This window comes from Lonchura striata, chromosome 12 (assembly GCF_050655825.1).
Source record: "Lonchura striata isolate lonStrDom1 chromosome 12, ASM5065582v1, whole genome shotgun sequence".
Classification (NCBI taxonomy): domain Eukaryota; kingdom Metazoa; phylum Chordata; class Aves; order Passeriformes; family Estrildidae; genus Lonchura; species Lonchura striata.
In genome coordinates this window covers 21,454,776-21,525,245 of record NC_140714.1, presented here as the reverse complement: position 1 = coordinate 21,525,245, position 70,470 = coordinate 21,454,776, and the positions used below count along the sequence as shown (strand labels likewise).

The following is a 70,470-nucleotide window of genomic DNA, read 5'->3' as shown; positions in this document are numbered from 1 at the left end:
TCAATCTGGCAAGAGCACTCTTTTAACATTTCCCTTAAGTTCCTCTGAAGGTTGATGGATTCAGGAAAATCTGCCCTGCTCCTTTCTCAAACCCTGAGTGATCCCACAGGATTGCTGTCAATGGGAGGAAGAAGTATTTGTCTGTCCATCTTACACCCATGTGCATTGCCAGTGTCTCCTTCCCTGTGCTCTGTGCAGCCCCAGGGAAGAGCAGAGAGGGAAGGGGCCGGGCCCAGGGCTGTGCCCCGGGGTTGAGCCTTTCACAGCTCCTTTGCCAGCCCCAGGGAGCCTGAGCTGCTCCTGCTGCTGCTGCCAAGCCCTGGCCCTGGCTGGGGCTGGGTTTAGAGCTTCTGGCAGCTCCGGGGAGTCCTTTCTGCCCCGACTGCCCTGCAAGGGGATATTTCCATCCCAGAGTCGGGCCACCGCAGGCTCATGGTGCCCCTGCCCCTGCTCCTGGGTGGAAGGCAGAGCTGAGGGAGTGCCTTGGAGGGCACCAATCACCCAGGGGCACTCACTGCCACTGCGGCCTTTTGAAGACCTGCAAAACCTCTCTGTTAAGGTCCTCCTAGATGGAAGAACCAAGACATAGGAGACAAGAAATCCCTGGAGGCAGCCAGACATCTGGAGAAGATGCTGAGTTATCTGGAGAGACGCCATGATGGGTGCATTTCCCTCAGCCTTCTCCTGGGACTCAGCAGCCGGGGCCTTTCCCTGCACATCTGGACAGACCGTGCCCGGCACAGCGGGAAGGGATCCATGGCAGCCTCGCTGCCCCGCTGCTGCTCTCATGGCTGCAGGGCTGTTTCCCAGCCTGGCCTGGCTGCAGCTTCTCCCCAGCCTCTGCAGGAAGGCATTTGGCACCAGCTGACAGGGAGCCCCAGCTGCACCATGGGCCTGAGATGCCTGCAATTTCCCGCTCTCTGGGGAGATGCAGGGAGGCAGCTGTTTGCTGGAAGTAGGGCCCTGGAGCGGCTCCAAAACCCTGGGCATTTTCCTTGTTTTTATCCACCTCTTTGTCACATATTGCTGGGAGCAGAAGAGCACAGCACAGAACAATTATGGCATGCAGGCTCAGGGCTTTGGTTACTGAGTAGTACTGTTCCAAGGGACAGTGTTATGAATAAATTCAGTTTTATGTTAAAAATGTTAATTAAAATACTGTTAATTGTTGAAACCCCGTTAAAATCCCCTTTATGTGCACCCTTGTTATGTTTCCCCCTTGCCCCGCTTGCCCTTCACTTTGTGACCCTCGGGTTTTTACCTCCGCTGGTCCCCAAAATGGCGGCCACTCCACCTCCGGTGATGTGCAAATCACGAACTGTACACGAAATCCCGAAAAGAGCCCCAAGGACAACGAGCCACAACAACTTCAGGGCCACGGACCGGATCGGACAGTCGGCAAGAGGTCCCCGGACATCACCAGATCCGCGGAATAGCCGCCGACATGCCGCCCTAACTTAAACAGTGCGTCTGCAGAATTAGGACCTCAGACAACAAGCCGAAAATCGCCTTCCTGGGCACACCCGCGAGGACGGAAGCCCCAGCTCTGCTGCCTAGCAGACCCGATCTCCTCCTCCTCAGCCTCGCCAAGTGGGAGCAGCGGCGGTGTGCGCGACCCCTCGGGCCCCCAACCCAGAGCTGGTCACTCAATAAAGACCTTAAAAAGGAGCAGATGTCCTGGCACATTTATTTCAGATTTGATCAAAGGCACTGAAGCTCTTTGACTACAAATTGTCGAGGAAAACAAGCACAGGAACTTGGCTAATGTCCGTGACAAAACCCGAGTTGAACCTTTGGGGCCAGCTCACTGCCGCCTCCCCCTACCCTTTCATTTTGAATTGATTTAATATTTGGAGTGCCAGTTCTTGGATGACATGGGCCTTCATCAAAATACTGCTCGGCCTCCTTGTGGTAAACAGGCAAAATGAAATTAAAAGGAGGCTGATGGCTGTTAAAAAACCATGTGCCTGTTTATTAAAGCTTAGAACAACAGAGGATGAGGCCTCAGGGTAAGCCGAGGGCCTGCGCACCAAGCCAGAGGTAGCTCTAACAGTGCTGTGTAACAAGGTGTTCCTGCGGACACGAGGTGCCCTCGAAAGAGCCCGGGTGCTCTGCACCCAGGGATTTTTAAAGTCTCCTGGGGGTGCTTGATTGGTGAGCTTTGGATCCTCTGGCCCACTGGCCCTTTTCTGGGTCGCTGGCAGCTCTGTAAGATGGTGCAGTCCTGACCAATCATTTTGGAACACAGCAATCTTACTGGGTGGCTCGTTTCCCAGTCGTAGTTCCAGTTGCTGTCATCACCCTAGGATGTGACTTTTCTAGAAAATTCTTACTCTTGCCCCTTCTTGACACCCCCCTTTCTCTGTTTAGTAGCCATATACATATACTTAAACAACTGTACATTCAACTCAACTTACCATATTAATTATATGTCAACTCATTATATTAATTAACAGTCCATAATGACATATAATTAACCATCAATAACTCCGCCTATGAAAGTGAATTTATTTTTACCATCCTGGGTGTCCCTCTTTGTGCTCCCAGTGCTTCTGGTCTGGTTTGGCTGAGAAATTTGTCCATTAAGCCTCTGTGTCTGTTTCCTATCATTCCAATGCATGGCCCTTTCCTGCTTCTTGGCATTTAAATACTCTGATTATTTGACTGCAGAACTTACATCTTGAAGTTCATCACATTAAATTGTGTTAATCCAAGTCTGTCCTATCAGGAGTTTCTGGAACACATTTCCAAGCCTTCCAGCTACAGCCCAAGGGAAGCTCTTTCTGTCTTGCATCACAAAACTGCCAGGTTTTTTGCAAAGACATCCCTTTACAAAGGACTTGTTGTGTGCATTAACATCTGAGGGGCTGATTTCCAAGACAGACAAAAAAACCATGAACAAACAGCAAACCAACCAAACAGCATATTTATAAAAGGTACTTTCTTTTTAGCTCTTGCTTTCAATGTTTTCCAAGCTGGCCTCCTTTTCCACTGCAGGATTTTTCTTTGCACAGAAACAAACCCTTGCCAGATGATGTGACTTAACAAGGAAAACACAACTCACACACAATGGATATATTAAAGCTAAACATGCAGACTCCCATTATCACAATAATAATCATTTATGTTGCTGTTCATTTTTATGTCAGATTGTTTTCAGAAGGGTGAGAACAGTATCTCAGGTCCCCAGCTAGTTTGATACCGTAGCCCCTTACTATCTCTCCTTTCTTATTAGCTGTCCTTTCTGTAGTTTGTCTGCCCATTTCTTGCTCCTGGATCTCTGCCTCCTTCACCTGATTTTTATCTTTTTCTGCATTTGTGGGGATGTTTGTGTTGGTTTTGTTTTTTTCTTGGTGCTTGTTTTGTTTGCCTGTTTTATTTGGTCACAGTTTTGCTTTTGTTTTTTGCCTTTTGGGTTTCTTTTTAATCAACTTAACAGTAGAAATGACCTTGTGATTTGTATGGTGAAGTTTTGATACACAGGTATTGCACGTAAAGGTTGTTTATGTTTATAAAAATTATCTCAGACACAGACCTGCAAGCCCCTGTGATTGGAGAACTGAGTGCTCTCAGACAGCAAATTGTGCATGAACAGGAACCTTGTAGTTCCTATCTCCATTACACACGGCAAAATGTAAAGTGGTTGGAATGGTGCCAGTTCTAGCCTTTCTTTTGCCTTCTTTTGCTGCCGTGCCATAACACCGTGCCAGAGTCCTCAATGAACTCGGTTCTCCCAGGATGGGGTGTGCAGGGAGGATCCCTCAGCTCGTGTGTGCACCTGGTGTGCACCAGGCCAGGCACGTGGCCGTCAGCCACAGCCAGCCTCTGTCTGCAAAGAGAGCAGGGAGCTGCAGCTCTGAGGAACTCCGGGGTTAGGGAGCAAACAGACCAAATCCCGAATTCATATCAGTCACTTCACTTGAGTATTGTCTGCTGATAGATTTTTATCTTCCTGCCCAGGGCTGGAAAAAAAGAACGCTGGCAGGTTGCTTTGGCTATGAAGTGAAGAGACTCTTCTCAACAGATTCCGGGGCTGCTTCTTGTTTGAACTAAAAGCAGAGCAAAACTCTTCTGTTGGTCACATCAAACCAACATAAGTTTCAAGAGTCTGTGAAAGACATAAGAGTGTAAATATTATTTCATACTATTGTACTTACTGCTTTCTAATTCAGCCATGGGGTAGGTAGGCCATCATTCACTATATCAAATAACAGGAAAAACCTCTGGAAAAGCAGTTTTTTTTTTAAATTAAGATTGTTAAAACTAAGTTTTAAAAAAGGGAAGGAATTCCATGAAGAAAACTATGTGGTAAAATTGGAGTATCTAAAAGTTCTCAAAGTCCTTTGATAATGGGGCCCTGAACCCCAGTCATGTGAAGTGCAGCCTTTCTGTCCCTTTGAGCCCAAAACTGAAGTGGGTCAGGGCTGGGATGAGCCTTCAACCAAAACTGGCTCCAAGACTGAGTGCGAATCAATTCAGAACAGGCCTCACACAAAGAGCAAAGCCTCAAAGCCAAAGCCAAACCTTCATTGCTTGGATTTCTTTAAAAACTGAATTGGAACAAGTTTGCTTGTCCGGTAACATCACTGTTACCATGAAACTTTCCTGGTGCTACTAAATAAGCTCTGTCCTGTCCTGAACTGTGTTGTTCAAATACTGTTGCGAACGTGCTGTGCCTCTGCCCTGTGTCCCTGGGGCTGCTCCTGGCCAGGCAGCCTCAGGGGGAGCCAGCACTGGCTGCAGCCCCAGAGGACCCCCAGGACAAGGCCCAGCAATGGAGAGGCCAAGGAAAGCACTGGGCAGCAGCAGAACCCTCAGCAGAGTGCTTTGGACAGCCATGGACTGGCAACAGCTCCACTGCAGCCTGACTAATAGTCTGGCTACCCGTGCTATGAGCAGAGTTACAAGAAAAGTGGGGAGAAAAATCAACAACTGACCGTCTGCTCTCGTACAGCTTCCGAATTCCAAGATAGCAGCCGAGCAGCACAAGTGGCACAGAGAACAGTATCACCACTGTGCCTATCATGCAGGACCGGCGCACATCCTGGGGGCAGAAAACTCTTGGGTTGCTCGGTGCATTCTGGGCGTTCGTATCAGACTTGCCAGGCATTTCTGTGGGAGCAATGGGGAGCGTGAGCCCGCGCTGTGCTGCACTGCTGAGCTGGCAGCATGGTGCATACGGCCAGGACGTTCTCTGTTTGCCCAGAGCTGGGGCCTGCAGGCACCTTGCCGCCCCTTGGCACAGGCTGTGCCCCCCAACAAAGCCCAGCAGGCCGGCAGGAGAGCCCGGGGCCAGCGCAGCTGCTTGGGCCGTCGCTGCTTGGAGGGACAGGGGCCAAACCCATCCCTGAGCAGCCCCTGCCAGCCCTGGCCCTCCCTGCTCTGTGACAGCTCCCCCAGCCCCTGGGGACAGAGCCAGACTCTGTCAGGACACACCAGAGCAATTACCTCCTGTGCCAGTGCCTGGAACTGCCTGCCCTCCTGCAGTAAAGGCTGGCACTAGGCCACTGCTTCTTTCTCGATCAGCCACCTTCTGTACAGAATTTTGGTGCATCTCTTGGGAAAGAAAAGGCACAGCTGGATGAGATGGGACTATTCCCCATCGGACAGGTGCCATTTTCATAAGCCAATCATGCTCAAAGTCATCAGGAAATCAGATGAGCTTTTGGGATTGGACAGGACCTTCCCTTTTTCAAACCATCACCCCTCCTGATCTGCCTGAAGACTGGGAAATTGCAGGGGATATCAGGCTGTGCATGGACAATGGTACAGTTGTGGCTCCCTGTCAGCTGGTGCCAAATGCCTTCCTGCAGTGGCTGGGGAGAAGCTGCAGCCAGGCCAGGCTGGGAAACAGCCCTGCAGTCGTGAGAGCAGCAGCGGGGCAGCGAGGCTGCCATGGATCCCTTCCCGCTGTGCCGGGCACGGTCTGTCCAGATGTGCAGGGAAAGGCCCCGGCTGCTGAGTCCCAGGGGAAGGGGGAGGGAAATGCACCCACCACGGCGTCTCTCCAGATCACTCAGCATCTTCTCCAGATGTTTGGCTGCCTCCAGGGATTTCTTGTCTTCTCTGTCTTGGTTCATCTCTCTAGGAGGACCTTAACAGAAAGGTGTTGCACGTCTCCTTCAGGCCGCAGTGGCAGTGAGTGCCCCTGGGTGATTGGTGCCCTCCAAGGCACTCCCTCAGCTCTGCCTTCCCACTCAGGAGCAGGGGCAGGGGGACCACGAGCCTGTGGTGGTCCCACACTGGGATGGAAGGAGCTCCTTGCAGGGTAGTCGGGGCAGAAAGGACTCCCTGGAGCTGCCAGCAGCTCTAAACCCAGCCCCAGCCAGGGCTGGGCCTGGCAGCAGCAGCAGGAGCAGCTCAGGCTCCCTGGGGCTGGCAAAGGAGCTGTGAAAGGCTCAGCCCCGGGGCACAGCCGTGGGCCCGGCCCCTTCCCTCTCTGCTCTTCTCTGGGGCTGCACAGAGCACACACAAGGACACTCCGGCATTGCACATGGGTGGAAGATGGACAGCTAAATGCTCCTTCCTCCCACTGACATGGATCCTGTGGAATCCTGTTGGGCTCTAGAAGGGAGCAGGGCAAGTCTTCCATAATCTTTTAACCCTGAGATAATGTTAAGTGAAGTGGATCATAAGTGAGCTCTTGTCAGAATGACATTGATTATTCTGCCAGGAAAGGCACACGGAGTACTTGCCTCCACCACGATCTACATTCTTCAAACTGTCTTTCACCAGATTTTCCATGTAAGCCATGTCACGATACCAGTCTAGAAGAGAGCAAAGAGCAGAACCATTTCCATGTTATGCTGGGATCCTCTCTTCCTGTGGGAACTGGGCACTGCTAGGGGGTTGGGTAAGGCCCTGGGAGCCTGAAGTGAAAGGACACAGCTAAAGCTGCACAGGGGCCTGGGGAGTGCTGGGCTGGCTCCTGGCCACTCTCCACCCTCTTTGCAGACCCTGTGCAACATCCCTGGAGGGGTGGCAGGAGTACCCCAAGGGCCCTGGGGCCCTCTCCCTCCCACAGAGGGAAATGTCCCTAAAGTCCTGGGGAGAAGTACAGCATGTAGTGCCAGAACCATTCCTTCACTCCTGCACTCCCTCTCTGCCCCCCTCTGTTGGAACTGCTCCCCCAGCCCCAGGGCTCATACCCAGGCCCTCTCAGGACACCCTGGAGCCTTGCTCTCCCCCTCTGCCCTTTCCCCACCACGGGCACCCCGTGCAGTCGCTCCCAGGTTTCGGGACGTGTCTCCCACAGAGGGACCCCAGCAGGACTGCTCAGTACCCGAGTGCCCTGAGCATAACAATTCCTCTGGGCTGTGCCAGCCTTGTCCGGCTGTGCCCGCACTGCCAAGCAGCAGAGAGGGCAGCTCAAGGCTCAGCAGGGCTCAGGCCCAGAGGCACAGCAATTTCCTCCTGTGACTGTGCCTGGCAGCGCCTCCCTTCCTGCAGCAGAGGCTGCCAACGAGCCACTGCTTCCTCTGGGAAACTCAGCCTTTTGCACAGCTTTTTGGTCCTTCTCTGGAGCACGGAAATAGCACAACTGGATCACATGGAACCATTACACAGACAGGAGGGCTCATGTTTAGGAGGCTTGTATCTTGGAGCTTTACTGTTGCCTGTCGGAAGACCTTAGAGCAAAATATTTCCATTTCCCAGAGGATTTTAGAAAACCTGTGCTCAGCCTGTGGTGTCAACAGGGACTACTCACCCCTCTGATGGAAGCTGGGCTTGTAAGCAACATCCACCAAAGGACCTGGGAAAGTTCTCCGTGCAGCCACACCTGTAACCCAACAGCCACAGAAGCTTCTGCCATCTCTGCAGATCTGCACGGGCAGCACTGAGCCGCAGGAGCAGGGAGGGGATGGCTCAGGGCGAGGGCACACACGTGCATGGTTCTGTCCTGCCACCTGCAGCGATGCCCCCCTGGCCAAGCTTTGGGCTCTGAGCTGGCAGCTCTCGCAGGGGGAAAGGCTTTGACCTACCCTCAGCATCTCCCAGAGGCTCAATCCTGAACGTGGGCTGGGAAGCCAGATCATTTTTACCAACAGGTTCAGCTGCAAAGAAAGGCAGGACAGAACAGCTCCTGTGACACTGTAGGATATCCTCAGGCTGCATCCAAGGCTCAGCCCCGGGGCACAGCCCTGGGCCCAGCCCCTTCCCTCTCTGCTCTTCTCTGTGGCTGCACAGAGCACAGGGAAGGAGACACTGGCATTGCACATGGGAGGAAGATGGACAGCTAAATGCTCCTTCCTCCCACTGGACAATGTGCCTGTGGGATCACTCAAGGCTGAAGAAAAGAGCACAGCAAATTTTCCTGAACCCATCAACTTTTAGAGGAATTTTGGCAGAGGGGAGCTCTCTCCACATTGACACTGATTATTCTGTCAGGAAAGGTACATTGAGAACTTGCCTTCAGCATCTGCCAAGGTCATCAAACCATCATTCACATGCATTTCCCAATCCTCCAAGTCACGATCCCAGTCTAGAAAGGAACCAAGATCAGACCCATTTCAATGTTGTGCAGGGATCCCCTTCGGCCTCAGGGAACTGGTCACCACAAGGGTCTCAGGCAAGGCTGTGGGAGCCAGGTGGCAATGGACAAGGCCAATGCTGCACAGTGGCCTGGCGAGCTCTGGGCTGGCTCCTGGCCACTCTCCACACAATTTCCTTGCCCTGTGCAACATCCCTGGAGTGGAAACTGGGGCAGCCTGAGGCCCGGGGTGGCTCTCTCCCTCCCACAGAGGAAACCCTCCCTAAAGCCCACGGGAAATCCATTCCCAGCTCTTCCCGGGGAGCAGGGAGCGCTGTCCCGGGAAAGGGCAGCCAGGCTGCTGGCTCACCTGCTCCCCACACTTCCAGTGGAGCAGCCCTGGCATCCCTGGCAGGCAGGGCCATGGCCAGGAGCAGCAGGAGGAGGAGGTGCAGAGCAAGGGCCATGGTGCCTTGCCCTGTGCCAGTCCCGCCGCTTTCGCTGCCACCACTGTCGTATTGTCACCAGCACTGCTGCCACCACCGCTGCTGCTGCCACAGCAGTTGTGCCTCAAGCACTGCCTGCTCGGGCGTGGTGGTGCTCTGGAACCATGGGGCTCTGGGACCTCTGTGACCTCAGAGCCTGCTCTGACCTCAGCCTGCTGTGACCCCAGAGCCTTCTGTGACCTCAGGCTGGAGATGCCTGGGCGAGTGGGATCTGCCTTCTTTGGAAAGGAGCTCATCCTGCCCAGCAGCTCTGTCCAAGGGCTGTGACACAGTCCCAGACCAGCTGATCTCACAGCTCGGGGCATGAAGGGATGGAGAGCAGCCCGGCCAAGAAGAACTTGGGGCTGCTGCCTGATGAGAGGCTGGACATGAGCCAGCCATGTGCATCCAAAGCACAGTGCCCAGCAGGTTGAGGGAGGTGATTGCACCGCTCTGCTCTGGTGAGACTCCACCTGGAATACTGTGGAAGATGTTTCATATTGCTGGCTGGGGGTCTGTGTACAAATCAGGAACGGGACAGGACTGCTGAGGAACACAAATCGACCTATTTCTTTTCTAGCATCAGTCTCCTTACATGGTTGTGACAATGGGCAGATGCCAGCAGCTCACATCCCTGGCAGCAAACAAAGAACTTAATGTTACAATGTTCTGTAAAAGTTTTTTGACCTGTCATACAAAGCAAAAACATACTGACAAGAGATTTATCCAACCACTATAAGCACACGTACCTTTGCTTAAAAAAATGCTTGCTTCTTTCCAATACAATATCTATTTGTATTTTAAGCCTTAAAACCCAATGCACAGAGCTCCATGAGTAAGCTTAGAACTTCCTACTATCTTGCTAGATATACTTTTTTTGTAGCTTAGGGAGTTATTCTAGCCAAGTGTTAATACACAGACCATTGTTCTATTTGTCCTTACTTTTCTATTTCCTATATAATTTTTCTGCTGACAAGTCTTACTGCCTAGCTTTAGTCACAGTTCTGCTGACTCTGAGGCCCGCCTTTTGCAACTTTCCCAAAACCCTCTAATTTTAATGATTCCCACAATTTACAGCGACTTCAGTGAGCCAGAGAGAAGTTTGATAAGAGAATCCATGTTTACCCCTGGAAGAATTTTTCTACCAAGGACGTTGACATACAAACCAAGAAAGAAAGAAGGATGAATAAGAGAAACCTGCAACTGCCTATTCCAATAAGTACTTTGCTTGTCTCTTGTGACCAGTGAGTCAAGTGTAAACTTATGTGCTTTGTCAGAATGTAGAAAAAGCATGCATGCTAGAATAAAAACAGGCTCTGAAGCCTTCTGGAAATGGAGCGTGTTGCTTTGCATTGTCTCCGTCTCCACTACAGCAGAGTACTGCATGCAGCTCTGGGTCCCCAACTCAGGAAGGACATGGTTCTGTTGGGTCTAGTCCAGAGGAGGGACAAAATGTTGTGAGGGCTGGACCCCTTCTGCTTTGGAGATAGGCTGGGAGAGCTGGGGCTGTTCTGCCTGGAAGAGAGAAGATCCCAGGGAGACCTGATTGCTGCCTTTCAGTACCTTAAGGGGGCTTGCAAAACTGATGGGACAGAATTTTTAGTAAGGCCTTTTGTGCCCAGAGCGAGGGGGATTGGTTTTAATCTAAAAGACGGTTGATTCAGACTAGGCAAAAGAAACCCATTCTTTGCACTGTAGGTTTTGAAACCCTGGCACAGGTTGCCACGAGAGGTGGACACCAACCCTGCAGACATTCAAGCTCGTGCTCTGAGCAGCCTGACCTAGTTAAAGTTGTCCCTGCTCACTGCAGGGCATGGGACGAGATGGCCTTTAAATGTCCTTTCCAACCCAAGCCATTCCGTGCTCCTGTGCACCATCAAAGCAGTGCTGGATTAGTGCTGGGCTGATTATGCTGGCACCTGTATTTTGGTAGTTGTGCCATTTAGCACATGGCCAAGAGAGGATTGATGGCCTGGGCACTGAAGTCTGCAAATAACACACAGTGTGCTCAAGGAGAAACAGGAGAGGAACACGGCTTCCAGTTCAGATAAATGCCAGCATTTTTCTGCCCATGCCATGTTAAGAAATAGAGGAATGTCCTGAAGATCCCTTTGTGTGGGTGTACTCTTGGCTGTATCAGTACTTGTGTTCTGTAAAACAGGTAAGTTGTTACAGCTTCTTGCCCCATTTTATCACTGGATAAAACCCAAATACTGCACGGCTCCCTGTCTACTTCCTTCCATGTAAAAACAAATTTTGCTCATTATTGAGTAGGACATACTAACCTGTTCATGAGCAAATTCTTGCCATTCACACAATTTTGATTTGCTCTTATCAGACTGCAACTAAGTCCTACCTCTCACAAGAATTAATGTTGATGAATTGTGAGGCACAGTGTCGAGTAGTTTGTCCTGGTGTCTGGCAATGTAGAGGGTTTTTCTGTAATTAAATGACATTTGAAGACAGGTGTAGTCTACCATACTTCTGGCATCCTAGGATTGATGAAACAGCCATTGAAACAGGATTTTATCCTGTCTTCCTCTTCCTCCTCCCAAGAATTTTAATCTCTGAGGTCTAAGCTCTTCAGCTGCCTCACAAACATTGTTTTCATTCAGACAGGCATCCATGTACTGAACCACAAATAAGGACTGTGATGGTGAATCTTGAAGCAATGCAGGTTTATAGCACTAAAAATAATAATCCGTTAGCTAGGTTAAGCCAAGCACTTCCCAAATAACGCTACCTATCCTCAGGGACGTTTTGAAATGAATTGCTGAAAAAGATGGCAGTGGATGTTTCAGAAAGGATTACTCCCTTGTGAAAGCTGGGAGCAGGGGAAGAGAGTGTCATCAAAATTAAGAATACAGCTTTCAGAGAACTTTATTATTCCTAGAAAAAGAGAATCAGAATTGTTCATATTTGGAACATTAACTAAGAAGTGAATGACAGATTGTCAAAATAACTGCCTGGGGAACTAAGAAAACATAAATAAAAATAAGTTTACATGAAGAAAAGTAGCAAACCATCATGCTAAGAGAAAAATCAGACCTGGCAAAACCAAAACCAATAAGGCTGTTTCATCTGTCTCAATACAAAAAACCATGATTGAATAGAATCAGAGATCTTCAAGGCCATTACTAGATACAGGAACTTCCAGGTATTGAGAAAAAATGAACGAAACTCAAGTGTGCAATTCACAGACATAAGCTGGAATTTATTGGTGGACTTGTTGGAAAAATTTCTGAGAGCACACTGGAAAATCATAAGGACAGATCAGACCACGTGTGGGCATTTGCAGCAGTGTGAGGGATGTTTTTGGGACCAGCAGCAGGGAAGAAAAGCAGCACACAATTACAGGGACGATCTCTTTGCTGGCTGTAGACTTTATGATGGTCTGTCCCCTGGGGCTGGGGGAGCTGTCACAGAGCAGGGAGGGCCAGGGCTGGCAGGGGCTGCTCAGGGATGGGTTTGGCCCCTGTCCCTCCAAGCAGGACGGCCCAAGCAGCTGCGCTGGCCCCGGGCTCTCCTGCCGGCCTGCTGGGCTTTGTTGGGGGGCACAGCCTGTGCCAAGGGGCGGCAAGGTGCCTGCAGGCCCCAGCTCTGGGCAAACAGAGAACGTCCTGGCCGTATGCACCGTGCTGCCAGCTCAGCAGTGCAGCACAGCGCGGGCTCACGCTCCCCATTGCTCCCACAGACGTTATCACTGGAACAGGAATATATGCCCCGGATCCAGTGCGCCTCTCAAGAATTGTCTGCCCCCAGGATGTGCGCCGGTCCTGCATGATAGGCACAGTGGTGATACTGATCACTGTGCCACTTGTGCTGATCGGCTGCTATCTTGGCATCAGGAAGCTCTATGAGATCAGATGGTCAGTTGTTGATTTTTCTCTCCACTTTTCTTGTAACTCTGCCCCTAGCACGGGTAGCCTGACTCATAGTCAGGCTGCAGGGGAGCTGTGCCCTGTCCATGGCTGTCCAAAGAACTCTGCTGAGGGTTCTGCTGCTGCCCAGTGCTTTCCTTGGCCTCTCCATTGCTGGGCCTTGTCCTGGGGGGCCGCTGGGGCTGCAGCCAGTGCTGGCTCCCCCTGAGGCTGCCTGGCCAAGAGCAGCCCCTGGGGCACAGGGCAGAGGCACAGCAAGGTGGGCAGGAGAAAGAGCGGGGACGAGATTGCCCCTGAAAGGCAGAGGCACTCGGGGGCTGCTCCTGGCCAGGGAGCTGCCCAGAGCCGTCCCCTGCTCGCCGGGGCCTCGAGGGGCAGCTGTGCAGCTGGGCCAAGGTGTGCCAGCCGCTCCAGCCGTGCTGGGGAGCCTTGCCAGCTCTGGGCCCTGCTGTGCAGGAGGGTCCCTGTGTGCCACTGGCAGCTGGGGCCTCAGCCACTGCTCTCTCCACAGGCACCACCTTGGGGAAAAGCTGAAAGCTGGTGGCTGGTACCGAGACCTCTGCAGCTGGATGAGCAGGAGCAGCAGCTTTGATTCTAATTCCTTTTTAGTTGATCCTTCAAGCCGTGGATGCCCATGGTGTGGGCAGGCAGGAGCCAGGCAGGGGCTGCTGTGACCAGCAGCGGGGCCCCGAGGCGCTGGGGGAGCCCATGGCACAGGCAGCAGCATGGGGCTCCTGAGAGAATGCAACCCCATTTTGTCTTTGTTTTTCATTTTTAGAAATTAGACATTTTTAGATATATTTCAAATCATATTTTCTGTAGAGAGACATTCCCAAATAGCTTTTGCAATTGCTATAGTAGTTAAGGATTTTACAAGGTAGTTTTAGAATCCTGGAAAAGAGATCCCATTTTGTCTTTGCTTTTCATTTTTAGACATATTTAGAAATATTGTTTGAAGAGAGAAATCCCCAAATGTTTCTTCCCGTTTTCCACAATACCTCCATATTTTTGAAAGTAGTTTTACAGTTCTGGCACTTTTGTTGCACTTAATGCAATAAAAAATAAATTGCATTTAATTGGTAATCTTTACTGTGGGCAGAACCAAGGCACCCTAAGACACCCAGCCTGCTTCAGAGGCTCTTTTCCCACCGGAGCCTTGTGCCTAATCACAACAACTAACAGCAGCTCACTCCAAGGGCTTCCTTAAGCAGACTGGGGCAAGCACTGATCTCTGCTCTCTGGCCAGGGACAGCACGCAGGGAACAGCTGGAGCTGTGCCAGGGCAGGCTCAGGCTGGAGATCAGGAAAAAGTCCTTCCCTTCTTCCCCAGAGGGTGCTGGCACTGCCCAGGGAATGGGCACGGCCCCGAGGCTGCCAGAGCTGCAGGAACAACACTGCCAGGGATGTCCAGGGTGGGATTGTTGGGGTGTTTGGGCTAGGGCTGGACTGGGTGATCCTTGGGGGTCCCTTCAGCACAGGATATTCTGGGATTCTGTGAATATAATTTTTATCTAAGTCACGTATCTAAAGTTCACCAATATCAAACATTCCACAGTTAAACCCAGAACTGGGGCCTAGGGTAATTTCCAGATGTACAAGCAGGCTGCCTTTCCTTGCCCTCCTCTCTTAAGGAGGGGAACTTCACTGTCCAGTGCTTCCTACACCACCTGCTTCTGTGATTCACTGCTGGAACTGGATTCCCCTTGGGAAACATGACTTTGAAAACACCTGATGTATTTCCACCCTGCTTTTACTGTGTTCCATGGAACAATAGCTTCTCTTATGCCAATTCTACTGCTTGATGAGTCACTGCATTGAAGGTGTTTTTACACTTGTACCCAGCTCTCCCAGCCCTGCAGGCTGGTCAGTCACTTGGGTCAAGGACACAAAGCACTTCAGACCTTTTCTAAACAGCAACTGAAAGTCAGGATAAAAGGAGAGATTATTATGAAGCAGAGGGAGTGATTTCTGCCATCCCTGCTGAAAATATGAAGCTGTAATTTGCTAAGTCAGATCATGGAGTGAACACTAACAGGGTTCTGTGACCTTACAGCTCAGCACTGATTTTTAACTTACACATAATTCTGACATTTTGCACTGTCACTGGAACCCTAAGTCTAAAAATCAGACAGAAGTGTGATCTGTACCTGTCTGCTTTCAGAAGCACAACCAGTAAATCTGGAACTAAAATGAAATTGCTGTATCATGTTTTATGCCTAAATTACATTCTGCCTGAACTACATTCTGGCTTATGCCTAAACTACATTCTGCTCTCCCAGCACCCCCAAGACAGCTCTGAGCACATTGTTAATAATTTAGTGAAATCATTGGAGAGTGGTAGCAACTACTGCCTACTTCTTCAATTATCTCAATTCATTGATCTCTTCCTGCTGAAGGAGGTGGAATCTCACACCAGAGATGAAAAAAAAAAAAAAAAAAAAAAAGAAAAGAAACAACAAAAATCTCCAAAATTACACAAAGTGTAATGTGACAAAGGTCACATTTTTTGTAGGAGGGGGGGAATATGGAAAATGTAGCAATGGTGATGATAATCTGTGTAACACAGATTCTGAGAGCCCAGCCTGTCAGTGATGTCTTATGAAAGCAGCATGCCCAGAACTAAGGAGTCAGGCACCAAAAAAACCTCAGTAACAGCAACAAAACCCCACAAAACACTCCAGCTGACCTTTAAACATTTCCAGTAGAACAATATTTCTATAACACTTTCAAAATAATCCTTCAGTTCAGCTGCTTATTTGGAATCCTTCTGGCATTGCAAGGAGGATGTTTAGCCATCAATGTTTGTTGCGTACTTGATGAAAATACTTCTTTGTTCGGCAATTCCATTAATTTTCCTTCCATGCAAGAACCAGCTGGCAGAGAGAATGCACCAGCTGGGGTCAGATGCTCAGGACAACAGAGTTCTTTTTTCTTCACAAGAGCTCCTTCATTGTGCTATAACCAAAAGCTATTTATTTCTATTGGCCAGTCTTAACCCAGCATGAAATGAAATATTAATCTAGCAAATGAACAAACCAAATATCCACCAGGACATGGCCACAGCTTCAGATCCAAAGATAACTAGTCAGGCATGAGGAAAGAATATTTGGAAAGATAAACATGCATAGGAGCAATGACAAAGTACAGTGGCCAAATCAGCTTTATTGGCTGTGTTTCGTGACTTGACCAACTGTGTGTGGCAGGAGAGTTCCGGAGCTGGTAAAGGCTGGATCATAATACTGAAACTCCAGGATTCTTAATGCTTCTAGGGAGGGTTTTGACCCAGTTTCCACTAAAGACAGGCTAATTTGCTTTTAGAGGAAAAGATAATTGAAAGCAGCCTCTTCTATTATTTTTACAAAAAAAAAAAAAAAAAAATTAACAAAAAGCACTTTTGGTGAGTTAGTATTTCAAATAAGCTTAGCCTGTTCAATGACCTGGTGCCTTCTTAGCAACATTTTAGGAGACTTTGTTTCTTTGTTATCTTTGTACATTTTGAAAAAAAATTCTTTTGGTGCCTCCTCTATTTATGACTCATTCATAATAACACAAGTGATTCATGCTGTCAAATTACAAGCTATTACTTTGGAAAAATTTTTTTCCCCTTCCTTTTGGATAAAATACAACCATTTTCACTATTTTGTTACTAAGGGCAGCTTCCTACTACTTAAGAGAGTCTCGGAACTTTATTTTCCAAGTAAAGCATATGCCACAAAAGACAAAATCATCTCCCACCTCAAGTCTCTCTCACAGATGAATACATGGGAAATAGAACAATTATTTAAAACTAGTTCCAGAACTCCCAAGCTCGTTCACCAAGAAACTGAATTTCAATCACCAGATTTTATCCAGACAATACTGCTTTTGTTTGATTTAAAGATGGTCACTGTATGCACATGCTGGCCTAAAATTATTTACTAGGGCTGCCCTTGGCACAGGCAGCCTCAGGTTCTCCATTGCAGGGATTTCCGGTCTGGCTCTCCAGTGAAGTTTTGCGGTGCTTTCCCACCAAAAGTGTGAAAGGATGTCCCAAGGTGGCAATTGGCTTGCTTGAAAATGAAATTTAAAAAATGAACAAAAGGTCACAAAAGAGACCTTGGCATATCCAGAAGCACAACAGCTTTAAATAAAATTATTTATGCTAAATGCAAAAGTAAGGCCTGGGATAAAGCTTTGAACTGAGCAGAATGGGAACAGCACTTTAAAACACAACGTGGCAAGTAAGAAGTGAGAAGGGGAGAATGAATTTCTGGGTGAAGAACAAACATGTACACAATGCCTGCTCCGTGGAAAACAGCAACTGCAGCTCCCAGTCTGTCTGGGGATTCTGGCAAAGCACTGGGAGGGAGGCAGCACACACAGCACAGCACCACCAGGCTGTGCTGAGGGGTGAAGGTGGTAGAAATGGCAGGAAATAATTTATTAACACACACAGCTCTGGAGGAGGCCACCTGCAGAGGTGAACACAGCACCTGGGATAAAAACTGCTCTGCAGATGGAGAGGGCAAGAGGTGTGAGGAAAGATGTGCACAGCAGCTCACTGGTGGTACAGCTACAGCTCAGTGCAGTGGTGAGAAGTATGGTTCAAGGAGAAAAAATAGTTTCCCATTCTTGTTTTAATTTTGCAAGCTTCAGGAGAAGGTCCTGGGAAACTGTGTGCCAAATTTACACGGAGAAGTTGTCTCATTGAAGTCAACAGATGAAAAGTGAACCCAGCTTTGTTCAAACTGAAAATAAAGCAGATGTTTTTGAATGTTGCCAATAAAATAAATAAAAATTAGAATATTTAGTATCACCCAAAGACCTTATGTCAGAGAGTCATCACATGCTAAATGCCTTTTTATACAGCTTACAAATTGATGCCTTTCCTACGAGAGCACAGGGGCTTTGCTGTGGAGAACACAGGCTGGAGTTTAAGGCCAGCTATAACCTTGAACTTGAAATTGATACAAAGAAACAGCTGAAAAGGAATGGTTTTAATCAAATCACCAATACTACACTAACTTAACACAGAATCATAAAGCTAAATGCACAAACAATACCTCTAGTTGCCTTACCAGAAAAAAAAAAAAAAAAAAAAAAAAAAAAAAAAATTTAACTGGAGAGCATGTACCTTGCCCAAACACCATCTGTCTCCAGGGCTGCTCCAAGGAAAGTTCCTTGGGGAGGATTGCTGCAATCCCTGGGACACAGCGAGGAGACACAGCCTAACACAGCTGTGTCTCTAGCTGGGGAAACTGGGATGGGGAAACTCCTCAAGCTTCTTGGGGAGCCTCTACTAAGAAATCACCAGGGAATGTTGACAAATGAACTGACATGTGCTCCTGAGTGCCAGAATCAACCACCAAACAGAGAAGGCAAGAATGCCTTTATCTGCAGGCCAAGGCAGGGGTTAGCCAAGGCTGGACTCTCACCTGGACAACTTTAATCCTTCACATAAACTGCTAAAGGCAGCTAACAGGCTGCCAGGAAAACCTTCCCCTGAAGCAGCACACCATAATCTTGGCTGCCCACCAGAAAGAGCTCTTTACTGAAAAGTGTGTGCCGTGTTTCATTCATCATCTGCCTTGCTTTTGAAAGGGGGCAGATGGAGAAATAAAGATTGGGCTGTGTTTGGGATGTTTGATTAGGGAGCAGATTGGCTTGAAGACCAGTATTAACCCAGCCTTGCTGACCTTAATCTAATTGAGTAATTCCTTGGGACACACCTGTTGATCAGCTGTGGGCAGGCAAGGATTTTCTGGATGCAGGAGTCAGCCTGGCACAGCTCAGACATTTCAACTCAGATAAGGGCTGGACCTTGGAGCAGACACACTGCCAGCAGCCCTTCTCCCTCTCAGGGAGAAAACAGGAACAAGCAGTAAGTGAACAGGGAGGGAAATCAGCATTAAATGCAAATCTCAGTTTATTAAATAATAATAAAAAAATCTTTACATTGGCAGCAACCTGCTGAGAAAAATTTATATCCCCAAATCCCCCCAGCCCCAGGAATGGCCCTACAGGTGAGGTGAGCTCCTCGAGCCAAAGCCTGGCTGTTGCTTGCAGGAGGTTGGCTCCTGAGCCATACCAGCTCCCTACTTCATACCTTTTTTTTCCTTAACAGGACACTGCAACTTTTCCTAAAGAAATGAAATAAACAGCAAGCATTTGCCAAAGTACTCCCACCACTTGGAGCAGTTTGTTTTTCAGAACATTCAGTGCCAGATTGCTGAATGGGAAAGAGAAACAACAGGAGAGCAAAACCTCTCCTTTAATCATTTCTGAAGAGTTTATCACAGGAGCACTGAGATATTCACAACCCACTGGTTTCTTGCTGAATTCAAGTGATTCAAGTGGAAAAAAGACCACATCTTTCTTTTAAAACCCAAATGAACAAAATGGTAAGTTTGAACAAACCTAGAAAATGAGCAGCTGCTTCTACAGTCATCACTGATTTCATCAGGAATTGAAGATGCTTTGTGAAAACTGGAAGAAATCTCTGACAACAAATACTAGTGGAAGAATTGTCAAAGTATTTCAAAACATTACATTGCCAACAGAGAGAAAATTAAGATTGGAAAATTGTGATTGCAAACACTGAGGGGCTGTAGGAAGTGAAGTTCCAACAACAGCCAATGCTAAATTCTAAACAGCCAAACTGCAAAAAATTCTTCGACAGCAACATGAAGGAATCTTTAAAAGCTTTATTAAATAATACAGGTTTAAATAATATAGTCCAGTGCTAGACTCTGAACAACCATACCACGAGAAAATTCAAAATAAAGAAGTCTAAAAAAGCTTTAATACAGATTCAACTGTTTATCTACATCCAAACTGACCTTTTTTAGTAGTACTAGCACTTAAGGCAGAATTTCTCCAAAATTAGCCAGTAAGTTAAACAAGACTCAATACAATTTCATGTAACAATGTTTTTGTTTATAACACTTTGTGAAACCAAAACTCCATGCTATGCACTGGGTTTGCATTCCATTCATCTATTTGCCTGCATAATTCTGCACACAAAGTATTTTGCTATTTCACTTTCCTTATGGTCCTTGGCAAAGTTCAGAGAGCCAGAATATTATTCACAGTTAAAACTGGGATGCCTGATATATGTAAAGAAAACCCTTATCTGATAGCTGCAAAACCCTGCTCACAAAGAAAAGTGACTGGGATGTGATTATATCCTCAAAAGAAAGGATTCCTACCAGAAGAAGGGTGCACTTAGAAGGCACATGCTTTCACAGTCCCAGTTCAGAAAAGTGTTTACAGTACCAAGGAATACTGCAGTTGTACCCAAAGCAACTCACACTAAGTTCTGGGTTTCTTTTTTTTTATTCCTTTTCCAATCATTGTTGTAAAAAAACTTTTAAATTATTCACAGTTGTTCCAGCATTTCTCATGCTAAACCAGCATATTGTGCTGGTGAATCCCAGTGAAAGGCTAAACAAAGAACACTTATCAGTGCAATACAATCCTGAGTTTTTGGAACACAAAACAAAAAACAGTTCTTCAAAATAAACAATCCTTCAAAATTTTTGGCTCATATTTCACCTGTTTTTCTAATTTCCCCTTTTTAAAAAAAGTTAATTAGAAATAAATCTTATTTTTATAAAAAGTAAATAAAAAACTGTTATTGCCCTAACTTAGGTATAACTTCTAGTTGCTTGAAGAATGCAAGAAAGCCAGACTAGCCTAAACATTGCCTTTTGTGCAGGCAGCAAAAAACAAAAGATAAAACAAGCTTTTGAGAATTGAAGCACTGACATAAAAAACAAAAATAAACTCAGAGCCCTAAATAGTAAAAAAAAGTAAATAAATTAAGGACCTAGTAATATTCCAGAGCAAACCTGAATTACATCCCAACTGCTGAAGTTGCTGAGCTTGCTAAGGCACTGAGCTGTACATTTGTTTTGATTTGCCACGAGGAGAAGCCGTGCTGCCCCTCCTGAGAGGCGTAACCCGTGCTCCAGAGCCTGGCCGAGGGGCTGCTCTGCCTGCTGGAGGCCTGGGAGCTGAAGGAATGTGCAGGTGACCCGATGGAACCTGAAACAGGGGAAGGAGAAGACAACACTCAGGCTTGGGAATGAATGGTGGGAGAAGGAGCAAACAACTGCTCTTGAGCATCTGCTGGACACTGGCAATGAACCTGATGATCCATTCCAAGTGAAATCATCCCTTTAGCTCAGTGCCTCTTGGAAAGGTACCCTGCAAGTATCAGAATTTGTGGGTCTTCCTGTTCAGGACTTAAGTCTGAGGGGAGCACAGTACATTTCCCCTCAGCAAGTGACGTTCACTTGAATTTGCCTTATTTTACCTGAAGCATCACCTGTGTGTACAACCATGCCTGCAGCTCACTGTAACTCCAACACATCTGTAAGAATGTGAATTATTTTTCATTGCTACTCTTGATTACAGACCTTCCTACATTCAATTCCAGAGCAATGGCCAGACTAATCAATTAATTCCCTTCTAACTGGGTGACAGCTGCTTACTGTTAGGTGTGTGCTGAAGACTTGTCCTTGGGTGGAATACTGGCTGACTGTGCTGTTCATTCGGTGAGAAAAATGCATGGTAAGCCACAAGACAATTGAAAAACAAACCAAAATAATTTTGCATGGCAATAATTCCTTTTTATCTTACAGCTAACGCACTGTAAGAAGCTATGGAGAAAAATTCTTGTGCAATCTTTCCTTCTCTTACCTATGATCATAACAGCTGTCCCTGCTAAGAGTGCAAAAAGCGTGAAGATCATCACCTGGTAAGACTCACCAAACTGGCTTCATCTGCAGAATTGATTAAGAGGAGGCAATATTGAGTTAAAAGGAGCATCTTCTCCAACCTGCTTTAAGAGTTAACCTCATAAACATCAGAGAAATTAAAGGTTCCTGCTGGCATACGGAGTGCAGATCTAAACTTACATCTCACGGGTGCAGTGGTTCTGTCAGTCAGGTAGATCACTGTCACTGGGATGGTGATGGACTGGTCTGTCATGGGACTGGAGACAGTCACACTGGTGGACAGGGAGCCCTGGCTGGGAACTCTGGGATCAGCCAGGCTCACAGTGTACACCACATCACTGGGCAGCCCATAGGACTTCTCCTTCTCCAGCACCTTCACGGCTGGGGACTCACATTTCACCTGCACAGGGAACATCCAACCTGGAACAGACTGCTGGCACGGCACAGCACAGCTCCCTCTTCCAGGCCAGCTGCCAGCAATGGGCGATTCCTCAGAAACACTGAGCAATTCACCCCTCCAGAGGAGTCAGGTGCACCCGTACAGTGACACCTGCAGCATTTCCCCCTGCCTATTGCCTCTCACCTGCCCCGTCCACAGGTCTGGGCTAACCCCACACAGCCAAAACCCACAGAGCCTCAATGGGCTGTGTGAGCTATGGGCAGTCAGTCACACACTTACTTGGGCAAGACTTCCCCACAGGGGTAAAGCAGGTTTTTGCTTCCTGACCTGTGAGCTGGCTCATACATGCCAGGCTGTATGCCCAGGTGAGCCTGCCACACCTGCACGAGCCCAAAACCCGAGGCCAGGCTGGATGGGCTCCTGAGCAACCCAGTGAGTGAGTGGCATCCCATGGCAATGCATTGGAACAAGATGAGCTTCAGGGTCCTGCCAACCCAAAGCATTCTGGGATCCAGTGAAAAGTGAAAACTGAGGAATAATCATCATTCCAAGATGAGCATTTCCAAATCATCTCAGGAATAAACCTTGACACGGTGAAGATGGCAGGGAGTGCCTCGCATTAGAAAGCTGCATGTGACAGCTCAGAATGCTTTCAGCTGTGCTGAGACACTCCCTGGGAATGCCCTCACCTCCAGGCTATCCAGGATTTCCCTGGCACCAAAGATTCTCAGCACGGAGCTGCCGTCCTGGTTGCTGAGCAGCATCTCAAGCATCAGTAATGTGTGATGTTTTCCTCCCTGCAGCTGGAAAGCAGCAGAGTAACTCCTCACCTGGATGTCAGGGTGGTTGTAGATGGAGAGCCCAGTGGGGCTCACTTTCACATCTTCCACAAGCACCAGTTCAATGGTGGCAGGCCCTGGGAGCACAGCCTCGTGCTGCAAGAACAATGGTAGCAGTTACAGAAAGAGGCACAACACTGCAGAGTCCTGTGTGTGCAGGGAGGATGTTTAAGGCAGGCAACCAAAGCTCAGAGCACAGGCTGAGGGATGAGATGCCCACAAGATCCAGAGGGCTCAGTCAGTCAGCACAGGGAAGGGCATCCTCAGGGCTGCTCTTTTCTGCACCCCTGGCCAAGGCAGAGGACCAGGGCCCAGCCCTGCAGCATCAGTGAATGATGTCTGACAAGCACAGACAGGGTATTAACTCTGAGCCACGGCCCAAGTTCATACAGAATGATAAGGAACATGCACAAGGTGTTCTAGCTCTAACTCATCTTTTCATGCTTCTTAGCAGGCCACCAAAAGAAATTCTTCCTTAAATGTAAGTACATGAATACTGGAACAAATGCAGCTTTAATCACTCACTCATAACAACATTAGCTCAGAAAAGGAAAAGATTTCTAGAGGAAGTCAGTACTCTGTACCCATTTCACCTCATTAGTAGAATTATCTCCTTGATGTAGAAAGGATGTGATCTTTCCCTAATGGCATAATAGGGTGTTCCACTTAAACATGGAACAACAGTCAAGGCATCTTAATATCCCATCTACTAGATTTCTGTTTGTGTTTTTGGCTGCAAGAAAGGAGAACGGGCAGGTTTGAAAGCAGAGCAGAGCAGCCCATTGCTGATGTACTTGAAAAATGCACCCACGTCACCTCATTAAAAACAAACAACTCATTCATGAGCCTACAAAGGGCAGCAGGACTGGCATCTACAGAGTCCTCCTAAATTTAAACACAGAGAATAGAACTTAAGAATATGCCAGTGTTCTCTGAACTCAAGGCAGAGTTTACAGCAGTCTCTTTACTAATTATTTTGAAAAGTAAGAAAGAATATATAATACTGGCTTAACAAAGCAGAGCACAGTGAACTACAAAATGATTGTAGAACATCAAGTATCCATATTACAGCTCGATTTCTAAGGGAAAAAAAAAAAAAAAACCACAACCAAATATCTCAAATAACTTCAGCAGCAAAGTAACTTTGTCTCTGCAGTAATTCTCATTAAGCCATAGTCATATTCTTCAGGGGAAATACATCTGCACCATGCTTTCCCAACATGAGAAGAGTGGAAACCTCAAAGAAAAGTCAAGAACCAAGTGGCAAAAAAGATCACCTCTCAAAGAATTTACTAAGCAGATGCCACACCTGGGCCAAGCTGAGAGGAGCCTGGCCCACAGAATATTTCACATTACTGGTGCCCATCTGCTACCCACTTTGAGTTAAACCCTGTAACCTCTCAGTGCATATTTAACTTTTTGCCTCAAGTATGTTTTCAAGGTACTGCATATAGTTCAAATCCACTTAAATCTTGCTAACAAGATTAAACAGAAATTCCAGTTAGGAAGCAGAATATTTTAAGAGTCAGTTATTGCACATGTCAGGTTATTCCACAGGCTGAAACCTGCCCTTATATTCAGCTTACAAAAGTGACATACACAGAAAACTGCCAGCTGTTTACACCTGCCCTCTTTGCTCATTATCATCACCTTTTACTGTTTTTCTTCCCTAGCTTGAGTATCAACACACTAAGTATTTCAGGGAATGGCTAATGACTTGTAAAATGACAGCCTGGGCTTATGACTGGCATCAGAAAGAAAAAAAAAACAGAGCATCAGTCAGAGCCCAGAATAACACATGGTCCATATGAGGAATCAGTCAGCTTTTGCTTTGCTCATGCAGAACTTTCCCACCCAGCTCTGCAGGGGCAATAATCCATTTGCTTTCCCCAGTGACAGCTGCATGAAGCACATGGCTGCTTTAGTGAAGGACAAGCAGCAGAGATTCATTAACAAACCCTAAACTGAAACAAAACCAACTGAAACACTTCTCTGTAATGCCCTTGCTCAGATGGTTAAAAAACTTCCAAGAATTTGGACAAATTTGATTTGGATAGCAGCACCTAGCGCAGAGGAAAGCAGGAAAACCATGAACCAGTATCAAACCTCTGCAGAATGAACCAGACTGCACCAGGGAGCTGCCTGATTTGTACAGTACTGTGTCTGGGGGAAATAAAGCCACCAGAACACTGAGCATTGACCACAGGGAAATGGCAAATCCCCCCAGGTACTGTTACCGGTGTTTGGGCTCTGGCTGCCTTCAGGTGGGGCTGCTGGAATCCAGTGGCAGTGGCAGAGATGGCAGCAGTTCCAAACTCACGGTCAGCTACCAGAATGCAACAAAGATGAGAAATACATCCAGCTCCTCTAGGCTCATTCTCATCAGACATGAACTTTCTCTCTCAACACAGGTTCTAGACATTGGACTTGGTTCCTTTTCTCTCCTCTCTTTAATAGCACACACTAAAACATGCACACTGATGTTAAACTGAAGTATGACTGCAGATTACAGTAATTTCTTTAATCAAGATCAGACACTGCCAAACAGATTTAATCCGGACCTTCAAACAAAGAAATGCTCATTTCAGCTCACTCATACCCTGCATTTTCTTCTGACCATTGCCCTCCTCCTTCAGAGTCAGCTCCATTGGCAGCTCCGCCTCAATACGAGCAATGGCCTTATTTGTGGATAACCACACAATACTAAGGGAGCTGAAGTTATCAAATTTCCTGCCTTGCTGGTCATAGGCAGCCAACTCCAGCACTGGATTGTGGTAATTGGAAACAGGAACCTGAAACAGAAGGAATATTTTGAACTGAACCAATACAATAGGATTTTTTAATCATTAAAGAAAACATGTGCTGAGTTCCATGAGGTTTGTTACAACATCAATGCATAAGGAATGTTCATTAAAAGGAGCCATCAGTGCAAGGCATTCAGCTGTGCTCCAACAGCCCTGAGATTATCTCAGCTGGTCAGAGCATAGTGCTGCTTACACCAGGTAGGTTCAAGTCCTGTATGGGCCATTTAGAGTTGGACTCCATGATCCTTTTGGGTCCCTTCCAACTCAGAGCATTCTGTGAATCTCTGAACTCTAAGGGGGTTTTACTGGAGCATAGCTTTGGGGTTTTTTAGCCAGTGAATTACCATAAGAAAAAAAAAAAATCCCCAAACCAACAACAACAAAATTGAACCACAGCTCAATGAAATTGTTTTTAAAATTCAAATAAATTATGACAAACACCGCTGTTTGTTAAAGATCAAAATTCTGGTGTTGCTCTGGTGAAATGCATTAGCAACAGCAGTGCACCAAGGTAAGCTGACACATAATGGAGCCAGAAAAGCAGGTGAGCTCTGAGGTGGCTAACAATACACAAAAGTCTCCATCTCCTCTTGTTATTACATAGAAGCTCTTTAAAATGATTCATTTTAGGGAAGGAGGATGACTTTTACATTTGCCAGGGAATATTAACACAACCAAATGTGGCTTACTCAGCAGCCAACACGTGACAACACCTTTTAGCAAGAAAAACAGAATAGCAAAGTTCCTTATGCCTGATAATCGACACGTATCTCTTGTCCATTTACTGCAGGACTCCCCCAGCCTGCTCTGTGCTGGGCCCCCAAGGGCACAGTGTGGCCACAGCACCAGTTACTGCTCCTCTTGCAGCAGCTGCGATGTTTCACACATGGAGCTCCAAACACTGAGTTTTCTGCTCTAAGAACACCTTCTTCTCCTGACACTTCCCAGGCTTACCAGTTGCTTGCTTTGCTGGAGCAAAGGGCAGGAGAGAGCAAGCTGAGGGCTGCCATAAACAGGAATCAAAGCCAGCCGGGAAGGGAGAGCACAGATGAGCTTCACCACAGCAGGCTCAACCACTGGGAAAGGGTTGGTGACTGTGGGGCTGTTCCCAACTGTTAAGGCAATAACCTGAAAACAGCAAATGAGGAAAGAGTTTAGTTCAGGCACACTGTATTTCCACAGGTCTCAGTTACACTGTGATATCAGAATGAAAAGCAAAAATACAGTGCTTGGGGATTTACAGCACTATTAAGACACAGGAAGATGTAAAAGAGGGAGCACATCTCAAGAACAATTCTTTATCACTATGAAAGTACTGTTCCTGGGAACTCTTTCCTCGGTGTTCATGTTCATTACTATCAAATTTGATTCAAACAACAAATCTCATGTAACTGAGAAAGGAAACAGCAGGTGTTCTTGCAGAGTGAGAACAGAACAGCTCAAAGGCAACATTTATAGCCACTTCAGTGTGTTTAAAAACACCTTATATTTTATTTTACACTCCTTTTCTAGCCTTCAGCAAAGTGAAGTGGATCTAAAAGCAGAGAAGGCTGAGGCAGCTCTGGTCACCTGCCCCATGCCCCCACGCACTGGTGCTGGGCAGAGCCATGCAGGGGTGATGTGCTGGGGACAGCCAGCCTTGCACAGACCTGCACACCAACAGCAAGGCCTGTTCCTTTGGAATCTGCACTGACAGAAACAGCTCCACTTTGCAAAGTGAGGAAATCAGTGGAACTTGGCAGCCCCACCAAAATGCTTAAGCCTTGCAGAATTGCAGAAGAACACTATATTGAAGCTAAAAGCTTCATGGGCTGAGGGGGGTGAGTAAAGCAGGAGAAATCACTTCTGTATGTTGGAGAGAACAAAACCAAGTGGAAAATGAGCACAGCCACGCTCACCAAGGCTGCACAGAGAGTAGAGCAGTCAATTCCTGGGGTTGCCATTTGTTAGAATAAACAGAATTACACTGGAAGGTAACACAGTTAAGAGAAGCAGGTCAGACAGAGGAGTCAGCCTGCTCAGTAACCTCCTGCTCTGATCCTGTTCATGCAAACTGAACCTGCACTCATTAGGATGTTCAATGCATCCCACAACACAAGGCTTCCACAACTTGGGTTTATACTGCAATAAACCCATCATAAACCACTTTTTAATGTAATGCTGTGAAATGCTCACTCTAAAATCTGCATCAAAATGCATAAACAATGTACTTACCCAAGTTCTTTACTGGCTCATTATAAAAGCATCTAGATACATAACAGGCATATGGCACCATAAATGTGTCTGGAGCCAGTTCTCAGCACCTGATGGAGGGCAACAGCAAGCCCTTCTGGCACTCACCTGCTCTCCCAGGCTCCTGCACAGCACCCTAACCCAGTGCTGGTTGCTGTTTCGAGGTGTGGCACGTTCAAGTAAAGAGGAGGCAATGCTTTCTGCATCCTCAGCAGCAACCTTCCTGAAGAACTTGGAAGGTTCTTGGACCCATGGCCTGGGTCCTCCTTCAAACAACACATCCTTGGAGGAACCCAAAGTCACTAAAGCAACTGATGGTAGATTGATAGCCTGTAATCAATTAATTAATTGCAAATTAATCATCTATTTACACTGTTTGGTTGTGCTCTGCAAAATAAACCTCCTTCTGAATGGAACAGCTATACTTGGATAAGGCTGTGATTTCTCCCATGCAGTGGTTTTTCAGCACACTTAGCGAAAAACAGAGATGCACTAAAATCCACAAGGATTCTGTCCAGCTGGATTAGATTCAAAGGAAGCAACAGATCCAAAGACAAGTTTTAGCTGCCTTTTAATCACATCTCTCTCATGAAGAATTACAGCAAAAGGGAGACCCTTAATATATTGTTCTGAGCACAGAGAGATACTATTCTGCTATACTTTCAAAGAACTATTTAAAATGGATGAAATTACATCAAATTGTACTTTCACTTGCCAGTGCTCTCTCCAGAACAATTCTGTGTATGTAGTTATTCTCCTACACAAGTTTAACTTCATATCTGTCTAACAAATTCTGCACTGATGTGCATCCTTGGTTCAGCCTGTGCTGTTCACCACCACAGCAGTTAACCTGACATTTAGTGCACAAAAACCTTTCCAGTTTGTGTTTCACAACATCACATTACATTCATTATAAACACAAATCCGTAGCATTTGCACTACCATTTTTTCCATATTGAGGGAAAGCTATGGTGAAATACTCAGACTTCAGCCTGCAGTCAGTGCTAGGCTTCTGCAGAAGAGGCAACAAAGCAGCCTCTTCTGTATTTCCATCTATTGACCCTGCACTCAGCTTCTTTCTTATTTTCTTCACTGAACCAGCCAGTGGTGGAATGTAAACCCACCCACCTCAGTTTTTCAAACCTATTCCTTGCATAACCTGCTCCCTGTCATGTAAAGGTGCTTCAGTGCTGGATCCTGGATCTCTCCAGGAGCAGAGGAAGCAGACTCACTCTCAGCAGGAGATAAGCGGCGATGGCGATGCTGGCACTGAGGCGCACGTGCCCGTGGGTGTACACAACCACCAGCCTGGTGTACCCTGAAATTCAGCCTTCAGTCTCACCCCACTGCAAAAATCAGCAGCTGGCTTAAGTCTTCCTGTCAGATAAATTAAAAATATACAAGAGCTTATTTGGAAAGAAATGCCCAGGCATGGTCATCAAATTCCACACAGCTGTTTGAAGGCAGCCTACCAGAAAGATGGAGAGAACTTTTTACAAGGACATGTAGGGACAGGACAAGGGAGAATGGCCTGAAACTGAAAAAGAAAAGGTTTAGACAGGATACTGGGAAAGAATTCTTGGCTGAGAGAGTGGTAGGGCTCTGGCACAGGGTGCCCAGAGAAGCTGTGGCTACCCCTGGATCCCTGAAAGTGCCCAAGGCCAGGCTGGACAAGGCTTGGAGCAGCCTGGGACAGGTGAAATGTGTCCTTGCCCATTGCAGAGGGTGGGACTGGAAGAACTTTTAAGTCTCTCCAACTCAAACCATTCTGCATAAGAAAGCAAATATATCCTCAAAATAAAACTATTCGGACCCCCTCCCCTCTGAGGTTGGCAGTTCTGTGGGGATACTGTACAGAACTATGAATCAGTGATTTAAGGGAGAAGTGTGACTTGGGAGAGGTGTGACCTGTCACCAATTTAACTTCCAAACCAGGGAGGGAGTTAAAGCACCTTCAAGTGGGCTGAACACACCAGGGTTCTCCAGCTCCACCCCCAGCTCCAGCTGTGAGCAGTCGCTCAGGGGGACCAGCTCGCCCCTGTCCACGCTGGTCCGGCCACTGATCCTCAGGGGCAGCTCCAGCACCTGCCCCACGTGTGCCTCCACCTGCAGGAAGTGAACTCCATGGCGCTGGGCTCGCTCACGGACACCTGCCAGGGACGGAACAGGGACAGGCTGGGTCACTGCTCTGCTCCACGCCAGCCCAAGCCCACAGCAGCTTGGTGAGCTTCCCTTTTACTGCTGCTCCTGTCATTCTCTCCTCTGCTTTGCAGACTTTGAAGTGTGGACTGCTGTGTGCTATCTCCAGGGGCTATCATCACCAGCTGGGAGAGGTTTAGCATCCATTAAAGAACCTACCTCAGACCAGAGATTTCACAGCAATCACAGCTTTTATTTGCAGGATCTTAACTACTTAATCTTCTGCAACTGGCTTCAGGATACCAAACTATATGGGACAGAATTAAAGATGTAATCTGTGTGGATTAACTACTCCTAAAACTACTACTACTGAAAACTGACTCACTGAGATCAGTAAACAGAACTCTGAAGAGCTGTTCACACAGAAGGCAGCTCCTAACACAGGAAAAAAAAAAGCATTCAAAAATAACCTATTCAGATTGTGAAAGACACTGCTCTGAAAGCTCACATGGTCAGAAGGTTTCTTTCTGTCTTCAGGCTTTGTCTTATGTGTGAGGATAAGAAGTTTGAGCTGAAAAAATCTTCCTCCCTGTGTCTCCAGCTGGTAACTGTTGCACTGCTAAAAAGCAGCATCTTAGGCTGTTCAGAGAATTATTTCAGAGTGAGTGTGTAAGCTAAATTCTGAACAGATTTTAATTCATGTCACACCCCTCCCTTTGGGGCCACCACATGTACTGTTCCTGCATTCTCCTCGCTCCAAACCACGCACACTGACCACCATGACCTAAGAACAGGGGATGGTCTGCAGAGACACCACAAAATCCCTCTTGGGAGCTATGGTTTTTATTGCCATTTTCTCCTAATTTTCCTAAAGTGCTGTTTTTTCTTGGCCAACTCAGGTATTTGCAGCCCGTCTGCAGCACAGTGCTCAGCTCAGGTTCTTCTCCAGACAGAAATTTCCTTGTACATCCTGTAACAACTGTCACCCTTTGGTATCAAGGGAGAGCACCCACCTATCGCCCTACAGAATGAATTTCTAGTGTGGCTTGTCTGCCTGGATGGCCAGGCCAGGAGTTAATTACCATTTCATTCTTGCACTTAAAACATCCAACAGGGAAAAAGGCTTGCCAAGGAAATCAGGAAGGGGCAAAAATGGGAGTCAGGTTAATGCACTGGACAGTGCTGGATTCCCTAAAGCACAAACTGAAAGGAATCACTTAACCTGCCACAGGGCAGGAAGTGGAAGGGGATTGCCTATGGCATTCTCAGTGCCTTTGCTGTTTCCAAAAGCCACATTCAAGAACAAGCACTGAACAATGAATCTCTTGCCTTCATTTCACCACAAAGCAGCGGATTCCGCACGTCGAACGCCCGAATAATGCTGACCCCAGCATCACTCCCCGTGCTCATCACTCCTGTGACTGTCACTGTGGCTACTGCCTGGTTAGAAGAGGACCAGCTGAAATTGCCACTTCCAACCTGAGCCTGAAATACAGAGGGAAAAATCTTGCAAACATTTAATCAAGTACATGGTTTTCACATTTCACAGCTTTGGATATCTTGCGTGAAAACCAGGAATGCACTGAGAATAGGACATACAAATAAAATAACACCTCAGAACTTAAAAAGCAATAGAGAGATGAGAAGATTTCTACCTTTCATTTTAATTTTGGCTTCTTTCACACACCAAAACAAATGTCAAAAGTTCCATCAGAGTAAAACACGGGTGAACACTGGAGCTATTTTAAAATGTATATTGTTTTAATTTCTTTTACTTTCTCAGCATTTCCTTTAACCAATTTCATAATTAAAAATGAACAAGGTGATAAATCTTCTCTAGAGGGACAGCGTGGAAAACAAACAAGTCTAAATTATACAGGAGCTTAGCTAGTAATTTTTACCAGGGAAAGAGAAAAAAAAAGAAAATTAAGAGGATGGTCATTTCCCATCTTCCTTTCTCGGAGCACATGCACAATCTGATTACAGAAGGACACAGCCAAATAAACAGGCAGAGGTGTGTTACAGGAGATGCGTGGGATGTGGTGAGAAAGGCTGAAAGAATCCAAGGGCTCAGCATATTTGTAAAGGTGTTTCAGTTGAAACAGGGAGATGAGCAGAAAACATGAAACAGAAATACCCAATTCTTAATGACTATGAAGTCTCAGGTCCCTGCCATAAACCCCAGACAGGTCACTACACTTTCTGTCTCTGACAGTCAGTATGCACTGAGGAGAGAGAGGAAGGGTAAAGCAGCTTCCCATGCAGCTTCACCATTAGCCAGAGCCTGGCAGGAGCTCCACACTGCTACCTGGGAGCAGTGCCCTCCCCAGGAACCTCCACGTGCCCACCTCGCACAGCTGCTCTGCACCTCTCATGCCTGCGCTGAAGGAAGGCAACAGAAACCATCTCATTGGCACAAAGATGAACAAAGCAACCCCCAACAAACCAGACAGCTGCCAAAGGAAAACCTGCTAGGCATTCTGGTACCATCTGGAGGGAGTTACTTCAGCTATCAACAGAATTTGGCTAGATCCAAAAGTCCCTTTCAATTTATTTTCAAAAAAACTTTATTCACCCATTTGAAATAGCCTGACTGAAGCTATGCAGTGGGAGGCAAACTCTGATGGAGAGGCAGGAACAGTTGAGCTGTGTGTATGCTGTCGACCAGGTGTATTGTGAAATCTAGAGACCAGAAGAAAGGTCTCAGTTTCAGCAAAATTTAAATCTTGGGAGAAAAAAGTTTCCATGTTTTTATAGAAGAACATCAGAGTAAAGTAAGACAATTATTGCAGTACCATGAAGGAATGTTCTCTAGTGAAATACTTCATTATATTTGCAAGATAAGGTGAGAATAGAACTGTGAAAGAGGTAGGAAACAAAACCACATTTCCTTCCCTTTACTGGGAAAATTCCAGCAGAATTATGAAGTACTGCAAATGCAGACTTAGTACTAAGAATTTTTGCCACACTCTGCTGGTGTGGTCAGGAATAGCATGAAGTAAACCAAACTAATCCCACAGAACAGACAGGTCGAGTTATGCAGGGCTTAACTCAGTGTAGCTGCCCTTAAACTCACACTGGAGAATGCAACTTAATCCTGTGAGATTGATTCTCTCCATGGAGTCACTGAATCAGTAAGGCTCTAAAAGACCTCTGAGATTATCAAGTCCACCACTGAACCATGTCTTCAGGTCCCACACCCCATAATTTTTGAGCCCTTCCAGGGCTCGTGACTGCACCACTGCCCTGGGCAGCCTGTGCCATGGCTTGACAACTCTTCCTGTGAAAAAAATTTGTCTAATATCCAAGCTAAACATGAGGATGTTTCCTCTCATCCTATCCCTTGTTACCTGGGAGGAGAGCCTGGCACCAAGTGTCCTGCTGCCTATTTGCTTATAGTTTACTTAATACAGATCCATCACTGAGCACTACTTTATGTTAAAAGGGAGAGGTCGGAGTTGTGCATCCAACACCTGAGTGCAGGGTCTGGGTATCACTGGCCTGGGATAAGAGTCTGGGCTGAGAAAGCACAACTTTCTTTTCCCTACTTAGACTGGAGATACTGGATACTGGCATACAAACCATTTGCTTCATGAAGCAAAAGGAATAACTGACAGCTTGGGAGCAAAGACACACCTAGTAAATATGGAAATCATCCCTTCTGTAAATAAGCTGGGGCCTTTGCCTCCCTGGAACTTTGTATTAGGAGCACAAGGTGTGTGGCCACTGAGGAATACTGATGTCCAAGGCTGGCAGAGTGCTGCTAATTAATCTTGTCATGCCCTTCTTTGTAGTCACTTCACACTCCCATTCATATTTCCCATCCTTGCCAGCAAAGGGCAGCCTCTAATGATTGCTGTGGATCTTTGCATGTAGGATGCTCCTGGAATTCCAAACCATTCCAGGCACAGGTGCGTGGTGCATGCATGAGGGAGAGAGGAAGGGAAGACAAGAGGTACAAGTCAGTGGGGTTATATGTTTGTTGGTTCCTTGGTGCTTTTCTAAAACTGCATATGTCACAGAGACATCTCTGTGATGTCACAATAAGAACACTGTGATGTCACGTAGCACTCTGTTATGTCACACAAACATCACTGGGATGTCACTCTGACATCTCTGTGATGTCACACAGCTGTCTTTGACGTCACAATGACATCTCTGTAATGTCAAACTCACATCAATGTGATGTCACACAGCTATCTGTGATGTCACAATGACAGAGGTGTGACGTCACACAGCTGCCTGTGATGTCACACTGACATCTCTCTGATGTCACACTGACATCTCTGTGATGTCACACAGCTGTCTGTGATTTCACACTGGCATATTTGCAATGACACAGAACTGTCCATGTTGTCACATGGATATCTATGAGTCATCACACAGCCTCCTGTGACATCAGACAGACGTCTGTGGGATGTCACACACCTGTCTATGATGTCACACTTATATCTCTGTGATGTCACACAGACATCTCTGTGATGACACTTCAAACCCATGAGGTCACTAAGCTTTTTGTGGTGTCACACAGACATCTCTGTGATGTCACAGAGGTATCTGTGATGTCACAGAGACATTTCTGTGATGTCACAATGACATCACTGTGATGTCACACTGCTGACTGTGATATCACACAGCTCTCTGTGATGTCACTCAACTTCTTTGTGATGTCACAATGACATCACTGTGACGTCACACAGCTGTCTGCGATGTCACATTGACATCTCTGTGATGTCACACAGCGATCTCTGATGTCACACTGACAGCAGTCTGATGTCACACAGATTTTTGTGATGTCACAATGACATCACCGTGATGTCACACTGCTGTCTCTGATGTCACACTGTGCTGTCACTTCTACCCTAGGAGGTCACACAGCTAATTGTGCTCTCACACTGACATCTGTCTTATGTCACACAGTTTTTTTGATATCACAATGACATAACTGTGACATCACATGGACAGCTCTGTACTGACACAATGACATCACTGTGATGTCACAGAGCTGTCTGTGATGTTACAGAGACATCTCTGTGATGTCACACAGACATCTCTGTGTTATGGAGATTGTTTACCCAAGAGGGATTTCTTCATTGGACTCTGGTGATGGTTTTTTGATTTCATTTGACCAACTGGAGCCACTCTGTGTTGGACTGTCTCTAAGACTCACGGGTTTTTCTTCAGTATAGCAGTAGTATAGTTTTTAGTATAGAGTAATATAGGACAGCTTAATAAAGCTTTTGTTCAGCCTTCTACAAACATTGAGTCAATGCACGTCATTCCCTGTGGTGGGGGTCCACCAAAATAGGTGTCGACATATACCCCTTGCATGGGAGAGTTAGGAATGGAAAAGCTTGTTGTTGGGGTGGCATGGGGGGACAACACTTGACCTTCAAATGCAGCTACAAGAAATAAATTCCACCAATAAAGGGCAAAGAAGGGTTGACTGACAGACTTTGGGAGGGGCCAGGGGTGGCTGATGCACCCTCCAGGAATGTAAAAGGTGAAGCATCAATCTTGAGATGGGGCAGCCACCTGGAAGGCAGCCATGGGGTAGGGGGCCTTCCCAGGCCTGTTCTTCCTTAGTAGTCCTTCTCTTATGTTTTTGTAAATGTTTAATAAATGTTTTAAAATTTTTAAAGTGAGCAGTTGTTTCTCATAAAACCCAGTCCTAAGGTGGGATGGTCATGTTACTCCTGACAGGAATGGGCTCCCTGCAGTTCGAGCTGTTCTTCAGCCTGTGCTTTTCCGTACCCTGCTTTGTCTTCAGGTGGCAGCTGCCTTGGGCATGTTACTCCAGACACACGAGAGTGCCAGGGTTGACCCAATCCCTAAAGCTCTCACAGAGCTGGGCTTGATTCCAAATTAGGTAAGCATGAATGGGATTGTAAAGACTGTAGCACATCTGCAGTTTCAAGGGATAGTAAAGCCAGTGCTGCACTCTGAGAAGAAAGTCCACAGTCTGAGTTGTCGATGTCATTAAACTAATTTGCAGCTCATTGTGATGATGATGATATCATTGTGATGATGATAGTATCATAGAACATTTCCTTTTTTTTCCTCCCCCAAATACAATGGTGCCATTCAGCTTCTGGAGAAAAGAACTCTCAAAGGTGCAGTTTGGCAGTCATGGAGGCAGAGGTGGGGGAGAGACAGATATGCCCTGGAGGGATGCTTTGGTGGGCTCCAGCATTTAATCAAGCTACTTTGATACACAGGCTGGGCAATTTTCAATACTAAATGCCTGCATTAAATGCTTTTCCAAGCAATATGCTGGGCAGAAAGCTTTTAAAGCCCATGGGAGTTTAGCCTCCATGAGAAAGGCAGCATCAGTTCCTGTGCCAGGTGAGACATAGCGTTCAAAAGCTCAGCTTGTGTTTACAGAAGCCACCAGCCTAATGTAAGCAAGGCCAGAAAGCTTCTCCAGTCCTGCTGAGCGGGTGTGGCAGAGCTGTTGTGTTTTACAGCAGCTCCATGGCAGCGCAGCAGCTGCAGCAGAGGGCTCAGGACAGCCCTGGGGGGAGCAGGGTGGATGGAAGCTGAGCAAAGCCCCTGCTCTATGACTGCGGCACTTGGTGCAGAAGCCAACAAAGATGGTGACTTGAAGAGATTCCTGCTGTGCTCAAAGTTTGCCTCTGAAGACTGAGAGGTGATCTTGTCAGGAATCCCAAAAAACATCAGGGAAAAGGTTTTAGGTTAGTTGTTGTGATTAGGCACAAGTTTCTGGTAGGAAAAGATCCTCTGAACAGGGCTTTGAGTCACAGGGTGGCTTAGTTCTTCATAGAGGATAGATTACCAATTGAATACAATTTTAATTTTTATTCTAAAAGTGTAAAAATATTCTAAGTTTTTCTGAATTCTAAAACTACTTTGAAAAATATAGAACTGTTGAGGGAAAAGGGACAAAATATTTGAAGAATTTTCTATGAAAAATAATCCTAAATCTTGCAAAATGAAAACTAAGCACAGTAGCTGCTGGTCTCAGGAGCCCGATGCCCAGCTGCTGCCTGCCCAGGACTGGCTGTGCCCACACAAGCAGCTCCGCCAGTGCTGGTGGTAGCACTCAGGGACCAGAGCTGAAGGCCAAAGATGCTGCTGGAGTCAGATCATCCACTGGCAGGAGGGCTGCACCTCCTGTCCTGGCTGGACACCAGGGTCAGCACCTTTGGGGACAGAGGGCTCTGTGTTGGGTGGTGGCAGCATGTCCCCAGCAGTAGTGGGTAATACAGCTCTGGAAGGGATGCTCGAAATTGGCTTGGGGATGGCTGATGACAGGCACAGGTCTCCCTGGCTGAAGTGTTTGGCTGGTCTCGTGAAGCTGCAGAGGCACTGATGTGGAGAGAGCAGTGGCTGAGGCCCCAGCTGCCAGTGGCACACAGGGACCCTCCTGCACAGCAGGGCCCAGAGCTGGCAAGGCTCCCCAGCACGGCTGGAGCGGCTGGCACACCTTGGCCCAGCTGCACAGCTGCCCCTCGAGGCCCCGGCGAGCAGGGGACGGCTCTGGGCAGCTCCCTGGCCAGGAGCGGGCCCAGAGCGCCTCTGCCTTTCAGGGGCAATCTCGTCCCCGCTCTTTCTCCTGCCCACCTTGCTGTGCCTCTGCCCTGTGCCCCTGGGGCTGCTCCTGGCCAGGCAGCCTCAGGGGGAGCCAGCACTGGCTGCAGCCCCAGCGGCCCCCCAGGACAAGGCCCAGCAATGGAGAGGCCAAGGAAAGCACTGGGCAGCAGGAGAACCCTCAGCAGAGTGCTTTGGACAGCCATGGACTGCCCACAGCTCCACTGCAGCCTCACTTGAAATCCTTCCTATCTACATTAGACTTTTAAAAGAAGTTGTTTGAGGGAAAGATGATCAAAACACTCACCATATTCTCATCCAGTAATACAAGACTCCAACACAGGTGAACATGAAGGAAAGCTCCAAAAAAAGCAGACCTGTCATTAACTGTACAAAACAACGTGTTTCCCAATGGCATCCACTTCTGAGGCTGTTCTGGGCATCAGGAACAGGTGTTGTGGGGCCGGCTGCATCTGTGGGAGCAATGGGGAGCGTGAGCCCGCGCTGTGCTGCACTGCTGAGCTGGCAGCACGGTGCATACGGCCAGGACGTTCTCTGTTTGCCCAGAGCTGGGGCCTGCAGGCACCTTGCCGCCCCTTGGCACAGGCTGTGCCCCCCAACAAAGCCCAGCAGGCCGGCAGGAGAGCCCGGGGCCAGCGCAGCTGCTTGGGCCGTCGCTGCTTGGAGGGACAGGGGCCAAACCCATCCCTGAGCAGCCCCTGCCAGCTAGGGCCCAGCAATCACCTCCTGTGCCTGTGCCCATGTCTGGCATCGCCTTCCCTCCAGCAGCAGAGGTTGGCACTGAGCCACTGCTTCCTCCGGAAACCTGCCTCCTTCTGCAGAGATGTTTGTTGCACTACTTGGGAAAGGAAGAGAGACATCTGGATCAGATGGAACCATCCACCATTCAGGGAGGTGGCACCTTCAGGAGGCAATGCTTTTCAAAGTCATGGTTAAGGATCAGAAAATTAGCTGGGTTTTGAGACTGGGCCAGGGCCCTGCCTCCTTCCAACACCTGCCAGGCCTCCGCAGAAGTTGTGAGAGGCTGGCCCAGGGCGAGGGCACACACGTGCATGGTTCTGTCCTGGCACCTGCAGCGATTCCCTCCTGGCCGAGCTTTGGGCTCTGAGCTGGCAGCTCTCGCAGGGGAAAAGGCTTTGACCTACCCTCAGCATCTCCCAGAGGCTCAATCCTGAATGTGGGTTGGGAAGCCAGATCACTTTTGCTAGCAGGGTTATCTGCAAAGAAAGGCAGGACAGAACAGATCCTGTGACATTGTAGGAGATCCTCAGGCTGCACCCAAGGCTCAGCCCTGGGGCACAGCCCCTTCCCTCTCTGCTCTTCTCTGTGGCTGCACAGAGCACACGGAAGGACACTCTGGCATTGCACATGGGAGGAAGATGGACAGCTAAATGCTCCTTCCTCCCACCGACATTGATCCTGTGGGATCATTCAGGACTTGAGAAAGGAGCATAGCATATTTTCCTGAATCCATCAACCTTTAGAAGAACTTATGGGAAATGGTAGAAGAGAGCTCTTGCCAGTTTGACAGTGATTACACTGTCACACAAGGTACATTGAGAATTTGTGTTCAGCATCTGGCAAGGTCACCAAACCATCATTCACAAACATTTCCCAATCATCCAAGTAATGATCCCAATCTAGAAAGGAACCCAGATCAGACCAATTTCAATGTTTTGCTGGGATCCTCTTCTGCCTCAGGGAGGTGGGCACTGCAAGGCTGTGGGAGCCAGGTGGCAATGGACAAGGCCAAAGCTGCACAGGGGCCTGGCGAGCTCTGGGCTGGCTCCTGGCCACTCTCCACACAATTTTCTTGCCCTGTGCAACATCCCTGGAGTGGAAACTAGGGCAGCCAGAGCCCGTGGTGGCTCTCTCCCTCCCACAGAGGAAACCCTCCCTAAAGCCCATGGGAAATCCATCCCCAGCGCTTCCCAGGGAGCAGGGAGCGCTGTCCCAGGAAAGGGCAGCCAGGCTGCCGGCTCACCTGCTCCCCGCGCTTGCAGTGGAGCAGCCCTGGCATCCCTGGCAGGCAGGCCCACGGCCAGGAGCAGCAGGAGGAGGAGGTGCAGAGCAAGGGCCATGGTGCCTCGCCCTGTGCCAGTCCCGCCGCTCTCGCTGCCACCAGTGTCCCACTGTGAGCAGCACTGCTGCCACTGCCACTGCTGCCGCAGCAGTTGTGCTCCAGGACTGCCTGCCCGGGCATGGTGGTGCTCTGGAACCACGGGGCTCTGGGACAACAAGTCCCAGAAAGAAAGGACAACAAGTTGGCAACACTTAACATGAAGAGTACCATGAGCTTTCTAAATTTGCCCATGCTGTGGGATTTGGCTTCAGCCTCAGACTCAACACTACCCAGTCCTCCCCGCTGTGCCAGGCAGGAAGGGGGTTCCCAGGCAGAAGTTCCTGGAATACATCCCACGTGCTCAACACTGAGAAAACTGGGACAGCTTTCACTTTTGAAACTCCACTTCACTGTTCCCAGGTGGAGTCTTAAGGGTGCTGTTACCTACACCTGCAGCAGTGGTGAGAGGCTCCCGACTTAGCTATGACTCCTTTATGTCCACAGCCTGAGCTCAAAGCTGGCAGGACCTTCATTACCAAGCACAGCAAGAGAAGGGGTATTTCATTACCAAGCACAGCAAGAGAAGGGGTATTTCATTACCAAGCACAGCAAGAGAAGGGGTATTTCATGACTGAGCACAGCAAGAAAAGGTGTATTTCATGACTGAGCACAGCAAGAGAAGGGGTATTTCACGACTGAGCACAGTGAGAGAAGGGGGATTTAATGACTGAGCACAGCAAGAGAAGGGGTATTTCACGATTAAGCACAGTGAGAGAAGGGGTATTTCAATTACTGAGCACAGCAAGAGAAGGGGTATTTCATGACTGAGCACAGCAAGGGAAGGGGTATTTCCACAGCAGCAGCAATTTGGGCACTGTCCCCGCACACCTGGGACTGTGGCCATGTGTGTGGTGGCACTGCGGGAGTGCGGGGCGGCAGGGTGAGCAGTGCGGGTGTGGAGGCACAGTGGGCACGGTACCTGGAGCAGCAGGGGCAGTGTGTGTGTGGGGTACAGAGAGCAGCAGCTGGGTGTGTGAGGTACAGAGAGAGGCAGGTGAATATGTGTGGGTGTGTGGGTGGGTGCACAGCAGTGAGAGGCACATGTCGGGCACGGAGCCATGGCGGGAAGCTTCCTTTACAAGCAGGGACCTCCTGCTCAGGGCCCGGCCTGCAGACACTGCCCCCCTCCAGCGGGTTGAACCCCTGCTGCAGAGAACAAACAACCTTTCCCCTTCGGGGTGATCTCCATGCCTGCTCCCGCACTGCTGGGCCGCCCAAACCCGCCGGCAGTGAGGTGGGAGCGGTGGGAGAGGGCCCGGCTGCCTGGGAGCCGTCAGGCCCCGCCGCGGGCCGGGAGCCGCCGCAGGTGCCGGCGGGGGAGAACGGACAAGGGCGGCGGCACCCGCACTCACCAAGGGTAGCAACCCTCGCTGGCCTCTAGCGTGAAGTTGACGCGGGCGCCGCAGGTGAAAGGGAGCAGCACCTTGGGGTGTTGAGCTTGGAGGAGGCAGCGAGGTGCAGGAGGAGGAGTGAAATAAGAGATGCGAGGTGCAGGAGGAGGAGTGAAATAAGAGATCTTCCAGAGATCACTTGAGCTAACAAAATGAATGTATCAAAAGTGAATGTATCATGTTTGTAGAATCATGTGTTGAATTTTAAGAAACCTCTGCCATGGCGCAAAAGACATAGGAAAAAATTCTTTAAAGCTTCTTGCAAAAAGACAAATACCAGAGAAGACCAGGAATGCAAAGAACTCAGATAAGGAGGCCCTCTGTCAAGGATGATGGACTTATCCAGATAACAGAGCAGAAGACCAAAAGCTCATGCGCAGAGGAGAAGAGTTCAAAAGTTCAATGCAGAGGAAGACTATGGCTTCAGCCTCAGAAGACCACCAGAAATCCCCATAAAGACCACCAGAGAAAACCACGCATGCCCAGAAGGGCGTGGACCTATTTAGCATGAGAGGCGAAGACAGGCGGGGCCAGGGGTTGAATATGCATAGAAAAGTTGTGTAATGTATTGCATATGGAACACCTTTGTGAATAAAATTGTGAGACAAACTCCCGCTTTGAGCACAAGATTTTGGAGAGCTATCTCACTTGTGCCGGGCGCTGTCATACATACCCACTTCATAACTACATTGAGTTGTGGAGTCTATTTATTTATTCCACGCATTGCTTCAGGAGGAGGAGAGGCAGCGCCCCGGGCGCGGGGGGAGCCATGCTGCCACCGGTGGGGCCGGGCAGGGCAGGGCAGGGCTGGGCTGGGCCAGGCAGAGCAGGATGGCTCAGGGGCTGGGCAGGATGGCTCAGGGGCTGGGCAGGATGGCTTGGGGGCTGAGCAGGATGGCTCAGGGGCTGGGCAGGATGGCTCGGGGGCCGGGCAGGATGGCTCAGGGGCTGGGCAGGATGGCTCGGGGGCCGGGCAGGATGGCTCAGGGGCTGGGCAGGATGGCTCAGGGGCTGAGCAGGATGGCTCGGGGGCTGGGCACGGTCTCCCCCGCCCTCCACCCCTGGGGCCGCGCCGCCCTCCCTCGGGGGAACTCACGTGGCGCCCATGGCTGGGCGCCGGCTGTTTGAAAAACGTCCTTTTCTCCGGGCCTGACCCCAAGTGTCTCGTAGGAGTCGTGCTCCAGAGCCTTCCCCTTCCCCGGCCAGGCTCCAGCACCTCAATGTCTGTTATGTCGTGGTTTCAAAGCTGAACACAGGGCTCGAAGCGTGGCTTCAGCTGAGCCCAGCACGGAGGGACGGTCACTGCCCTGGTCCTGCTGCCGCAGCAGTGCTGGAACAAGCCAGGTGCCATTGGCCTTCCTGGCCCCCTTCATGTTCCCCGGACACACTAGTGCTAGCAGCTACGCTGAGAAACTGTTCATTCATTACCACAGCATCTCAGAATGGTTTCCGTCAGAAGGGGCCTTAAATCACCGACTCCCGTCTCCGCCCTGGGCACCTTCCAGAGTCCCAGGCTGCTCCCAGCCCCAGTGTCCACGCTGGCCTTGGGCACTGCCAGGGATCCAGGGGCAGCCACAGCTGCTCTGGGCACCTGTGCCAGGGCCTCTCCACCCTCACAGGGAGGAATTTCTTCTTAACATCTAATCTCAAACCCCTCTCTTTCAGTTTGAAGCCACCCTCCCTTTTCTTGTAACCCCAGGCCCTTGCAAATAGCCTCTCCCCATCTTTTTTGTCAATTCCTTAAGGTACTGGAAGGCCACAATTAAGTCACCCTAAAGCTTCTCCAGGCTGAAAAAACCCAATTGTCCCACCCTTTCCTTGTATGAGTGATGCTCCATGTGTGAAGGATCTGCTTGTCCTTACCTATGACAGAAGCGTGGTACACGTATGCATGAGGAGAATGGGTTTCAGGAAGGTCACATGCATGTTGGAGATCCTTAAAAGATCCTTAAATCCTTATCAGAAGATCAGTTTGCTGTCCAGCCAGGGACATGGGCTAAAAGTTTACCCAGCTTTAATTTAGGTGGTATTTCCGAAGTTAGCCAGTTCTCATTTATTCTAAGCGAGTAAACTTTTACAGGACGTTCTCTTTACCATAGGAGCACTTTTTGCACTATTTATTCAGCTCGTGTTTTATTTATCAGTACCTCAGCAATGCTGTTCCACTTTCTATCCCAGAGGAATGTGTGCTGCTGGACAGTTCAGTTCTCCCTGCAGCTTCTGTGCATGTATTACTCATTTTCTGATTAACTATCATGAAATTGTATGGTCTGATTTAGACAAGAGCTGAACTATGCAGCTGCAATTTAAGTTAATAGGAGCTGGGCCTAGAAAGATGTTTGATATTAAAGGTGTTAGCAAATCAAGCTCTTGCACTTTAAATCGCTCCCCAAAATACTGAGGGTTGCTTATCTTCTTTACTATTTCTCTCAGTGAAGTTGGAAGCTTTCTTTGTAGACATGTTAAGAAGATAAGTTCAGTAAAGGCTGGGATATTAGGGAGGAATGTATAAAATTGCCCATGACTAAAGAGTACAATGTGTTTACAGTTAGTACAATTCAAACTGAGTAAATAAGAGGTAATGAGTATTTTGCATCCTGTGTTGTGAATGAGGTCTGTATCCTAATACTTCCTAGCTTTAAAAGCAGAGTGTGCAATCTCAGAATTTATTTCCTTTCTCTCAGCAGCAGCAGTGGTGATGAGTATTCAATGTGAGAACAATAATTTTCCAGTAGCAAATACTTCTTAGACTTGAGTTATTTTCATAAGGTCAGCAAGGTGCAGTTGGGACCTTAAAGCTTATTGATGAAACATGACAGTGAAGTATTGCAAGTAAACATCCAACACATCTTTCAATGCATTCCTGGTGGTTTTAAGAACAGAGTAAGGCAGGGGACATTGATGAGCAAATCTACAGCTTCCATTATATGGTAAAATTACCAAGTGAATTGTGTGCTCCCTTGAATTGTAAGTCATGCATTGCAGCAATGGGTTAGCATTTCTTTTGGCCAGAGGAGGCTGAGCTGGGAGGCAGCCAGTGCAGTCAGTGTGTGCTCTGAGGAGTCCCCGCCTCAGGGGTAGGAAGGAGTCACTAAAACATCAGGGGCTGACTCAGCAGCGTTGCTGCACTGCTCCCCTTTTCCTTTCTGCGCTGCTGTGAGATCCATAGAAGTCAGCACAGCCGTCCTGCCAGGACAGACAGTGCAAACACCTCCTCTCAGGGTTACCCGGTGTGCTGGAGAATGGGAGCAGGATACACACGCCAGGAATCGGAGGTGATTTTACAGACATATCAAGTACACCTGAGTAAGTCTGAGAAAGAACACAAATGGAAATCGTCAAACAATAAATGGTTGTTCCCTAAGAAGCTGAGCCTTTTGTGGAAGAATTTCAAGAGATTATAGAGGCAATCAAAATACATGCAATAAATAACAAAACACCAGGTGCTGATCATGTTTCAACTAGAATATGAAACTAAAGGGGAGAGAATTACTGAAAGATTTTACAAACTCACTTGGATGGTCTGAAGATCTGAAAACACTGCCAAGGAACCAGACAGACATGTACTCTGATCAAATCTTTTAAATCTATCAATTTCTGAGGGCCTGACTATATCCCCTGGGGCTGGGGGAGCTGTCCCGGGGCAGGGAGGGCCAGGGCTGGCAGGGGCTGCTCAGGGATGGGTTTGGCCCCTGTCCCTCCAAGCAGCGACGGCCCAAGCAGCTGCGCTGGCCCCGGGCTCTCCTGCCGGCCTGCTGGGCTTTGTTGGGGGGCACAGCCTGTGCCAAGGGGCGGCAAGGTGCCTGCAGGCCCCAGCTCTGGGCAAACAGAGAACGTCCTGGGCGTATGCGCCGTGCTGCCAGCTCAGCAGTGCAGCACAGCGCGGGCTCACGCTCCCCATTGCTCCCACAGAAATGTTTGGCAAGTCCAGAACAAATGCCCAGAATGCAACGAGCACCCCAAGAGTTTTCTGCCCCCAGGATGTGTGCAAGTCCTGCATGATAGGCAAGGTGGTGACACTGATCACTGTGCCACTTTCTATGGTCCTGTGCTGTGTTGGGTTCCGATGGTGGAAGGAAAAGAAACAGTAAGTTGTTGCAGATTTCTACCCTCCAGCATCTTCAAAGGCTGCTGATAGTCATGGAAGATTCCCAGTGAGGCTGCAGTGGAGTTGTGGGCAGTCCATGGCTGTCCAAAGAACTCTGCTGAGGGTTCTGCTGCTGCCCAGTGCTTTCCTTGGCCTCTCCATTGCTGGGCCTTGTCCTGGGGGGCCGCTGGGGCTGCAGCCAGTGCTGGCTCCCCCTGAGGCTGCCTGGCCAGGAGCAGCCCCAGGGGCACAGGGCAGAGGCACAGCAAGGTGGGCAGGAGAAAGAGCGGGGACGAGATTGCCCCTGAAAGGCAGAGGCGCTCGGGGGCCCGCTCCTGGCCAGGGAGCTGCCCAGAGCCGTCCCCTGCTCGCCGGGGCCTCGAGGGGCAGCTGTGCAGCTGGGCCAAGGTGTGCCAGCCGCTCCAGCCGTGCTGGGGAGCCTTGCCAGCTCTGGGCCCTGCTGTGCAGGAGGGTCCCTGTGTGCCACTGGCAGCTGGGGCCTCAGCCACTGCTCTCTTCACAGCAGCGCTGCTGCAGCTCCAGCATCCTGGCCGAGAATGAGTGACTCCCCCTCGCCCCCAGGGAGCCCAGAGATCATTGAGTTGGCAGCAGTCAGACATGGCCTGAGCAGCAGCAGTTGCCCAAGAAAGCAGAGCCCCAGCACTCCGTGCCTGCCCCACGGTCCCCCAGTCCGGCTGTGATGCGGAAGCTTCCCGAGATCCCCCCACCTCCTCCCCCCACCGAGCCCACCACCCTGGTCCAGCTAGGACCGGAATTGGGCCAGCCACGGCAGGGCACGGGCTACCAACAGCTTGGGGCACCTGCTCTCCTTTACAAATAGCACACCTTAGCTATGGTCAACAGCCGGAGTCACTTTTTCTACTCTTCTACCTTCAGCAGGAAGGGCTGAAGTTTCTTCCCTGTCCTGTCTCATCCTTTACCACTTCAGTTTTCATACAGTTGGCTGCTGGCTGCATCTCTTAAAGACTTTATTAGCAATGCATGTTTTAACCCTCTTATCAGGCAAAAATAAATAAAAAAAAATTCTTCAGTTTAGACTTTGTTTTTAGTGTGGTTGGGCCACTCACATTTTGAGCAATTAATTTTCCATAGTACATCTTTCCTTTTCCCTATTATTCATAAAAAGTTCATCTGGACATAAAAATCACCAGAATTACTGAGATTTCCCTCAAAGCCATTCCAGAGGGGAATCTAGCACAAAATATTCTCCCTGTGTACTGCACAACAAGAAATATTCAGAGGAAAATACAGTGGCAGCTGAGGCTTGTGGAACTCCCAGAATACCGAGCCTGCAGAGGAGGCAAACAGCCCTAGCCTCTCTTGAGGGGACTTCTCCTCACAGACTCCTCTGAGAATGTCTCATTCCAGGAGGGTGAAATGAATGGGCAAGGAGACCAGCTCCTTTTGAATGCCTTTATTCGAGTGGCCAGCTCTGGGCGGGGGCCCGAGGGGGCGCGCACACCGCCGCTGCTCCCTGTGGCGACGCAGAGGAGGAGGTAGTCAGTTTTGCTGTGCAGCAGAACTGGGGCCTCTGTCCTCGCGGGCGTGCCTAGGAAGACGCTTCTTGGCTCGTTGGCTAGGGTTTTTACTCGGGGTTGGCTCTACTTAAGGTATGGTGACGCTCCAGGTACGATTTGTAGTGCTGGTAGGATAGAAGAACTCCTTCCCGATTGTCAAAGTCAGTTCGTTGTTCAAGTCTTAAGTTGGCTCGTCGTCTTTAGGGGTTTTTCGGAATTTTTGATCACTGTCCTCAATTTGCATATCCCTGGAAGTGCTCTGGTCGCCATCCTGTGGAGCAGCGGAGGCAGTACCCGATAATCGCAACAGGGATGCAGGGATACAGTGAAAGGGGCACAACATGGAGAGATATAAGGGAGACATCAATGGGGGTTTAACAAGTAATAACAGTCTTAATTAACACATTTAACCTCACATTCTTTAACTTCCTTCGGCTAATGAACTTATTCATAACAAGAGGAAAGCTTTCAAACCTTCACCTTACCTTCCTCCTGTTATAAATGAGAATTTATTCAGCCAGATTAAAAATAAAAATCATTTTATTTGCGGTCAAATTCTATCTAGTCAGCCACACGGAAAGGACAGAGCCGAGCCCGGGATCGACCCTGGGTGTGCAACAAGGAGTCAGCCTCAGCAGAGGTTTCCTCCTATGCCCACACACCTCTATCCTGGCACAAACGGTTTTTATAGGGAAAATTCCACCTGAGGCCAAGATTTCAGCAGTTAGTCTTTTCTTCTATTCAGAGTCTATAGGTTAATAAGATTTTCTTTTTTTAATGTCCGGAGTAGTTGAATTCTTGATGAGAGTTTACGGGAAGGCTGCATTCACATGGATCTGTCTGAGGATTTCCACGATATCTATCTCGGACAATCAGCACCCATGATCAACACCTGGAACTCAGACATGGCCCATCTCCTGGCTGAGCTACATCCTTTTACTTGTAAATCAGTTTCCAATATACATCTAGTGTCGCCTGTAAGGGGTGGGGGGGAACTAATACGACGGGCATGATTTAACAAGTATCCAATATTACATATTTCATACAAGGAATGGCGCGAATTATATTTATTACACATAACACTCCTGTGCTAAAATGTAAGGCTCTTCCTGTGAAAAAACTGAGCTACAAACAATTCTTCATTCCTCAACAAAGCTACTCAGGTTCTCGATTTATCTTAAAAGAGACAAACCAAATGGGGTCAGAAACTTCCCATCAAAGCCTGTTTACAGAGAAACCCCACCATATGAAAGAAAATATTTCTTAGCATCAGTTCCCTCAAAAGAAACCCAGCCCTTAATTGAGCAGTGCTTTAAATGAACTTGAATTCACTTTGCTCACGTATCAGCTGGTTTGGTGTGCTCTTATTTTGTCCTACAGAGAACATTCAAACTATTTGCTCTTGACAGTACTCCTTGGATGGTCCCCAAACCTGGCTCCTCATGATGTCTTGCTGGGCTGTTAATGCAGCCTGTTACCCTGTTCATGGTAGCGGGGCACAGCTGGTGCCACAGTCCCCTCTGGTGGCACAATCCCCTCTGGTGCCACAGTCGTCTCTGTTGCCCGTCCTGGCTTGTGGAATGTCCCTGCTGGTGGAGGATCCCTGCTTGTGCTGCTGCCTATGTTCCACAAGGCCAGTCCTACTCCCCAGACAAAGAGAGACTAAAGTCACTGCTTTGGGCAGCTCCTTTGAGCGAGTTTAACGCTTACTCTTCTCTATCCCAGACCTCTGTAAAGCCACACAGCAGCACCATAAAGTCACCTCATTGACAGAGCTGAGGAGGTCTGAGCGCACAGAAGGTCGGCTTTCAAGCACATTGGGTTTTTAATTTAGTGGAAGCACTGACTCGTTCACGAGCTTTACTTGTCCAAGTGGATTGTGCGATGCTGCTGTCTTGCTTGCGTTAAAGAGAAAGCAGAAGGGAGGAAGGAGTTAAGAAATGAGAGAGGCACTTGGGTCGCGGGCCTGGCAGACAAACGGAGCGGGGCGGCACCGGGCCGCTTTGCCGGAATCCCTTTCCGTGCCGGACAAAGGCGGACGCGGCTCCGCTGCGGGGCGAGCCGGGCGCTCGCTCGGCGAGCGGCGCTGGAGCGGCGGCGGCCCCGCCCCGCCCGTCCCGCCCCGCCGCGGGCCGGGGCCGAGCGCTCGGCCGGGCGGGCGCTCGGGATGCTCGGGCAGCGCCGCGGGCCGGGCGGGGCGATGGAGCCGCCGGAGGGCTGGGACCCCTACGGGCGGCCGGCCCGGCGCACGCAGTGGCTGGGCAGCGCCCTGCCTACCACTACGGGCTGGAGCGCGGCGTGGAGAACGAGATCGCCGTGCTGGCCACCGGCCTGGACCAGCACCCGCAGGAGATCTCCCACCGCCTGGACCGCGCCGGGGCGGGCCGCATCCCCGGCGAGGACTGCCGCACGCTGTGCCGGGTGCTGGGGCTGGAGGAGGCGGCGGAGCCCGAGGAGTGCGCGGGGCTGTGGGACGGGCTCTCGGCCGAGCTCACCTTCCGCCAGTTCCACGCGCGGCTCTGCGGCCACTTCAGCACCCGCGCGGGGCCGCGGCTGCCGCCGGGCCGGGAGAGCGAGCACATCGAGACCCCGATCCGCCTGCGCAGCCCCCGCCGAGCGGCGGCCGCCGGGGCCCCGCTGCCCAGAGCGCTGCGAGGAGATGGTGGCGCTGGAGCGGCCGAGGAGCGCATCGCCAGGCTGCGGGAGGAGAGCGGCACCTGCGGGAGCTGCGGGAGGACCTGCGCGCCGCCCTGCAGAGCAGCGGGGCGCGGTGCCTGGCGCTGCAGGTGAGTCCGGGCCGGCTTCTGCACCGGCCTCCCGGGGGCGGCTCGGCCGGGCCCGAGTGCTTCGGGAGAGATGCTGCTCTCGGAAAGTCGGTGCTTATAGCCCCTCCACTGCCGCACCGAGACCGCGGTTGCCTGTTCTGCCTCGGCATTAACTTTGCTTTGCAAAGTTGAGTTACAGGGAGGCTTTAAGGAGCAAGGTATGGCACCGGTGTGCCATTAGCTATAGTTGTGGTGAGCACTCTGTTTAAAAGTGTAGGGGAGCTCAGCTAAACAAACCCACGTGTACAATGCTGCTGCTTCTTCTACTGCATGTGCCGTCAGGATGTGCTGATAGCATATGCTGGATGTGCACCACCGCAGGGTTTTTCCTAAAGTAAGAACTTTCGGATTCTTACGTGCACAAGCAGATGCAGTGTCTGAGTCAGAAGTGCCTACAAGAAATATCAGAAGGATGTTTTCTTCAGAGTGTGGTCACAAGAGTTCAGAGTTGGAGCCAGTTCTGCAGGCAGGCTGATGAATATTCTGGGGCACCATTAATTCCGGGGCTGGCTTCTGCTGGTTCTGCTGTCCTGGCTCGAGTGACACACTTAACAGCAGTTCCATTACTCTGGCATGAAACAGCGTGGAACAGGCAGAGCAGGGAAGGGCAGCGTGGACCGATTGTTCTGGCAGCTCTGACCAGCTCTGATTTGATACTCACACAGCACTCACAAAATCCTGCTCCACCTGTGACACTTCCACTTGCAGTAGATGACAGTTCTCTTCACAATGTCCAGCAAGGCAGGTCAAAGACACTTCCACTATTTGTTTTTAAAAAAGGGAAAGGAAATCAGCAGCAGCCATGAAGTCACCAGTCTGAGGTTCCAGGAAGAATGAAAACAACAGAGGAGAGCTCCAGAACACCCCCAGCTGCTCCCTGCTCTCTTCTTCTGAACACAACTTCATTGGAAATCTTTTTCAGCAGACTTCTTGACTCCTGAGTACAGACCATAGTGATGACATTAAAGCTATACAGAAACTTGTGCAATAACATGATAGTGAGTAGTTTGAAAATTGAATGTATAGCTAGGTATTAAAAACTACTTTCCAGAGATTGTTTCCTTGTTTTTGTATTTGGCAAATGTCAAGTAGCTTTAGTTGCTGATCAACTCTATGTGATTTTAAAAAAAAAAAAAAAAAAAAAAAAAAAAAAAAAAGCCAACAAAGCCCAATCCAGCTACTTTCAGTCTTAATTAAAACCTATCATTTTCTCCCTGCTTTGTGCTCCTGGTCATTGCAGGTGGGGCTGCGGAAGAGCCATGCCAGCCATACAGAAGAAGGATCCTGCTTCATAGGGGGTAAGAGACCATTAACACAGAAGCACTCCCAGACCAAGTGCCTCCAAAGTGTCCTGGAGGAGATGGAGCTCATCCGGAGCTCCAGGGATGGGCAGATTGAAGAAGCCATCAGGTCCAATCAGGAGCTGGAGAAGGAGCTGAAGAGCTCTCAGGAAGCTCTGGTCAGCCTGGAAGACTGCAACCTTAACCTGAAGAGGGAGCAGGCAGAGATGAGGAGGAAGGTGGAAGAGGCCAGACACGCTGTCCTGAACAGTCTTGGCAAAGTGAAGGAGCTGGAAGTGAGAGCTAACGAGGTGCCACATCTGCAAATATACATCCAGCAGCTGGAATCACAACTGCAGCACTACAGGTAGGTTGGAGTCTGACAAAGTGCCTATAAAATCACTGTGCTGGGACACAAGTGAGTTTGAGAATCACTGGTTGGGGCTTATTAGATGTCTCCAAATCACCTTGTAAAATCTAGCCTGGGGGAAATTAGAAGCTGCTCATCCATTTTCTTGGTAGGAGTCTTCAGGAGACCTGGGAGTCTTCCAGGCCAAAGTCAGGGTACTGATCTACAGAGAGCTGAAATTACTCCTCAAGACACACAGCACAAGAACTCAACATGGTAATGCTTCAAGAAAGCCCCAAAGCAAATTGCTGACAGTTCTTCAGAAACCATTTCCAACACACTTCCTTTTTTCACTGCATTTCCTGGTCCTTAGGTCCCATCCCAAGCCAGCTGTAATCAGATGGCTGACCCTCCATTTCATAGAAAGCTCTTCCACTTGTCCTCGGAATTGGGGAAAAGCACACAAGGACAACTTCTGGCCAGTGTTTTGAAACTTGCTGTGACTTCATTGCTTCTTTGCTGACAGAATAGGCAATAGAGGAGCTGAAAGGTTCCTAAACCCATAAAATTAACAGAGTGGGAATCTCAAAGGAAAAACACTAGAGCCAACTAAACCCCACTTTTGTAATAGCATCAACAAATCCTTCCAGAAGTCAGAAAGTTGGTCATTAATTTAATAGTCACGTGCTTTTGTTGCTTTTTATCTCCGACAAAACTCGGACTCACTGATGGTTATTAAGTGTTAAGACATTTCTGCCCAAGTTTCAGACTGACCTATGGAATAAAATCTAGTTTATCTTCTCACTAACCCAAAGCAAAACCATATTTATAGATATATTTTTACTTACAGTACTAAATCTAGTAGTTTAATGAATTGCATCTTCTGAAGTCCTTGCCTTTTCCTAAACACACACTTCCTCTGTTTGCTTATAAGAAGAATTCATAGTGTGTTATTTGTGGCATCATAGCTGCTGTATTGTTTAATGAAGTGAGGAAATTCTAAAAATAACCATTTTATCCAGTGTCTTTCTGTCAGCATTGTGTATGTTAATACTTGCATGGTTGGAGAAGATCAAAGAAAATAGAAGCATTTCTTTAAACATCTGTAGGATTTAAAAGCCATTGCGAGGACACGTGATGTTCAAGATGGCTGTCAAGGACGAATGACACAACTCCTGGTGCTACAAGGGATCACACAGCTTGTCAGGGCTGTCACGTTCTCCTTGGCATGAGCACCAAAGATTTAAGATGAGTTCTTGTCCCGTGGAATTGCTTTTCCAAAGTACAGTGAAGGATAAAAAAGATCACCTTGGATCAGGTTTAAAGGCAATAAACTATGTCCACTGGCCTTGCAGAGCAGGAACTTTGTGGGTTACATCAAAACAAAGAGTGTGAGTTTAGAAATGTAAATGATATGCTCCTTGTACAATAACCTTCATTTATAATACTTAGTTTTAAATATGGCATGCTCGTTTAAAGTGATTGTCAAGCTCAGGAGTGGTGCTGGACTGACCATTTAGGAAGTACACCCCTTTTTTAGCCCTGTAGCACATTGAGCAGAGGCCCAGGCCAGCTTCCAGCCTTTGAGGTTCTCTGTTGGCCACAAAGCAGCTGCACCTCCCCATCCAGTGAAACAGCTCTTGGTGTAAACAATTTAACTTAGAGATGCATGATGATAATTGTGTCTTGCATGCCTGTGCTCATATTCCATAACACATGGAATCCCATCGCTCCACGTGTTCCCAGCGTGGCACAGAGGTGTCCCAAGTGGCAGAAAATGGTGAATGAGCAGTGCAGAGCTGTGTGTTAGGGTGGGGAAAGGGTTCAGCAGCAGCTCTGCCCCACACAGCCCTGGCTGTCCCAGCTTGTCCCACTCCCTCTGCTTGCCCACCCTGCTGCTCAGGCAGCCCAAAGGCCTCCTGCTCAGAGACAATCCCTTTCTCCTGATGTGCAGGAGCTGACATCCATGGCTGTGGGTCGGGTGAGCTGCTGGGAGTGCTTGGTGAGGGGAAGAGATGGGCTGGCTGAGGTGTGGAGAGGGAGGGACAGCTGGGAGCCCACAGGCTCTGCCTGTCCCTTGGCCAGAATGTCACTCATCCTGTTGGTTTAAGTCAGCTTGTGTTTCAGTTGCTCTTATGTGTACTGTTAAAGTCTGGCTGGGTTTCAGTCACCACTCCGGTGAGCAGTTTTCTCCCTTGCCAGGTGCCACACAGAGTTTGTGAGCAGGGTCTGGATTTGGCAAGAGCTAATGCTGCAAGGTAGTGCTGGAGAGGAACGGGGGAGATTTGGGTGTCCTGCAGAAAGCATTGACAATTGCAGGTATCTCTCCTGAGAATTCACCTTTACTGGCTTGGTGAGCCACAGGTTTCCTCCAGCTAAAGTCCAGTTTCTTCCAGAGAGAATCATATTCAAGAATGAGTCCAGTATATGAGCTTTACACACTGCTCCTGTTTATAGTTTCATATTTATAAAGGAAATGCTTTCTTCCTTTAGGCTTAGATGTTCAAAGCTCTTTTAGCATCTAAATCTCTCTTCTAGACCTTCATCTGAGACCTGTTTGCTATCATTTAGATCTGAAATCCCAACCATGACCTGAAGTTATAATCCCTAATGCAGGAAACAACAGTTTGCATTCAGGCAAGAAGGTGTTTAAATACCTGCAAGTGATTAAACATTGTCCTAAATTGGAGTGTGTAATTAAAATCAGCTATTCTTGATTTCATATTCCAGATTCATATTCCTGCAAATCTGTATGACTTAAACATGAACTTTTTCTGAGTGCACAGGTTCCTGTGCCAGGGTTTGAACTGGCCCTGTCACATCATTGGGTTCCTAAACCAGCCTGGTTGATCAAATAGTTCATTGTTCTTTTCTTCAGGTGCCCATCCTGATCTTCCTGCTCTGATCCATGTGTCAGGTTTCTGTCTGGACTGTCTTTCAGCTTTTATTTTTTAACTCCCGGTCAAGTTAGTGAGTCAGCTCAACTTTAAAGGTAAATTTCAGTAAATTCCTTCCTGAAAAGCTTGAGCTCAATTCATTTCAGAGGAAAAAGACGACACAAGAAATTGCATATTTACCATTGGTATTGTATAAAAAGTGTGTAATTGCCAGTGCCTGATGACAGGACAGTTTAGGAAGTCAGGCAAGTCCCATTTTTATGCAATGCCCAGGAATTATTCCCAGAGGGCAAATAATTAACCACTATTCCCTAATCTCCCTTCCCCCCCCCCCCCAAAGTTCTGCTGCAGCACAAGGTGACACCATCCATGTATTCTAAGAGAACCCTATGATTTCTAAGTATTGTTTATAAAAACACCTTACATTGAACTATTACTACAGTGAAAATGTCACATCTACTGCTTTTTTCAACCATTGAGCCATTTGCCGTGTCAGAAAAGGAAATTGGATTGATTTGACAAGAATTGTTCTTGCCAAATATGAGTTCGTTCTGTATTCTATACTACATTGAAGGTGGTTTAGAAATGGATTACTAAATCAAGTGTCCATATTCTTTTTCTCTTTAAAAGCCTTGGAGAGAATAGAATAATTTAACAACCATATTCTTGATCCCAGTGTAAGAAATAAAAAGTGAGGTCATTTAGAATCGAAATAAACTTCATAACAGAGATGTTGACAGAAGGTTTATGTTGCTGCATTAATCAGCAGCACAGTAATTACATAGATCAGTGAAGGAGGTCATAAAATACTGTTGCCTTCATGGAAGACAACAGCGACCTGGTTGCAAGGAACAGCACGGCAGCCCAGTCTCCCCTGGGCCACTCAGGCTAACGACACACGCAGGACACCAATGTGGTGGACGGTCGAAAGCCTTTATTATCTTATCTCATGGGTTTAAATAGTCTTGGGGGACTCTGCTACGTCAGGAGGGGTTGGTAGGGTCTCTAGGGTTAGTCAGGAGTTGAAAACTACTGGATTAGGTGTGGTTACATTCTTTGGGGTAATGGATAACATGTTGCAGGGTGAGAGGGGGATGGGGGTCTTTCTTTCCGTCACATCCCGAAATTCCCGAAATCTTCCGTTCGCCTGTCCCTATCTACTGCATCTCCCCCCTCCTTTTCATAAATAAAATGAGGTAGTCGTAGATATAGGCACTGGAGTGAGGTACAAACTTGTAACTTGGTGAGGAAAAAAAGGGTTTGGTAAACCTGAGTAAATCTCGCAAGGTGAGTTTTGAAGGCTTTTGCAACTGACTGTATTCGCAGTTTTTGGTTTACAGCATTTGTTGCTGGCCCACGAACAGAATGTTCGCCCATTCTAGATGGGCCTGAACAAACGAGACTAGCTTGTTCAGCAGGCATGGTTTTATGGTAACAGTTAAAAGCAGTATTGCCAGTGGACCTACCAGGGCGGAAATTAAAGTGGTGAGGCAAGGTGATTGATTGAACTAGGATTCGAACCAGCTCTGCTGGGTTTCCCTGTCTCTCTTTCTCTGAGCCAGTCTATCTCGGAGTTCTGCCATGGAGTCTTTAACGACTCCCGTATGATCTGCATAAAAGCAGCATTCCTCTTTCAAAGCTGCACACAGTCCTCCTTGTTGCATGAACAAGAGGTCCAGTCCTCGCTTATTCTGTAAAACTACTTCTGAAAGCGAAGAGACTGATTTTTCTAGATAGGAGATGGATTTCTCGATCCTCTGCAGGTCTTCATCGATGGTCATTTGCAGCTGAGAGAGTCCGTGCTGTTGGGTTGCGATGGCTGAGACACCTGTGGCTGTACCAGCTGCTCCCAGGCCGAGCAGCATTGCGATAGTTATACCTGTGATTATTTCTCTTTTGTGGAGTCTGTCAGGTTCTTCAAAAAGGTGGTACACTTCTTCATCTGAGTGGTACAGGACCCTAGGAACAATCAGAACTTGGACACAGAAGTCAATAGAGTCAATAAATTTGGCAAGGAACACACAAGGACTCACTCCGGATCGCTGGCAAACCCACATCCCAGATGCGGATGGGACCACCCACTTATTGGTCTTTCTGTTGGGCTTGACAACTTTAGTGCAGAAGTTGCCTTTCTGCTTTGCTAAAGTTGCATTGCCAAAACATTTGCCTTGTCCTGTGATTTGACTCAGGGTGATTCCTCTGCGGGGAGTGTCCCATCTGCACTGGTGGGGGGCACTGGCTGTGGAGTAACTGAAGGGGGTGTCTAAAGCAATGCCTTCGTAGAAAGGGGGTTTAACATCATAACAAAGTCAACAGGAGTTAGTCAGGTTCGGTTTGGTTTCGTTTGGGGTTAGAAAGGTAGCTTCTAGTATATAACACAGGGGTGTTCCACGGGCTGGTGGAGGGCTCTATGTGACCCTTTTGCAGCTCGAGGTCGACCAGTTCTAGCAAGGCTGCCATCTGAGGCTTTGGCAGGGGCCACTGCTCGACCCATATGGGGTCTGGTGATTTTTAAGTCCGGGACGGCCCTCTCACTCTGTTCACTGGGGGGACTTCTTTGCATTGCCAGTGTCGGGGCCACAGTGCTTGGGGAAAAATCGAGCAGTCTGCTCCTGTGTCTGCCCAAAACTGAAGCCCTATGACATGGGGGTCTTGACTGCCATAAAGGCGGCACGTCCCCCACACCTTCGGGGGCTCCTTCCCTATTTTCATGGCCAGGGCCACCCAGGGGTCCCGTTCTGGGGCGTCCCCTGCTGACCCTGCGGCATGGGCGCTGCTTGCGGTGGTAGTGGGTACGAAGGTACCGCAGGCTGTGTTGCGAAATTCGCTGGTGAGGGTACGAAGCTGGCTGCCTCCTGTGGGGGTATGGGGTATAAGGGCGCCCTGCCCCACTGGGGGTTGGCATAGATGGGCCGCCTTGCATTCGCGGCGGGAGGAGGCTGAGTGCGGCTCGCACGCCCCCTCCCTCTCCCGTTTCCCTGGGGCTGGGACCTGCATTCTTTGGCCAGATGTCCTTTCCTCCCGCAGCCCCAACAGGCTCCTCTCGGGCGTGTTTGGGGTGGAGGCGCCGCGGCGGGCTGCCATGCCGGGTGGGGACAGCTCACCGCGATGTGACCTGCTTCACCACACTTGAAACACGCCATGGCACTGGTCAGGGTGTGTATGGCTGCCTGAATGGGTGTCAGGTGTTCTTCCCTCACTACATGTCTGATCATGTCAGCCAGGCTGGCTCCGGCTGGCAGGGAACGTAAGATATCTTTGGTGACAGAGTTGCACTGCTGGCGCAAGCAGTCAGCTACCACGGGGCCCTTTGCCTCTGCCGGCAGGGTAGAGGAGTCTATCGCTGCCTGCAGGCGATCCACAAACTGCGTGAAGCTTTCGCTCTCTGCTTGCCTCACGGTGGACCACGGCGACGGCTTGGCTACGACCCGGGAGGCAGCACGAATAGCCTCCCTAGCAGCCCGAGTGGTCGCCCTGACCTCCTCAGCCCGCATCTGTGTGGCTTGTTGCTGAGGCGTGATCATATCATCGTGCTTTCCCATAAGCCTGGATAAAGTTGATCCGCGTAGTGGCTGCCTCGCGCCAGATGCTTGGGCTAATAGCTTTGTACAATTATCCTCCCATTCCTGTCTAAACACAATCATTCCCGCACCATCAAGTATCATGCGACCTATTCGCTCAATATCAAAGGGAAGCAGGTCGTCATTACTAAAAAGACTATCGATTAATGTGGAGACCATGGCTGAATTGATTCCTTTTTCTGCAATGGCTTTGACAATTGACTGTACATCTTTTGGGTTTACCGGGGTATATACCCTCTGCTGGCTGCCTTCCGGGCCGGTGATCCTCACCGGGAAGGCTTGTAAGGCAGCCGCTGGGGACCATTCAGCACAGGCTATTTTTATTTCTCCCCAGTCGGTAAACTGGGCTGGTTCGTATTGTGGCTGCTTTTCGGTGCAGCTTAAAGCTTTACTTGATTTTGTTTTAAATTGTGTTGGCTCTGTTCCCTCTATTTCAGACTCCCAACTGGCTTCCGTCAGCTCTTCCGGGCTGCCAGAGCTGCTGCTGGACTCCGAGTCGGAAGTCGAATGCCAGCGCACTTCCGGGGCTCGGTGCCGTTTTGTGCGGCTCCGACCCCGCTCCTCCCCCCGGGGGTGGCGCCGCTGCCACCCCCCGGGCTCGCCCTGCCTCCTGCAGGGGGGGGTTTCTCCCTTACATGGCGGCGTCAGGCGCGGCTGCCGATTGGCCCCGAGCCCTCTGCCGCTCTCCTCCTCTTTCTCCCGCACACGCGCATTAGTCAAACTCCGCACCTCTGGGCTCTTCGTGCCGAGACTGCCCGCGCCCCGCCCCTCCCCTTGGCTGCCGGTGCCATTTTCAAAGGGATACGGGGGCGGCGTGGGTAGGATCTCCTCCCAAGCCGTGGCCTCCGCGCCTCTGGCTTCCCCCGCCTCTGCCAAAAGAACTCTGCGCGCTGCTGCACCTCCGGCAGCGGGCCACCGACCGGCGGTGGCGGGGCGGACAGGGAAGCTGCGGATTTTTGGGAGGTTTCCGCGGGGGGCCCCGGGCCCCGGCCCGGGGAGGGGGGCGACGTGCCGGGCCCCCCCGGATCCCCGCTCCCGGGCGGATCACCCTCAGGGGCGGTTTGCGTTGCCTCCCCTACGCCTAGCTTGGGTGTAACCAATAAACACGTACGCGCTGCGCTCCATGCCTCCTGCTCTTCTATTGCTTTGCGTAGGGCTTTCTCTACTTTGCCCCACACCTTAAGGCATTTGCCGCTGCCTGAGGATTTCGTGTCCTCGGCCAGTATGGCTGTGCATTTTTCCCATATCTCCGGATGCAAAACATCCACAGGGCGTTCAATTGCCCCAAGCTCAAGCAGCCTTGTTATAGCAAGATAAAAGTCTTTGAGCTTACACTCAATTCCCCATTGCTTATGAACCTCACTTACGACCCTGGCGATGGCGTCCATGACGATCACGGGTCCGGGGACGTGTCCCTCACCGAGAACACGGTTTCACCGGTCTGGCCGCTGCTCTTGTCCAGGCGACTCCCGCTACCCGAGCTAATCTTTCCCAGGTTTCGGCACCAGTTATGTTGCCTTCATGGGAGACAACGGCGATCTGGTTGCAAGGAACAGCACGGCAGCCCAGTCTCCCCTGGGCCACTCGGGCTAACAACACACACAGGACACCAATGTGGTGGACGGTTGAAAGCCTTTATTATCTTATCTCATGGGTTTAAATAGTCTTGGGGGACTCTGCTACGTCAGGGGGGGGTTGGCAGGGTCTCTAGGGTTAGTCAGGAGTGGAAGACTACTGGGTTAGGTGTGGTTACATTCTTTGGGGTAATGGATAACATGTTGCAGGGTGAGAGGGGGATGGGGGTCTTTCTTTCCGTCACATCCCGAAATCTTCCGTTCGCCTGTCCCTATCTACTACAACAATGCTATGCTTTGAATCGTCTACTATGCTGTGCAACCAGTGCCAGTCTCGTGCTTTGTTTTCGACTGAGAGTACACGGAAGTTGCGGAATGAAAGTAGCGTCTTTGCTGAAGCTAATGAAAGACTACTTCAGCTGGGCTTATCAGACTTACGTGAACAACAGTTTGTTTACCTACCAAGACTGAGACAAGCTGTGGCACTTTAATTGGTTTCACTCCATGATGAGGGCTGAACTCTAAACCCAGAAGAGCCAGTGCCAGCTTATTATGGGAGGCACAAGAAACAGTAATGGAGAACTGAGTTTCCTCCAGGGAATGAAAGGCAACAGAGAGCCCATTTCAGGGGAGGTCCCACAGCACTTAAGGTCAAACACAGAGAGAAAAGCAAATGAGAAGGAATCATGAGGAGAGCCCAGCTGTGAGCCCAGAACCACAGAAGAAGGCAGCAGGGACACTGGGGCCATCAGGTTTCTGCCAGGAAGCACTGCTGACTAGCCTGTGACCATAGCCAGACAGCTTTTGAGTATCATCTCCAAGGAGGGAGAGTTCACAAGCACCCTGACAGTGCTTGGTCACCCTCACAGTAAAAAAAAGTTCCCCAATATTCTGAGAGACGTTCTGTGTTCTGGACACCCCTGAAAAGAGTGGCTTCTTTGTACCTTCCCTTCAGTTATTGGTATACATTGGAAAAGATCCCCTATAGAGTCTTCTCCAGATTGAGCAGCCTGGAGGCAGCACTCCTAGCCTGTCTTCGTGGACCCTTCATCATCCTTCTGAACCCTTACTGGACACTCCAGAATGTCCATCTTTACTTATGTGGGGAGCTGCACACTGAACAGACTGCTCCAGTGGAGTGTCACCTCTTTTGACCTGCAAAGTAGACTGAGAAGTAAGAAATGCCTTGCGTTGGTTTATTTCTAAAACAGAACATAGGGCTGAGTATCATCAGTGTAACCTGTGAATTTATATTAAAAATATGGCATTAGGATGTTGCTTGAGTGGAGCAGCCATGTGAGATGAGCTGCCTTAGAAGTTTTCATTTCTTAGGGCTGGAGTTTGTGTCTTCTGGGTGTGGAACCTGAAAGCCCCATGTAGTCACCGCGGAGTCATTGTGACACCTGCGACAACAAGCCTTCTGGATGCTTGGGGAAGCCCCAAAAGGCCACAGTGTCTGGCCTCCTCCACTGGGTACAGACATCTGAATGTGGGGGAAGAAAAAGGGCCTCCATCCCATTGTCTGCTTTCTGAAGGCACAGAGAAGATTTGCTGGACAAGGGTCCTGACAGGGCCTAGGGTGCTGGTCCCAATCTGCCATGCACTCAGGCTCTGTCTGCAGCTGCTGAGAGGCCAGGAATTCCTCTCCCAGTGTCCCAGCTCCTGCCTGCACATATCAGAGAGGTCAGTTACCATCTTGCCTCAAGAGCTAGAAGATGCCAAGACACTCAAGTGTTTCTCATCTGACCCAGGATGGTCCCTGGCATTGGTGGCAGCCCAAGTGCTGTGCTGAGGCAGAGTGGGCAGTTCTTTAATGCTCAACTTCAGTAGCTTTGCTGCTGGCTGCAGACTGTGTCATCTGCACCAGGGACCACACCAGCTTATCTCTTTGGTTTGCAGGGCAAAATAGCCTCAGAGGAAGACCTGGCAGAAAGCAGCACCTCTTCCCTGCTGCCAGCACCATCCAGGTGTCCCGGGCTGCACGTCCAGGTGCTTCTGAGAACCAAAGGTGCTCAATCTGCTGAGCTGGCATTAATGACTGAGCCTCCGTGAGCTGGCATTGGCGCCCTTTCTGTTATTACTGCATGGTGGAGTGGTTCCACAGAAGAGTGGAAGGCCTGATACGCCAGTCACCTTTCCCACATACATTCCACAAGGTGAGAGACAGTAACTCTGAGGTGCACTCTATGGAGGAGTCCGTCAGCTCTGCCAGCCATATTCAAGGAGAGCGAGCTGGGTCCCGCTCTACAGAAGGATGTCAGCATCATTCTCCAGGACGACAGCACCACAAGTCTTGCAGCAGAAGCTGTAGTGGTAGCCGTGGTGGCAGCCGCAGTGGCAGCTGCCGTGGTAGGGCCCAAGAGAAGAGCCAAAGCAGGTATCCAAGGAGGCATCACAATGGCCGCACCAGGGTCCAGCAGGCCCAGGGCTACAGCCACTCAAGCAGCAGGAGACAGCGGCAGAGCAGGGCTCAGAACACTGCTCGTGACAAGGGCCAAAGGACCCAACGGCAAGTCCGTGCCCCCTCAAGGCGGCGTAAGCTCCGTCAGCAAGAATACCAGGTTTCTTTCATAGAACCGAGGGCAATAAGGAGACGATCCCGGCAGAGGTCACACAGATCTTCCAGCCAAAAATTGACGGAGTATCTAAGGGAGATGGAACGCGATGAGGGACGAGCTCTAAGGCATTACTGGTACATCCGTGCCTCTTCAGGGAGGAACAGCAGAGGCGCCGGCTTTCTTACAGAGAACCACAGATGACAAGGAGCCGAACCCCACGGAGGTTCTGCAGCACGCTGCCCCTGATGGAGAATCCAAGGAGGATGGAATGCTATGACAGACAGACTGAACAGGGCATCCATGCCTCCCCAAGGAGGAGTGAGCACCTTCAGCAAGGACGCCAAGCTTCTTTCATCGAACCACAGATGACAAGGAGCCAATCCCGGGGGAGGTCCCGCAGCACACAGTTCTAAACACTGCGAGAGAATCTAAGGAGGGAATGTGACATCTCAACCTCCTTGGAGTGGCGTGAGCACCATCAGCAGAGACGCCAGGTTGATTTGACTGAACCACAGGTGACAAAGAACTGATTCCATGGAGGTCCTCCAGCCATGCTGGGCACAACCCTGGCAGCATACCCACCCAACAGTGGAACTACTGTATGCCCTGTTACCAGTGTCAGGAATGATACTACTTTAGACAAAAACAGCCCCTACTAACAATTGCAAAAATAAAGTCAAATCAAATGCTCAAGCCTGGAGCTAAGGCTCTATTCTCCATCAAAAAATGCATCTGAAAATCCAAAGACATCCTTGCAAGGCCTTTTCAGGTTAGGAGGATAACAAGCATGAAACTTCAGCACCGCTTTTGTCATTCTGTTCTGTGATACCCACTTGTGTATAAAAGGGGGTACTGAACATTTTGTATGGGGGTGCCTTTCTCTCTATATTGGGTTTCCACAGTGTTTTTGTGTTTTTGCCCTGGTACCAAAGACACCAACAACTTATTAGGAAATCTCTTGTCCTTCCACACCTGTCTTCTTATGCTTTATCCCAAACATCCCCCAGAGTAACTTCTCCTGTTACCACTCTTCTCACAGTGAAGCATTGAAGAGTGAAGTCAATTTACAATTACTCTACCTCAAAGACACTGCCTATAATGCCAATCCAAATCTAATGCCTGGTACAAAGCCTCTGAAAAGATTTTCCTTCTCCTTTAAAGACTTTAAAAATAAACCCCAAAGCCTTCACAGAGAAACCGCCCCCATGCTGTGTCCTGCACAAAGCCTCAGGTTTAATGCCCAGCATGTCACTTAAGGCTAGCGGCTCTTCAGACCATGGCCAAAGACTACAAAAGTCATCAAAAAACAGTTCTGCACCAAGAAATGTTACTTTCAAGACTGGAGGGAAAAGAGTCTTCTCAAAAGACTGGAGCAAGACAAACTGTATTCAATTTTTGTATTGAACTACAGTCAGCCGTTACTGTGTATACTCCTCATGTCACTCCATGACTAGTACAACCACAGAAAAGAAGCATTAAGACAGTCCCATGAAGGAATCCAGGCCAGGATCAAGCTGCCACCTTGCTTGCTCACAGCACTGAAACACAGCTAGTTCTTTAGCTGAAAATTTTTACTTGCCAACTGCAAAAACTATGGTCACCTGCAACACACACTACAAAAACAGAACCAATGCCTTTAGTGATATGTTGCACTCATTGCATCCCTTAAGCTTATGCTTAGCTTGTTAGTTTTCTGTGCTTTTATGATAAAACCCCCAAAGGAAAAGACATAGCTGCCACATGGACAATTCACTTGTGGAAGACAAACCTGGCTATCCATGAGCATGTGGAATCATTCAAACCTTCCCATGTCATGAAATCTGCAGAGGCTTTCTTAGCTTGAGTGTGTTTTGAGTCACAGAACCACAGAACAGCAGAAAAATTAAATAAGAAATAGAAAAGTAAGGACGAATAGAACAATGCTCTGTGTATTAACACTTGGCTAGAATAACTCCCTAAGCTACAGAAAAGTATATCTAGCAAGATAGTAGGAAGTTCTAAGCTTACTAATGGAGCTCTGTGCACTGGGTTTTAAGGCTTAAAATGCAAGTAGGTATTGTATTGGAAAGAAGCAAGCATTTTTTTAAGCAAAGGTACGTGGTGCTTATACTGATTGGATAAATCTATTGTCACTATACTTTTGCTTTGTATGACAGGTCAAAAAACTTTCAAAGTACGTTGTAACATTAAGTTCTTTGTCTGCTGCCAGGGATGTGAGCTGCTGGCATCTGCCCATTGTCACAACCATGTAATGAGACTGATGCTAGAAAAGAAACAGGTCGATTTGTGTTCCTCAGCAGTCCTGCCCCGTTCCTGATTTGTACATAGATCCCCAGCCAGCAATATGAAACATCTTCCACAGTACTCCAGGTGGAGTCTCACCAGAGCAGAGCGGTGCAATCACCTCCCTCAACCTGCTGGGCACTGTGCTTTGGATGCACATGGCTGGCTCATGTCCAGCCTCTCATCAGGCAGCAGCCCCAAGTCCTTCTTGGCCGGGCTGCTGTCCATCCCTTCATGCCCCGAGTTGTGAGATCAGCTGGGCTGGGACTGTGTCACAGCCCTTGGACAGAGCTGCTGGGCAGGATGAGCTCCTTTCCAAAGAAGGCAGATCCCACTCGCCCAGGCATCTCCAGCCTGAGGTCACAGCAGGCTCTGGGGTCACAGCAGGCTGAGGTCAGAGCAGGCTCTGAGGTCACAGAGGTCCCAGAGCCCCGTGGTTCCAGAGCACCACCACGCCCGAGCAGGCAGTGCTTGAGCACAACTGCTGTGGCAGCAGCGGTGGTGGCAGCAGTGCTGGTGACAATACGACAGTGGTGGCAGCGAGAGCGGCGGGACTGGCACAGGGCAAGGCACCATGGCCCTTGCTCTGCACCTCCTCCTCCTGCTGCTCCTGGCCGTGGCCCTGCCTGCCAGGGATGCCAGGGCTGCTCCACTGGAAGTGCGGGGAGCAGGTGAGCCGGCAGCCTGGCTGCCCTTTCCTGGGACAGCGCTCCCTGCTCCCTGGGAAGCACTGGGGATGGATTTCCCATGGGCTTTAGGGAGGGTTTCCTCTGTGGGAGGGAGAGAGCCACCATGGGCCCTGGCTGCCCCAGTTTCCACTCCAGGGATGTTGCACAGGGCAAGGAAATTGTGTGGAGAGAGCCAGGAGCCAGCCCAGAGCTCGCCAGGCCCCTGTGCAGCATTGGCCTTGTCCATTGCCACCTGGCTCCCACAGCCTTGCCTGAGACCCTTGCAGCGCCCAGTTCCCTGAGGCCGAAGGGGATCCCTGCACAACGTTGAAATGGGTCTGATAGGGGTTCCTTTCTAGACTGGGATCGTGACTTGGATGATTGGGAAATGCATGTGAATGATGGTTTGATGACCTTCCCAGATGCTGAAGGCAAGTTCTCAATGTACCTTCTGTGACAGTATAATAACTGTCAAGCTGGCAAGAGCTCTCTTCTACCATTTCCCTTAAGTTCCTCTAAAGGTTGATGGATTCAGGAAAATTTGCCCCACTCTTTTCTCAAACCCTGAATGATCCAATAGGATCACTGTCGGGGAGGAAGGAGCATTTAGCTATCCATCTTTCACCCATGTGCAATGCCAGTGTCTCCTTCCCTGTGCTCTGTGCAGCCCCAGAGAAGAGCAGAGAGGGAAGGGGCCGGGCCCAGGGCTGTGCCCCGGGGCTGAGCCTTTCACAGCTCCTTTGCCAGCCCCAGGGAGCCTGAGCTGCTCCTGCTGCTGCTGCCAAGCCCTGGCCCTTGCTGGGGCTGGGTTTAGAGCTGCTGGCAGCTCCAGGGAGTCCTTTCTGCCCCGACTGCCCCGCAAGGGGCTCCTTCCATCCCAGTGTGGGGCCACCACAGGCTCGTGGTCCCCCTGCCCCTGCTCCAGGGTGGAAGGCAGAGCTGAGGGAGTGCCTTGGAGGGCACCAATCACCCAGGGGCACTCACTGCCACTGTGGCCTGAAGGACAATCTTCAGCAGTGCCACAGGAGCTGTTCTGTCCTGCCTTTCTTTGCAGGTAACCCTGTTGGTAAAAGTGATCTGGCTTCCCAACCCACGTTCAGGATTGAGCCTCTGGGAGATGCTGAGGGTAGGTCAAGGCCTTTCCCCCTGCGAGAGCTGCCAGCTCAGAGCCCAAAGCTCGGCCAGGGGGGCATCGCTGCAGGTGCCAGGACAGAACCATGCACGTGTGTGCCCTCGCCCTGGGCCATCCCCTCACCGCTCCTGCGGCTCAGTGCTGCCCGTGCAGATCTGCAGAGATGGCAGAAGCTTCTGTGGCTCTTGAGTTACAGGTGTGGCTGCACGGAGAACTTTCCCAGGTCCTTTGGTGGATGTTGCTCGCAAGCCCATCATCCATCACAGGGGTGAGTAGTGTGTCCCTGCTGATCCCACAGGCTGAGCCCAGGTTTTGTGGGATCCATTCCTGGGAAATGGAAATGTTTCTCTTAAGGTCCCCTGAGAAGAAAGAACAAACCTATAGGAGGGAATAAGTCCATGGAGGAATCCAAATATCAGGACCAGTTGCTGGGTGATCTGGATAGACACCGTGGTGGGAGCATTTCCCTCAGCCTTCCCCTGGGACTCAGCAGCCGGGGCCTTTCCCTGCACATCTGGACAGGCCGTGCCCGGCACAGCGGGAAGGGATCCATGGCAGCCTCGCTGCCCCGCTGCTGCTCTCACGGCTGCAGGGCTGTTTCCCAGCCTGGCCTGGCTGCAGCTTCTCCCCAGCCTCTGCAGGAAGGCATTTGGCACCATCTGACAGGGAGCCCCAGCTGCACCACAGGCTTGCAATCCCCTGCAATTTTCTGGTCTCTAAGGACAACAGGCAGGGGGGGCACCTTTTTGGAGAAGGGAGGGCCATAGCTCAGCATGAAGAGTCTGCCTATTCTCATGATCCCAGCACTTTCACATACATTGCCTCTAGAAGATACCAGCTCGCCAAGAGGGAATAGCTCCACCTGATCCAGCTGTCCATTTTCCTTTATCAAGGGATGGCCCAAGAAGCTGTACTGAAGGTGGCATTTCCCGGAGGAAGCGGCGTCTCGTTGGCAGCCTCTGCTGCAGGAAGGAAGGCGATGCCAGGCACGGGCCCAGGCACAGGAGGTGATTGCAGTGCCGGGCTCAGCCGGGCTCAGCCCTCGGCGGGGCTGTGTGGCAGCAGCTCTTCCCCCAGGCCCTGCCCTTGCACGGCCCGGCAGCAGCCAAAGCTGGAGGCGCCTCGGCTTCCAGGGCTCTGGAGCTCGTTGCCAGCCCCGGGGAATCGGGACTCTGCACCAACGTCCCTCCCGCTGCAGCTGCTCCCGCAGCCGCCCTGAGTGCCCAGAGGCCCCAGGCACAGGAGCAGCCCCGAGCGGGAGCCCTGCTGCCAGCCCAGGGCCAGAGCCAGCCCTGGCTCCCGGCTGTGCAGGGGCTGCACTGGGTCCTGACAGGGCCTGGCTCTGTCCCCTGGGGCTGGGGGAGCTGTCATGGGTCAGGGAGTGATGAAATGAGGAATACTTGTGGAATGGCCTCCTGTAGTTTTTCTCGGGCCTTTAAGAAAAGTTTCTGCAGTGGAAATGAGAGAGTCTTGAGAGGCCCTAGTCTGTTCTGCCACCTTTCTAGGCATGTTTCACAGGGCCTGCACAGAGGGTGGACAGTGACCAGGAGCCAGCCCAGACTTTGGCCTTGCCCATTCACATCTGACTCCCCCAGCCTTACCCAGCCCCTTTCAGTGCCCAGTTCCCTGAGGCAGAAGGGGATCCCAGCACACCATGGAAATGGTTCTAATCTGTGTTCCTTTCTAGTTGGGGTTCTTGGGAAGGCTTCTCCATTAGCTTGGCTGCATAATGTTTTAAAGCTGCTTCGGCCTGCTTCAGGAATATTCTTACTGTGCCACCAAGGAATAATTGTTGACAACCTGGCAGGAAACAGGTGACAGAAGCTTCTGTGGCTGTTGATTTTCAGGTGTGTCTGAAGAGAGGACTTTCCCTGCTCCTTTGCTGATTCCTACACAGAAGCCTGGCTCCCATCGCAGGGGTGAGTAGTGTGTCCCTGCTGATGCTCAGGTTGAGCAATGGTTTTGTGGGATTCATTCTTGGGAAATGGAATTACGTTTCTCTAAGGTCCTCCAATGGGAAAGAACAAAGCTACAGGGCCCAAGAAACCCCATGAGCCATCCAAACACATGAGGCAAATGCTGAAGGAAATGGAAGAGGCTGGACAAGTTGGGTGCATTTCCCTCAGCCTTCCCCTGGGACTCAGCAGCCGGGGCCTTTCCCTGCACATCTGGACAGGCCGTGCCCGGCACAGCGGGAAGGGATCCATGGCAGCCTCGCTGCCCCGCTGCTGCTCTCACGGCTGCAGGGCTGTTTCCCAGCCTGGCCTGGCTGCAGCTTCTCCCCAGCCTCTGCAGGAAGGCATTTGGCAGCAGCTGACAGGGAGCCCCAACTGCACCATGGGCCATGCACACCCTGACATCCCCTGCAATTTCTCAGTCCCCAGGCACATCCTGTGGGATGGCAGCTTGGAGAATGGAGGGCCCTGGACTACCCAAATAGTTTCTATGAGTTCCTGATCCATAGCAAAGAGTTTCACAAGCCATGCCTCCTGAACATGTGCCCTCCTGTCTGTGTAATGGTTCCATGTGATCCAGTTGTGCTATTTCCGTGCTCCAGAGAAGGACCAAAAAGCTGTGCAGAAGGCTGAGTTTCCCAGAGGAAGCAGTGGCTCATTGGCAGCCTCTGCTGCAGGAAGGGAGGTGCTGCCAGGCACAGTCACAGGAGGAAATTGCTGTGCCTCTGGGCCTGAGCCCTGCTGAGCCTTGAGCTGCCCTCTCTGATGCTTGGCAGTGCGGGCACAGCCGGACAAGGCCAGCACAGCCCAGAGGAATTGTTATGCTCAGGGCACTCGGGTACTGAGCAGTCCTGCTGGGGTCCCTCTGTGGGAGACACGTCCCGAAACCTGGGAGCGACTGCACGGGGTGCCCGTGGTGGGGAAAGGGCAGAGGGGGAGAGCAAGGCTCCAGGGTGTCCTGACAGGGCCTGGGTATGAGCCCTGGGGCTGGGGCAGCAGTTCCAACAGAGGGGGGCAGAGAGGGAGTGCAGGAGGGAAGGAATGGTTCCGGCACTACATGCTGCACTTCTCCCCAGGACTTTAGGGACATTTCTCTGTGGGAGGGAGAGGGCCCCAGGGCCCTTGGGGTACTCCTGCCACCCCTTTCCAGGGATGTTGCACAGGGCCTGCTAAGAGGGTGGAGAGTGACCAGGAGCCAGCCCAGCACTCCCCAGTCCCCTGTGCAGCTTTGGCCGTGTCCATTGACATCTGGCACCCATGGCCTTACCGAAGCCCCTTGCAGTGGCCAGTTCCCAAAGGCAAAAGGAGATCCCAGCACACCATGGAAGCAGTTCATTTTTATGGTCCCTTTCTAGATTGGAATCATAACATGGATTCCCTGCTCATCCTTCTGGATCACAGTTTGAAGTCCTTAGCACATGCTGTAGCCAAGTTCTCAAAGTCCATTTTTACTTAGAGTATAATCAATGGGTCAGTGTGGCAAGAGCTCACGTATATACCACTTTCCTTAAGAGTAGGAAGGTTGTTCAATTCTGGAAGTCCATCCCTACTATATTCTGGATCCCTGAGTGATCCCATAGGATCCCTGTAAATGGGAGGAATGAGCATTTAGCTGTCCATCTTTCACCCATGTGCAATGCCAGTGTCTCCTTCCCTGTGCTCTGTGCAGCCCCAGAGAAGAGCAGAGAGGGAAGGGGCCAGGCCCAGGGCTGTGCCCCGGGGCTGAACCTTTCTCAGCTCCTTTGCCAGCCCCAGGGAGCCTGAGCTGCTCCTGCTGCTGCTGCTGCCAAGCCCTGGCCCTGGCTGGGGCTGGGTTTAGAGCTGCTGGCAGCTCCAGGGAGTCCTTTCTGCCCCGACTGCCCCGCAAGGGGCTCCTTCCATCTCAGTGTGGGGCCACCACAGGCTCGTGGTCCCCCTGCCCCTGCTCCAGGGTGGAAGGCAGAGCTGAGGGAGTGCCTTGGAGGGCACCAATCACCCAGGGGCACTCAATGCCACTGCAGCCTGAAGGACAATCTTCAGCAGAGTCACAGGAGCTGTTCTGTCCTGCCTTCCTTTCAGATAACCCTGCTGGTAAAAGTGATCTGGCTTCCCAACCCACGTTCAGGATTGAGCCTCTGGGAGATGCTGAGGGTAGGTCAAGGCCTTTCCCCCTGCGAGAGCTGCCAGCTCAGAGCCCAAAGCTCGGCCAGGGGGGCATCGCTGCAGGTGCCAGGACAGAACCATGCACGTGTGTGCCCTCGCCCTGGGCCATCCCCTCCCTGCTCCTTCGGCTCAGTGCTGCCCGTGCAGATCTGCAGAGATGGCAGAAGCTTCTGTGGCTCTTGAGTTACAGGTGTGGCTGCACGGAGAACTTTCCCAGGTCCTTTGGTGGATGTTGCTCGCAAGCCCATCATCCATCACAGGGGTGAGTAGTGTGTCCCTGCTAATCCCACAGGCTGAGCCCAGGTTTTGTGGGATCCATTCCTGGGAAATGGAAATGCTTCTCTTAAGGTCCCCTGAGAAGAAAGAACAAACCTATAGGAGGGAATAAGTCCATGGAGGAATCCAAATATCAGGACCAGTTGCTGGGTGATCTGGATAGATGCCGTGGTGGGAGCATTTCCCTCAGCCTTCCCCTGGGACGCAGCAGCCGGGGCCTTTCCCTGCACATCTGGAGAGGCCGTGCCCGGCACAGCGGGAAGGGATCCA

General features: G+C 49.7%; 1 protein-coding gene, 1 long non-coding RNA gene and 2 pseudogenes across 4 annotated transcripts; 2 read left to right on the top strand and 2 right to left on the bottom strand.

The window, feature by feature from the left end:
- Window positions 1–19,587: 19,587 nt before the first annotated feature.
- Window positions 19,588–25,185, bottom strand: LOC146766325 (uncharacterized). Its single transcript, XM_085590019.1, has 3 exons — window positions 25,033–25,185; window positions 22,646–22,891; window positions 19,588–21,956 (listed from the first exon to the last, which is right to left on the bottom strand). Exons 1-3 carry the CDS (start codon window positions 25,183–25,185, stop codon window positions 21,663–21,665), a joined length of 693 nt encoding a protein of 230 aa, XP_085446145.1. The 3' UTR covers window positions 19,588–21,662.
- Window positions 25,186–25,188: 3 nt separating this feature from the next.
- LOC146766324 (uncharacterized) lies at window positions 25,189–30,409 on the bottom strand. Of its 2 annotated transcripts, XR_014958205.1 has the most exons (4): window positions 29,784–30,409; window positions 29,064–29,208; window positions 27,940–28,161; window positions 25,189–26,727 (listed from the first exon to the last, which is right to left on the bottom strand). It is a non-coding gene; the product is annotated as an uncharacterized LOC146766324 (long non-coding RNA). The 2 variants fall into 2 exon arrangements; XR_014958204.1 differs by having other exon boundaries at window positions 29,064–29,794.
- Window positions 30,410–48,880: 18,471 nt separating this feature from the next.
- LOC144247007 (EF-hand and coiled-coil domain-containing protein 1-like) lies at window positions 48,881–58,036 on the top strand (annotated as a pseudogene). The gene is made up of 2 exons (XR_014958203.1): window positions 48,881–49,466; window positions 50,746–58,036. The product of XR_014958203.1 is annotated as an EF-hand and coiled-coil domain-containing protein 1-like (transcript).
- A 555-nt stretch (window positions 58,037–58,591) lies between these two features.
- Window positions 58,592–64,076, top strand: LOC146766323 (uncharacterized; annotated as a pseudogene).
- Window positions 64,077–70,470: the final 6,394 nt, after the last annotated feature.

Coding starts and splice junctions, on each gene's coding strand:
- LOC146766325 (XM_085590019.1), bottom strand. CDS start 25,185: ATGTCTGATGAGAATGAGCCTAGAGGAGCTGGATGTATTTCTCATCTT. Junction 22,892..25,032: donor CAGCCAGAGCCCAAACACCG/GTAACAGTACCT, acceptor TTGTTCTTGCAG/CACGAGGCTGTGCTCCCAGG. Junction 21,957..22,645: donor AAATCCTGGATAGCCTGGAG/GTGAGGGCATTC, acceptor TTCCCTGTGCAG/GTGAAATGTGAGTCCCCAGC.